Raw genomic sequence first — 72089 nt, forward strand, 5'->3', positions numbered from 1 at the left:
TATAATGTTAATAACCCTAGTATCACCCCAAAAGTACATGGTAAAATATTCCAACTTGTCGACTTTCGACGAAACTTATTTTCTTCAATTCGTTTAGCTTCTAAGCCTTCAAACCCTCTTGCTACTTGGTACTAATGATCTTAAATATTTGTAACCTCCACATTAACATGATGAACTAACTTTGTAAACTTTTAAAAGATGATTCCCTTTCTGAGCTCACATTAATTGACTTATGACGTACTCTTACATACGAAAACACGGGGTGTAACATCATTCCCCCCTTTGGAACATTCGTCCTCGAATGTTGATTAATGCGCTTATCAGTCTCATAACCTGTAGCTCTTAAGAATTCCTTAATATTGTCCTTGACATCTAGGAAACTGTTCTGTAAATAAATCCAAAGGCCAGGGTATTCCCACCTTTAGGCTTCTTTCTCATACCACGACCTGTGGTCGGAATTTTTCCAACATCGTAACATTTGCTACCTTATGGCATGCAGTATGTACGACTGTGTCATTGTATGAGTGCCTAGCGACTCGTCTTCCCTTTTTCCTCCATCTTTTAGCCAATCTCTAAGCCTCACTTTATGAACATATACAGAATTATGACAAGCTGTCCCTCTAGGCATCTATAGGTGTACTGATGTCTTTCGCTTGGTACTTTATCGAACTTAAGACTATTGCTATCTCTTGTTTCATAGCCTTGTATATCTATCCTTATGGATTTACTACATCTAGGTAGGTTATACTATACCATAAAACTTACTTCGGTTTATTATTACCGAGGTTTGCTACCCAACTCCAGGTTACTCTTTCGCTGCTTATCCTATATGTATAAATCTAAGTCCTTTAGTGCTTCCTCATTATTATTCATCTTAAGAATAACAAACAAATCTCATCTTGTACTTTGGAACTTGTACCCATCTATTGTTTATTCACCTTAATGTTGAAATATAATCTATCACTGATAACTTGTAACCTCTTACGTAATACACTATCACTAGGGCTCACATCTTATCGAGGAACATCTGAAGTGATTTTCCTGATCCACCTAGGGATAATACTATACTTCAATAACCATATTTCATTGCATCCCAATGCGATTCATCTTATGGGGGTATTCTAATCCCGTGCAATTAATAAAATCCCTTTCTCGTTAAATCATTACTCAATCAAAGGCCTAAGCGTCATCCTCTTATCAATCACAATTACACCCTTATTCTACTGCCAGGGCAGCATTCCATCTGCACCTAGTCTTAGACTCCTTTGTGTTCATTCAGGCTGTACCGAGCTCTTTATTACATATGGAAATCATCAGCTCCCTTGTTTTGATGGGTTTAATCCCAAGGACATACATATTCTCGTCACCTTCTCACTCACCTTTTCACATCCTTACTCCTATCTACCTAAAACCTTGTTTCTCTACAATACTTTACTTTAGGACCTACACCGATCTATTTATACTACTCGCAACCTTCCTTAAACTTGCTACCACCATAAATTTCCTTTCGTGCCTTCTCAGTTGTCCTTAAATGTAAGCAATTACTTTTGCTGGTCGTCCTATCACTTGTTGCATGAATACTTGGCCTGTCTTTTTGCCCAAGAATACTGTAATTTCCTGTACCTCATATGATCTCAAACATCCCCTTTTATTTTTTTTCCATTCATTAGCCACGATAGGTGCCACTTTCTTATGGAGTGTACACAATATTGTAGTGAGACTGTAGTTACAAGATCATTTACTTTTTAGCTCACTATGCTTAGGTGGAAACCTTCTTCCTTATTTCCTCAGCTAGTCTTTCGTTGTAGTACTTAGGGAGACCTTCTGGCTCTTGTAAGGTTCTGAGCTTGTTATATCGTACACCCGAAGGAAATTTTTGTTGTTCTTACTCGCCTATAATAATCCTTAGTTACATAACTTCGTGCCTTTGTGCTCGTAGGGTTATTTCTAAGCTCAATTTTTTTATTGTCTCCTTAGTGGCACTCTCTCTTATTTTCATAAACCTTAAACGGTACCTTTAACTACCTCAATCCTATCTGAAATTTTTTTTCAAATGATTGCGACTCGTATCTACGAGACTGAATTCACTATGCTGCGGTTCACTAGATTTATCTTGCATGATCTGTTGATTTATCTGTGACCTCTTGTCTAGCCATAACCGGGCTCTTCCTGAATCAACTACTAATTACTCGTTGTTCCATTCTCATATATATATTTTGCATAATCTCTCTTGGGATATATCCTCTGTCTTAACCTACCTTTCGACACTAGCTCCTGATGTATCAAGTGTCCATTCACACTTATTTATCAATAACATCCTGGCCGGAAACTTTTACTGCCTCTCCCCGGTGTCGTGCTTGCATAATGTTCTGGAGTCGCAACATATCTGTAGGAACTGAATAAATGCAACATCATTCTTTTATCCTTTTTACCACATTCTTCCTTTATCATTCCATAGTTACCTGAACCGCTTAACTCCAACTTAATACCATATCACACCATATTCCCCCCTTTAGGAAAGTACTAAAATTTAGTACTACGACGATCTACCTATAGATGTTTCACCTCTTCATCTTTGGCGTCTTTTCACATTATCAATTAACGCCTTATGGTAACCTTTTGTACCAGGGATAACTAAATTTCTTACGCACGAAGGTGTCACCTACTGAAACTGGCACACTTAGTCCCTTAAGATTAACTCTGCTCAGAGTGCTTGCTTTAGGCAAACGACTTCCTAAATGAACTTTAAAGGTTATTCGTTTGTTGTCTATTCTATTATTGTTGGAGCACGATCTCTGAAATTCTCACGATGTCGACCATTATCAAATCCTCCAGTCCCTAATTCATGTTCGATTTTATCTTGTTTACAAGACCATAATAATTTCTATTACTACAGGGGGTCTAACTTAGCCTTCTGGTAATCGCGTTGGACTCACCAACTTATTTCTCGAAATGAGGATATGACATTTGGCCTATACTTTATTATTGTCTTAAGGCCTGTCACCTTTTTTCTTTTCCTTAACTTGACTATAGACTCTATCATTCTGTCATATTTTGATTTACCGTTATCACCGATTTATCACATCTTACTCATAATATTTCATTTACTCTCTTCTTATCCTCCGACTAATATTTCTATCTATCACTTTATTCTGAAAACTTCAACAAAACGTCCTTTCACTTTTAGCTCCCCTTGCTTCATCTCACTGGCTCTTCGGGATGCCTAAAATTCTATCTCTCTCTCTCTAGGGGCGGGAGTCATACTAAGGTAAATATTTATCCCTTTTTGGATTCCAGTGCCACTCCCCTAAATTTTTCCAGACATTCTAGTATTCATATCTGAATGTACTATTCTAAATTGCACCATCGGGGTGTCTCACAAGGAGACCTATTACCGCATGTGCAATATCCTTTGGAAATGTTAGCTAATGATAATAATCCATCTACAATTTTGGGTTACTCTAGCCCCAATTGGATCTTGCTATCCCCTTCTTCTCTTAGACTATATCTGTCAACTCCCATAGGGTATATTGAGAATGGCGTGGCCAATTGTATATACCTCTGTTACTGTTGAAAGTAACTAAGAATACATATATTTCTCTGCCTGAATTGTAAAAACTCAAAACCTTCACTAACTGGTACCTCGTAACCTTCGCCACCTTGCTTCTTTTATTTGTTGAAACTTGTATCTACCTTCTGATTCTCTTGTTGCTTTTTACCATATGGGTGGATAGATATCCATGCCTTGGGGCTCCTTCTCAAGAAGCTCACACATCTTAGTAGACACATGATCTGCTGAAGAACTTACATTTACTCATCATCAGTGTGATGCAAAATCGAGTTCCTCTAACTCAGCTCTTCCAGAGCCACAATTAATCTCTAACCAACTATCTTTCTCGATGTAGGTATCATTGTATTACGGATAAAATAGAATTTAGAAGTTTGAATTCTTACAACTGAGCTCTACCACACGATCTAGAGTAAAAAGAAAGAGTGACAGTCCTAAATGCCCTGTAGCCTCCTGCTTATAAGTGTGGTGCACGACACACCCATAAACAAGACTCTACTAGACACGGCTTGTAGACTCCCTAGGACAGAACTGCTCTGATACCAAGTTTGTCACGACCCAAACCGAAGGGCCGCGACGGGCACCCGGTGCCTTACTCAACCGAGTACTAACGTAACATATCTTTCTTATCATACTATCATGGGTAAATGAGCTAGAAAACCTTTCATGAGATAACAAGAATAAAACATAAGGGAATACTTAACGTATGATGACCCAGCATGATATACAAACTTATACATGTGACATACGGGCCTATAAGGCCGACATGACCATTTGTAAACTCGAAACATAGGCCGACAAGGCCATACAAGTATCCATACACCTGACATCTGTCTACAAGCCTCTAAGAGTACATAAAATCATAAAGGTCGGGACAGGGCCCCGCCATACCAATCAATACATATCCAAAGCATACTGACCAAATAGGCAACTCCGGAGCAAGTGGAGTACACCAATACCTTCGCTGAGCTGATAGCCTACTAGGAGGAATGTCAACCTGTCTATCGGGACCTGCGGGCATGAAACGCAGCGTCCCCAGGCAAAAGGGACGTCAGTACGAATAAAGTACCGAGTATGTAAGGCAGGAAAGCATAAATAAGAACAGTAATGTAAAGAGAGATAGAGGAGATACAACCTGTAACATCTGAGTGCCTCTGGGGGCTACTGACATGAAATGCATAATACATATATATACATAAACTTTTAAAAACATACGCCTCTGTGGGCATCATCATCATCATATCATACCCGGCCTTAAAGAGGACTCGGTAAAAACGTACCCGGCCACGTGGAGCTCGGTAAACCCAACTGATCAGTGGTTGCACAATAGGTGCCATACCCGGCCGACTATAGCGCGGCTCGGTAGAGTAAAATAGATACATATATAATGCATGCTGGACTCATGGAGTCACGTTCTAAACCTTTTGGAGTGACATAAGGTCATTGCACCATCGATTAACATTATGGACATCATACCATCAATATGAACTTCACTAGGACTCAAGGATCATACATACTTTCTTGGAATAACTTTGTAAGGAAAGAACAACATGGACAACCTTAGTTGCTAGGAGTAGATTCATTATGAAATAGCGTATCGTTTACGTTCGTTTCACTATAGATCATGCCAAAAGAATGAAGGAAGAGCCTTAACATACCTTGTATATTCTTCCCAACCTCAAGCTATGCAATTTCACGGCTCCTTAGTCTACAATAAGAGAAATGACACTCTCGTTATCGTTTAAGCGTCGTAACTATTATGTATCGACCACAATCTATTTTACAATGAAATGGACAGCACCTCCCCTATATATATAACTTCACACTAGTCAAAACAATCACAAACAGCCCAACATACCCCTATCGCTTCATACACAACACAACAACCATAATAGTGTCAAACAATCCGAAAATGTTACGATGAACGACCAACAAACAACCTTGCCATTATGTGGTGTTTCTCCACACCCTTCCTCCTTTCAACTCCATCAAAACAGTAGTAAAAGAGACAACCCAATACCAGCACGAAACAGCCCAAAAACAGTCCCACAAGTTCATCAACTCAAACATAATTTTTCGGTTTACTTAAACACGTTTCGACTTGTCTTTTCTTTCAAATTGAGAAATACAACCAAAAGTACATCATTACACCTCTTATACAATAAACCAGCCATGAATTTAACTTAAAAATAATTTCACAACCAGCCAACCATTGCACAAGATCAAACAACATACCATTCTTCCGAAACTAGCTAGGTCTATTCTTTACGATCGAGTTACAACTCGCAAATGCATAGATAATGGAAGGAGAAGCATAAACATACCTTGTACTGAGTATCACCCATGAAACCTGGTCCTTTTTCATCAAAAATAAGTTCCTCAACACGGATACAAGAAGAGAAAGAGAAACTAGCATGCTGTCCGGACTTTTCAGCACTAGAATCGCGTCGTAACACCCGGAATACCCTAGGGTTTGTGTGGGATTTTGGGGGAGGAGTTGCAGGGGTTCAATTAGGTTTTCTTGGTCTGAAATACAGGTGAAATAACTCAGTTTTTATTCCCTTAAAAGACCCCTCTTGGCCGACTTTGAGGCTTTTAATTAAGTCCTCTCATTTTGGCAAGTAGGTGATGCACCTACTTGTCACCTACCAGTCTGCGCTGTCTCGCGAAAATGCAAATATCTCTCTACTCCAATATCGTATCGACTGACGGTTTAATGAGTTGGAAACTAGACTCGTAGATCTTCAGTTTGATATGTAGATCATCCATTGATTCCAAGTATATTGGGAGAAAAGTGCATCTACATTTGACCTAAATTTCAGCATATTATAAATGGAACTTGTGATGACCTTTTCCAACTTTTGTTCCACAACTCGCTTGACTTCAAAACATAACACCAACTATCGTACGACTAAAATAACTCATAATATAATCTTCTTATAATGTTAATAACCCTAGTATCACCCCAAAAGTACATGGTAAAATATTCCAACTTGTCGACTTTCGACGAAACTTATTTTCTTCAATTCCTTTAGCTTCTATGCCTTCAAAACCCTCTTGCTACTTGGTACTAATGATCTTAAATATTTGTAACCTCCACGTTAACATGATGAACTAACTTTGTAAGCTTTTAAAAGATGTTCCCTTTCTGAGCTGACATTAATTGACTTATGATGTACTCTTACGTACGAAAACACGGGGTGTAACAGATGCCAAGAATTTTGGCGGTTGATTGCGCAAGGTTATGTCGATAAGAGATAAAGAATCCTGGTGAATTCCAGAGTTGTGTAATAGTGGCTTCAAGTTAAGTGGGAGAGTCCCACCGCCTATGATTGGGTTGCATGGTTAATTACTTTTGAGGTTTCTGGTTATTAGCATATCGATGGATTAATTCAGCTACGGGAAAAGAACATAAGTGGTAATTTGAGCAAAGGAATTGTCGAAGGTGTGCTATGGTTGGCCATAGTGGCTCATGTACAGACTGGGGAAAGGATTCAGGATTTATGCCTTGTATAGACGCGGGTTTCAAGGAAAGTGATTTTGCAGGGTGCTTCGTCGATAGGGTATTCATGTGCTAGAAGATTCATGGAGTTGATTCTATTCGGAGCCAAGTCAGAGCGGGTGGCTCTCAACAACGGTCCTAGTGGATTCAAAACGGGTAAAGTGTAGTGCCTAATGATTTCGAGCCTATAGGTACGGTTAAGAATCAAGCTTTTGTAGCGGCCTATGAGGAGAGGCCCAGAACTTGCCGTGTAGCATTTGGGAGGAAAATGAGGAAAGAATTCAGATTCGTAAGGGGGGGTTATAAGAGTGGGCATACCAGTTGAGGATGCGAATGCGCGCACAAGGGAGGTATGAAATGGCTCGTGGGATTTGAGACAGTATTGTCTCGTGATTCAAGGTCACTCGGGATGAGTGCGGATGGAGTGTGTTAGGTTTTTAATAGAATTATTATTATTATTCCTAAGGCAATCAAGGATAAATTGAAGGAAGATAGATTGGCTAACCATAGTTGAATTGGCATATTGGTGGTAATGGTCAGTTCCTTCAGTGTGATCAAGTTATGAAAGTGATTTGTGACGGTACTTGTGAGGCTTGTCGGGCGCCGTAATTGATGTTATTCAGAAGTATTCTACTGTTATGGCCTGTTATGTGTAGGCGGATCTCGGAAGGGCTATGGTGGCTTAAACCACTACTTAGAGATTTGCATATTTTACAGTTATGATAATTTACCCGTGTGTTGCTATGGTTCTCCTGAAGTGAGTTAAGTGAAAAGTTTTTATATGATGAAATGCTAATCTATTAGTGGTTCCGGAGTTGTGATGAAAATCGTGTTCTATCGTATATTGGCATGTAGTCACATGATTGATTGAAGAGTTAAACCAAGTATGAAGATTGTGGTGATGTCGTTAAATTGAGAATTGATGCCTGGAGGGCACTCAGTTTATTGGGTTGTAGAATGTGGAGGATTACTCCGGTTATGATGGTTGTTCTGGTGTGTTATGAGAAAAAGGGGAGTTATTATGGACCTTTGAAAAGTTATTAGCCTAGTTCAGTGCGATCAAGATCAGCTTGGGGTCTGTGGATGGATTTAAATGTGAATATGGGCTCTATATCAGGCAAGATATGTTCATTTCAGCAATGCGCTCCTTATGGAAGAGTAGTCGGGGTGTTATTTCGTTGTCAGCTATTTCATGTAATGATATAATGCACCGTGTGAGTTGTGATACGGCTTGGTTAATTTCTTATGCGTTGAGGTTCCGCGTAGAGAGGATGTTATATGAGCAGAATGGCTCTTGAGATTCAGGTCGTACATCGCACCTCAGTTGTGCTTGAGTTTGTGGCTTATGGCGTTATATGTCTCCCCAGGGATGGTATTATGCACTTAGCGTGCTTGGGACCGATATTCGGTATTTTGTTGTAACGAGAAATTTAGCTCGGTGTGTATCTCCTTATGTGAATTTTATGTGTGGATCGGGTGGCACGCCGCCATGGGTATGTTGTTTGGATCGGGTTGCACACCGCAACAGTATGATGTTGAGAACAGTTTTCTGTATTCCAATTTTTGTGTGTTTTGTTTTCCATTTTCTGAGGAAAGTCCATATTAGCAGCGTGAGTTGAGTAGTCCCTTTCAGGGTTCGGTTTCCTTATGTATCATGTTCGAATTGGTACCCTATTGGCACATTGTGGCAGCATATGAGATTTTTTTTGATCATGACTGGGGTGGCTTGTTGCCTGAGCAGTTTGTACTAGGTAAGACAAGGTTATTGGATCTAGGATCAGCGCGATCGGATTATATGAAGTATATTAAAGAGCAAATACCATTATCTGGTTCAGAATGAAGTAATGTTCTTGTTAGGAGTATAGCCTCGGTGATTTGTTGACTTGACAGTTGGTTATGAATTTCTACACATCTCTTCTGTCGTGGCGGTATTGCGAGAGTTGGAACAAGACTTATATATATCTTGAGGTGCGTTGTGAGCATCAGATTCGGGGAATGTTGGTTATTATGATCAGAGAATGTTATTATGGTCTTGTGAAATATGCGATGCATGGTGAGAATTCAGCAAAGGCATGCAGTCATGTTCTGGTATCTCGTGTAGTGATTGATTCGGTGTTCATGTAGTGGAAGCAGGCCTGGCAAAGAGTTCCAGATGTTGGAATTTGGGTTCTAAGCTTAATTGTTTAAATAAAAGAAAATGTCTTCAGATTTGGTCGAATTATTGTGCTCAACTGAACTGTGGTAGCACGAGGAGGTGCTCAAGGTGTTAAACAGTGATTTCGGACCACTCAGGTGCAGTTCTCAGCACGTTCGAGGACGAAAGTATGTTTAAGTGGGAGAGAATGTAACGACCCGATCGGTCGTTTGAGCTCCAACGCACCGTTCAGCAGTTTGAGGCCATGAGCAGCTTCATTTCAGGTATTATGACTTGTACGCATGGCCGGGATTGAATTCCGGGAAGATCAGAGTTGATTTGGAGAGAGAATTCTCATTTCGAACGCTTTAAGTTGAAAGAATTGACTAAGATTGGATTTCAGAGTAAACGACCTCGGAATCGGGATTTGAAGGTTCCAGTAGGTTCGTATGATGGTTTAGGAGGGCGTATGCCCGGATCGGGTTTTGGGTGATCCGGGAGCGTTTTTTCGCCTATTGTGGAAGTTAGCATTTTGGAAGAAATTTCATAAATTGGGTTGAAGTGCATTTCAGTATTATCAATGTCCGTTTGGGATTCCGAGTCTTGGAATAGCTCCGTATGGTGATTTTGGTATTGGGAGCGCGATCGGAAGTGAATTCGGAGGTCTGTAGGTCGTTTTGGAGTCATTTGGCTAAAGATATTAATTTGAAGGTTTTTGAGAAGTTTGACTGGGAGTGGACTTTTTGATATCGGGGTCGGATTCCGATTCCGGAAGTTGGAGTAGGTCCATTATGTCAAATATGACTTGTGCAAAATTTGAGGTCAATCGGACGTGATTTGACAGGTTTCGGCATCGAATGAAGAAGTTTGAAATTCTAAAGTTCATTAAGCTTGAATTGGAGGTCAATTCATGATTTTAGCATCGTTTGATATGATTTGAGGCCTCGAGCAAGTCGGTAATGTGTTTTGGGACTGGTTGGTATAATTGGTTGGGGTCCGGGGGCCTCGGGTGGATTCCGGGTGGTTAACGGATCGATTGGGACTTGAAGGATGAGCTGAAGGGGGTCTGGTTGCTGGTGTAACCGCTTCTGCGGAGGGTTCACCGCAGAAGCGGCCCCGCAGAAGCGAGGAAGGGAACCGCAGAAGCGGTTTGAAGTGAAGGAGTCAGAGGCCGCAGGTGCGAAGGAATTTTCGCACCTGCGGGATCGCAGATGCGGTCGGTGCGGCGCAGAAGCGGGTTGGGGCAGCTGGAGGAGGACCGCAGAAGCGGTATTGGAACCACACCTGCGAAACCGCAGAAGCGATCAAGTGACCGCAGGTGCGGAAATGCTGGAGGCAGTGAGTTCTTTTAAATCGGGGGTTGGGTTCATTCCAACCCCATTTCTTCCATTGGAGCCGATTTTGGAACAACTTTGAGGTGCCATTTTCACCACCAAGCATGAGGTAAGTGGATTCTACTAGTCTTGAGTTAATACTTGGATTATATACGGATTTGAGCATGAACGTCCGTGCGTAGCTACTATTATGTTTAAGTCCGGGTAGTCTAGGATCCAAAAGCATGCTATACTTGGAATATTTGTAATCTTATTGACAGTTTTTATTGCTTAAATCACATCGAATTAGTAAATGAATTTCTAAAAAGATTAAACTTCATTTTCTCGAATTGTTAAAAGAGAATTGATTTTTCCTTGGATAATTGTTCTCTGACGCATTCTTGATTGACTGATTGTTGTGTTTATTTATATTTGACCGTGTCGCATGTATGATTCGTGAGCGAGGTAATAGATGCATCTATGGTTCGCGTCATTCGACCCTCTGGCAGTGCACAGTTTAAATATTATTGGATCGGGCCGTACGTCCTCGGCATGATTTGCGCATGCTTGTACTGCTTGCCTTGAAATTTGTTGAAGAGATATTGGTCTTCACAGATTGAGAATAAATGTATAAATAATAAATAAGGAGAAGGATTTGGGAATTTTCCCACGAAAGAAAGAATTGTTTACTTGCTTCACTTTATTGAATTACAGTCATGCCTATATAAATCCTCAGTTGGTTGTATTATTGATTTACCATTATTGGACCATTAGTAAGTGTCGAAGTCGCCATCTCGTCTCTACTTCTTCGAGATTAGGCGGGATACTTACTGAGTACACGTTGTTTTTGTACTCATACTACACTTGCTGTGCATTTTTGTTGCACATGCACATGCATCTCTAGTGGCCTAGTGGGCGTAGCAGCATGGTTGATACAGAGACTTAGGTGAGCTGCACTTCCCGAGGCGACCCGTATCCAGCAGAGTCTCTTTCGGATTACTTTATTTAATTTCTGTCCACCTTGTATTCTGGACAGTTACTGTATTTTATTTCATTCCTAGTAGATGCTCATGCACTTGTGACACCGGGTTCTGGGATGATTATTGGGTATCTTATACTTATTTCTAAACATTTTTTTATTTACCTTGGAATGACAATCTACTACTAGCAGAAATTAAGGGAAGATCATAGCTTTCAAAATTATTAAAACGAGAATTCAGTTAAGTATTTTGGTTGGCTTACCTGATAGCAGTGTCCGGCGCCATCACGACCCTTAGTGGATTTTGGATCGTGACATAATCCATTGTAATTTTGAGAGACCATAAAGCCGGTATTTATCTTTTTTCTGTTACAAGTTAGTACTTTGTCGGATGAGTTTTGAAATGTAAAGACCCGCACTTAATTATAGAATTTGAAATGGTTTCTCATTATTAAAACTCACCACCACTTTATTCAGAGACTCACTATATATATATATATTTATTTATCATTTGTATATTTCATGTTCATGGTACTGCTTCGTTAGCCTATCTCTTTAACAACTTCTGAAGAATAACAAGCATTTGTAATGACGAGATACCCAAGATACCTGCCAATCTCAACTCCTAATCTTGCCATTGATGAATGGTGTTGTTAGAAAGGAAATGAGAATCATCCTAAAAGTGTTGAGTAAGTTTATTTCTAATTTGTTTAAATTGTACCACATTTATTGCTTTATCGTAATATTACACCCATTTTTCTTTTTGCCGATTCTAAGATTGTAGGGCAGTGTTCACAATGCCCTATATTGTGATTTTACGTCAAGAATCGATGAGGTTATTTGAAATACATACTGTTAACTCAATGATTCAATAACGAAATCCCCTCCTCTTTAAGTGATGGAAAGTTCTTGAAGGGGAATAAAAAAAATAGATAAGAAAATTTTGGAAGTTAATAATTTCATTTCAAACTTTAAGGAAAAGCTGCATTTCTTGACCTTAATGCCCCAAACAGTACTGACTATAACTCCTCTATGTTCCTATGATAACTTCAAATTATTTTATTTGCCTTTTGTGAGTGCATCTTTTTTGGAATTTTTGACATTTTAAAAATCTTATGAATGAACATGTCGATGAAGAATTGCCTAGAGGAGTGAATGTGACTATGTAATGTGGAAGTAGCTAGGGTCCTTCAACCAGTCTATGCAATCTTTCTTCACAGGTTTAGTTTGCATTTTATTTTCACATAATAAAAGTGAAATTTAAGAGAGAAGGGGGGGACTATATATTCATAAGTTAAAAAATATCAATTATAGGCCATTAACTTATTCCAATTATTATGCTATTTCTTACTTATTTGATTTGAAAAATGGATGCTTGCAGATTAATCTCATTTGTGCGTTCCAAGTAACATGAACATATATGGGTTGATTAGTTAAACTAAGAAATACTTTCTCTCTTTCTATACATAAGAGGGCATAAACAAGGTGAATTGACACCTTTTATTGGCCAAGATCTTATTTATCTGTTTTATCAATTTTTTGGTTTTTCCCCTTCATTCTTTTTATATAATCTTTTTAATAATTGAAATTGATTATTTTCTATTCTATTTGTTACGTCTTATTATGTTTATTTTACTTACAGAAAGCTTCTGTTGCCCCATTTTCAGTTTCTAAAACATTTAATCTCCAATATCTTTTAATTTTCTGTTATTAAATGAAAGAAATATGGTGATCTTGCAAACTATATTATGACACAAAGAAGAAATTGGGTATGATAATACGAAGACATCATTAGCTCTGAAAGGAGCAAGAGTCCAGCTAAGGAGGAAAAGAAACCAGCCATATGTTATTATCTCCTCTTCCTTTTTGCTTTTCCTCTTTAAACTTGCAGGTTTCAAAATTCCTTCTCCCTGTATTTTCTTGCATTCTCACTTCTTTGTCGTTCGATCTTGTCACGACCCAAATTCCCCAATCCGGTCGTGATGGCGCCTCTTGTGAAGACAAGGCCAACCAGAACAACGCTAACACCTCTTTTAAGCAATTAATTAACACTAACAATTTTAACACATGCTTAATATAGTCAATAATACGGAACAACGATAATAACAAAGGAAACCATCCCGACACAGCCCAAACCGGGGTGTCACAAGTCATGAGCTACTACAGAGTTGCTATAAGTCTAAGAATAGAATATCTGATACAATAGTCTGAAGGAACTGAAATAACATAAAATAGGGGAGTCAAGGGGCTGCGGACGTCAAACAACTACCTCGAAGCTCCAACTCGCTGCCTGGTCTGGGGAGAATATCAGTGCTCAGGTGCGGACTCTGCTATGCCTGAATCTGCACGCATGGTGCAGAGAGTAATGTGAGTACTCCGACCCAGTGAGTAATAATAATAAATAATAACCGAAGGCATGAAAACACATAAGTGCACAAGGCAATTCTATATCAGGCAGTAAATCAATTAAAGCAGTAAAACAGTAAAAGTCAAATGAAATCTCCTTTTTAAAAACAGGTAAATCAGATAAAACAACAAGTAAATAGTGAGTAGAAATCTGCCTCTCGGGCTCACTCTCAGATCATATGGGTACCCGCGCTCACTGTGGGTGTGCAGACTCCGGAGGGGCCCCTTACGGCCCAAGCGCTATATCAATATAAGGCCTGAAAGCCTTCTCACATCACACATAAGGCCTGAAAGCCTCCTCACATCACACTCGAGGCCTGAAAGCCTCCTCACATCACACTCGAGGCCTGAAAGCCTCCTCACATCACACTCGAGGCCTGAAAGCCTCTTCACATATGGCCCTCGACCTCACTCAGTCCAGAAAAACATCATAAGCCCCTCAGGCATCAATAAAATAGTAGTGCTCAGCCCAAACAACAGTGGAAATATCATTTAAGCCTCGAAGTTCAATTAAAGTAGCTGAGTTTGTAAAACAGTATATTCAACAGGACTGAGTTCAAGTGGTATATCAAAATAGTGAGGAAACAGTAATAAAAATCCACGAAGGATTCAAGTAGTCGGCATTAAGCCCAAAATATGGCAATAAGCCCAAATCATGATGATAAACAGGACAGCTCAGTCAAATACGCGGTAAAATATCAAACGGGATGGACCAAGTCACGATCCCCAATAGTAAACAACCCCGCGCTTGCCATTAAGCGCGTGTTTCAACTCGATACAGCACTACGTTGTGCAAATCCGGGGTTTCAAACCCTCAGGATATCATTTACTATCATTACTCACCTCGAGCCGGCCAAAATCCTAGCTCGCTATGCCCTTGCCTCTCAAATCGGCCTCCTCACGCGTCGAATCTGGTCAAAATCACAACGAATACATCACAATAGGTTAAGGGAACATTACCCAAACGAAAAGACTCGAAAAATATCATAATTCACGAAATTTGAAAAACCCGAGCCCCGGGCCCACTTCTCGAAAATCAAAAAATTTAACATCATCGGATTCCTTATCTCGCCACGAGTTTATACATATCAAGAACTCCCAAATCCGAGCCCAAATGACCCATCAAACCCCACTTTAAAATACCAAAAACCAAGTCCTAGCTTTTCTCCCTTTTTGATGAATTTCCATAAATTTTCTAGGTTAATTCTTCCATTAAATCATGTATTTAGGCCATAGGACTCACCTCTAATCACACCCAGTCGAAATCTCCTTCAATTTCCGTCCAAAAGCTCTCAAGGTTGCTCAAAAATGGTGGAAAAATACCTTAGCTCGCGGATGAAATATTGAATTTTTAAACCCTTCTGCCCAGACCTTATTTTCGCTTCTGCTATCCAATTACCACATTTGCGGTTTCCACTTCTGCGGTTTTCCCTCCGCTTTTGCGGATCTCCAATATGCCCAGGACCGCTTCTGCGGTCAATCTCCGCTTCTGCGGACACCGCTTCTGCGGTCAAGCCTCCGCTTCTGCGGAACCTCCCTTGCATGCACGGACCGCTTCTGCGGTCATTAACTGCATCTGCGGAGACTGCACCTGCGAAAATCATCCGCTTCTGCGGAATTCTTCCAAATGGCCAACACCCGCAACTGCGATCCCTTATTCGCATCTGCGGAACCGCATCTGTAGCCCCTTTTCCGCAGATGCGGAAATACCAGATACCAGAAATCTTCAGCAATGCATCAAGTCCAAAATTCATCCCGATGGCCATCCGAAATCACCCCGAGGCCCCCGGGACCTCAACCAAAAGTGCCAATCCATCCTAAAACATCATTCAAACTTGCTCCAATCATCAAAACACATCAAACAACACAAAAATCATCAATTCTCACCGAATTCAAGCCTAAGTTCTTCAAAAACTTCTGAAATACGCATTCGATCAAAAACCCCACCAAATTACCTCTGAATGACCTGAAATTTTGCACACGCATCCCAGATCACATAACGAAGCTACAGCAACTCTCGGAATTCCATTCCGACCCTCGGATCAAAATCTCACGTATCAACCGGAATTCGCCAAAATACTAACTTCGCCAATTCAAGCCTAATTCTACACCGGACCTCCAAAATCACTTCCGATCACGCTCCTAAGTCACAAATCATCCTCAGAAGCTAATCGAATCACCGGAAATCACATCCGAGCCCTCTAACTCATAAGTCAACATCCGGTTGACTTTTCCAAAATAAACCGTCCTTAAAGAGACTAAGTGTCTCATTTCCTTCTAAAACCAATCCAAATCAACTCGTTCACACAAGACTCTTATAATGAAGCATGAAGAAGCAGAAAATGGGAGAAACGGGGCGGTAACTCACATGACGGCGGGTCGGGTCATCACATCCTCCCCAACTAAAACAAACGCTCGTCCTCGAGCGGGTCAAGAAATATACCTGAAGCCTCAAACATGTGAGGATATCCGCTCTGCATCCCCCGCTCGGTCTCCCAAGTAGCCTCCTCCACATGCCGACCTCTCCATTGCACTTTCACTGAAGCAACATCCTTTGACCTCAACTTCCGAACCTGACGATCCAAAATGGCTGCTGGCTCTACATCATAAGTCAAATCATCATCCAACTGAACCGTGCTGAAGTCCAATACATTGGACGGGTCCCCAACATACTTCCGGAGCATAGACACATGAAATACCGGGTGCACGCCCGACAAGCTGGGTGGCAAGGCAAGCTCATAAGCCACCTCCCCAATCCTCCTAAGTACCTCAAAAGGACCAATAAACCGCGGACTCAACTTCCCTTTCTTTCCAAACCGCATAACACCCTTCATGGGCGAAACCTTCAGCAAGACCTTCTCACCAACCATATAAGACACATCTCGAACCTTCCGGTCCGCATAACTCTTCTGACGCGACTGAGCTGTACGAAGCCTCTCCTGAATCAGCTTCACCTTCTCCAAGGCATCCTGAACCATCTCTGTCCCCAATAGCCTAGCCTCGCCGGGCTCGAATGAACCAACAGGAGATCTACACCGCCTCCCATACAACGCCTCATACGGAGCCATCTGAATGCTCGATTGATAACTGTTGTTGTAGGCGAACTCTGTAAGTGGCAAAAACCCATCCCAAGAACCTCCAAAATCAATAACACAGGCACGCAACATGTCTTCCAATATCTGAATAGTACGCTCGGACTGTCCGTCCGTCTGAGGATGAAATGTTGTGCTCAACTCCACCTGTGTACCCAACTCTCGCTGAAAAGTCTTCCAAAACTGAGAAGTAAACTGAGTACCCCTGTCTGAGATAATAGACACTGGAACACCATGCAAGCGAATAATCTCCCGGATAAAGATCCCTGCCAGCCGCTCCGATGAATAGGTAGTACATACTGGAATGAAGTGCGCGGACTTGGTCAGCCGATCCACAATCACCCAAATCGAATCAAACTTCTTCAAAGTCCGAGGGAGACCACTCACGAAATCCATAGTAATCCTCTCCACTTCTACTCGGGAATAATCATCCGCTGAAGTACGCCATCCGGTCTCTGATGCTCATATTTCACCTGCTGACAGTTGAGACACCGAGCCACAAATCCTACAATGTCTTTCTTCATTCTTCTCCACCAATAGTGCTGCCTCAAATCCTGATACATCTTCGCGGCATCCGGATGAATGGAATACCGCGAGCTGTGGGCCTCCTCCAATATCAACTCCCTAAGCCCATCCACATTGGGCACATAGATCCGGCCCTGCATCCTCAACACACCATCCTCACCAATAGACACGTCTCTGGCATCATCATGCTGAACCCTGTCCTTAAGGACAAGCAAATGCGGATCATCATACTGGCGCTCTCTGATGCGATCATATAAGGAAGACCGAGAAACCACACAAGCCAACACCCGACTGGGCTCCGAAATATCTAGTCTCACCAACCGATTGGCCAAGGCCTGAAAGAACGACCCCATCCCTGCTGGAACTGGCACCTTGAAGGAGCGCCGCTGTAACTACCAGAACCTCGAGGCCTCTTGGCCTCCCTCTCCTCTCGATCCTTACGGTGAACCGCCTCAATCTCTCGAGCTATATCAACCACCTCCTCGAATGAATAACCCAATACTCTCTCTCTAGTCATAAGAACACGAAGATGGTAGTTAAGGCCATCAACAAATCTCCTAATTCGCTCCAGATCCGACGGAACCATCCAGACGGCATGACGAGCCAACTCTGAAAACCTCATCTCATACTGAGACACAGTCATATCTCTCTGCCGTAGCCACTCAAACTGCCTGCGCAGCTCCTCTCTGCGCGATTGCGGTACATACTTCTCCAAGAAGAGAGTGGAGAACTCCTGCCAAGTCAAAGGTGCTGCACCCGTCGGCCTACGCCTCTCATATGCCTCCCACCAAGTGAAGGCAGCCCTAGTAAACTGAAAAGTAGTAAATGCCACACCACTGGACTCAAGAATCCCTGCTGTACGGAGCATCCGCTGACATCTGTCGAGAAAACCCTGGGCATCCTCGCCCTCAGCACCACTGAATGTCGGAGGCTGGAGTCTACCAAACCTCTCAAGACGACGCTGCTCATCCTCGGGCATAGCTGGAACCCTGAACTCCTGCGCGGGTGAAACTGCTTGAGCTGGAGGTGCCTCTGGAGTCTGTAATCCCTGCACTACCTGCTCAGGTGTGCGAGCAGCGGGGGTCTGATTGCCTCCCCCAGCCTGCGAAGTAGCTGCTGCTGTGGTGGCTGAAACGACCTGAGCCAGGCCAGAGCAAACTGTCAAAATCTGAGCTAAAGTCTCCTGCAGGCCAGGAATTGTGAGCACCTGATTTTTGCCCTATATGAATTACTCCCATAATTTCAAACAAAATAATTTCTTTTCATTATTTTTAATTCTATGGATTTTCGTGACATTTTTTGTTAATTGTTCGCATTTTTTGTCTGTGCATTTTAATTAATAAAAAAATACAAAATTACATGCATTTGCATCTCGGGTCTAATATTGCATTTTTAAGAATTAATTAGTAATTAGGTTATTTTTTTAAAAAAAAGAAGAAGAAGAGAAAATCACAAAAATAGAATAATTTGAATTCTAATTTCGATTTTGAGTAGTTTTTCCTTTTAATTTGTTGGTTAATTAATTTTGATAAATTTTATTCAGGTTTAGTTAGTATTTTTCAGGTTAATTTAGTTTTCAGGATTTAACTTTGATTTTATTTTAATTTCAAAAAAAAAAACAGAAAAGAAAGAAAAGGAATTGATTTAGAAATAAGAGGAAAATGAAGAGAAGAAGAAAGAATTAGGCCAGTCTTGTTTGAATTATTCAAAGCCCAAATCGTCCCACCCTTCCGAAAACCATTCCAACTCCCCGACCCAGCCCGTCTCCTTAGAGATCAAACGACGCCGTATCATTGGCGTTAAATCTGGGCCGTCGATGTTATAGGATCCAATGGTTGGCAAGTGGGGTCGTCCTAATATTTAAATGTCCGAACGACGTCCTCCCCTACCCCCATCTCTCATCCCTCACACCTCAGAAGCCCTCCACCGTCTCCGCCGCATGCCGCTGCAGAAAATTGGCCCACAGCGGCGGCGATCGTCCAAAGACCACCAAATTTACACCACACATTCATCCACCTCCCCATCCTAGATCCCCACCCCGTTTCCCTCAAATCCCACTCAAACCCCTCGAATCTTCGAAACCCTAGCACCGCCCTCGTTCCCTCGGTGGTGCCACTGCCCTTGTACACCCCCAAACCTTTGCCACACAACCACCACCCACGCCTGATTCCCAACCCACCACCACATCTCCTCAATCCTCAAAAATCGGACCAGTTTTAGAAGTTAAGAAGAGTAGANGGGAAGAAAGCTTAGAAAACTATATTTAGGCATTGGGTTTGATTTGTTTAGCTTATATTAATGTTGTAAAGTCGTTATTTCATAGATTTGATTGAGTTGGAGCCGAATTCGAGAGGGAAGACGGTCGTTGTGGATTGATTTAGCCGTGGAAGTTGAGGTAAGTGTTTGGTTTAACCCTAGCTTGAGGGAATAGGAGTTGAGTCTTGTTTGCTATTTGCTAATTGATCGAGTACGATGTATAGGCATGGTGACGAGTATCTATACATTGGTGTCTAGCATGACCGTGAGTCCTTATTTGCGTATGGTTGGTTGTTGTTATGCCTTCCATGTTTAATTGATGATTTCTATATGTGGTAAAGGCTTTGTGATAGAAATTGTGATCTTGGTACTTCGCGGAGCATTGGCTCGGTTGAGAAATGTAGATTGTGACGGTATATGAGATAAGTAACTCCTTGGAGCTTGGCTCAATTGTTAAAAGTGAATCATAAGGTAAGAAATGAAAGAAAGAGAAAGAGTTATTGGTTATTCCCTTGCCGGGATGTTTTGTTGATTTTGTTGGTTTTTCTCCCTTGCCGGGATATTGAGTTTATTGATGTTGTGCCCTTGCCGGATTTTAATTGTTTGTTGTGTGCTCCCTTGCCGGGATTTTCATTTTGTTTATTTACTCCCTTGCCCTTATTTGTGACTGTTGTTTGGGCGAGGTAGAGTGATATATATATATATGGATCGGGTTGCCGCAACAATGCTAAACGATATGGGTTGGTCTACATGCCGCAACAATGCTAAACGATATGGGTCGGGTTGCACGCCGCAACAGTGATATTTGAGGATCGGGTTGCACGCCGCAACAGTGATATTTGAGGGTCGGGTTGCACGCCGCAACAATGCTAAACGATATGGGTCGGGTTGCACGCTGCAACAGTGATATTTGAGGATCGGGTTGCACGCCGCAACAGTGATATTTGAGGGTCGGGTTGCATGCCGCAACAATGCTAAATGATACGGACTGGGTTGCATGCCGCAACAATGACATTGTGGATCGGGTTGCACGCCGCAACAGTAATGATATATATTGGGATCGGGTTGCGCGCCGCAACAATTGCCGATTCAAGTGTGTTTATTTAGGATATTTGTTTCGTTGTTAGCTGTAGATTCTCTTGGCTGCTTCTATCTTTACATTGAGATTTCCGTTGTAACTGTTGTCTCCCCACCGCATGTTTCCCCCTTCCTTTAATGACTGTTTACTTCCTGTATTTCTTTCTGCGGCATGTATATATTTGAATTGCACAGGTTTATGTGGTAGTCTGGTCTAGCCTCGTCACTACTTCACCGGGGTTAGGCTAGACACTTGCCAGCACATGGGGTCGGTTGTGCTGATGCTACACTCTGTGCTATTTGCACAAGTTCAGGTTTCGAGCAGCAGCAGCAGCATTAGCACGGGAGCAGGCTTTCATCGAGACACCGAGGTAGCCTTGCAGGCGTCCGCAGGCCCGGCATCTCCTCTATCCTTACATTAGACTGTCATCTCATTGTATTCGAGATAAACAGATTTACGTTTCTTTCAGACTTTGTATTTAGTACTCCTTAGATGTTCGTGAGTATGTGACTCCAGTTCTTGGGTATAGATACATGTTGGGATTTCGTGTTTTACTCAGCTATCTAATTAGAGACTTCCGCTTATGATTTTTAATTCTATTGCTTTTATTCTAATGCTATTATGATTTTTAATTATGTTTGGCTTGCCTAGCTCCTATTAGTAGGCGCCATCACGACTCCCGAGGGTGGGAAATCCGGGTCGTGACACACTACATGTCTGTGAAGTGTGACATTGAAATCTGAAGCTACCTATCACTCAAAACCTAAAGAAGTGTTAACTCCTTTTCATTTCCTATTCACTCATGCCTCTGTTTACTTGTCTAACTCGGTCAAAAAAATGAGCATGTCCTTGTGGCATAATTGAATTGATTATATTGAATTAAGAAGATATCCTTAGAATCCTACAGCAGTAGATCACCAACAAAAATGCAGATATAGCAAGTTAAAGATTACTATTTACAGAGAATTTACATATTAGCAAAATGCGATGCACCGATTTGAAGGTCAACCAAGATATGTATTTGTCAGCTTCATTTGTTGTGGTCTTCGGCAAACATAATGAGACCTGTTACATGACATATTCAGGGTAGGAACTTATTGTCCATAAGAATGTATGAAGCAAAAGAAATAAAGAATGTCATGTGATGAGAAGTATCAAGAAGCAGTGTAGCTAAGTTATGTATTTCAACTGGGGAAAAAAAGGCATCCCGGTGCAGTAAGCTCCCGCTATGCGCGGGGTCCGGGGAAGGATTCAACAGAAAATAATTATTCAATACCAACTCTCAAGTAGCATCCTTTTCCATTTTTTCATGCTAATTGTATAAATCAGGTCCAAAATAGTTGAAAGGTATAAATAGAATGCAAAATTTCAGCAGCACTTCATACTCTCTACCTGCATCTAGATGTCATAAGCTTAGCTTTTCAATTAGTTGCATTGATGATTCAGAAAACGTAGCCAATTGAAATTCAGTGCAGAATCTAGCGCTTTCTTGTTTTCAATACTTTGTTGTTTGTTTGGTTACCATAAAAATATTGCTAATTTGCAAATGCTAAATTAGAATTCAAAGAAAAGGTTACCCAATCCAACATCTAGGGACATGTCATTATTAAAATCGATATGATACGGACCGAACTGTCACGGCCTGAATCCCAAATCCCGGCCGTGATGGCGCCTCTCGTGAAGACAAGGCCACTTCTTTTAACAATTACTTAACATTAATAAATCCAAAACGCGTATAAAACAGTTATAAGGCGAAAACAACGACAATAGCAAAGGGAACCATCCCGACACAGCCCAAACCGGGGTGTCACAAGTCATGAGCTACTACAGAGTTGCTATAAGTCTAAGAAATAGAATATCTGATACAATAGTCTGAAGGAACTGAAATAACATCAAATAGGGGAGTCAAGGGGCTGCGGACGTCAACAGCTACCTCGAAGCTCCAACTCGCTGCCTGGTCTAGGAAGAATATCAGTGCTCAGGTGCGGACTCTGCTATGCCTGAATCTGCACGCATGGTGCAGAGAGTAATGTGAGTACTCCGACCCAGTGAGAAATAATAATAAATAATAATCGAAGATAAGAAAACACATAGCAGCACAAGGCAATTCTATATCAGGCAGTAACTCACTTTAAACAGTAAAATCCGTAAAGAGTCAAATGAAATCTCAGCTTTTAAAGACAGGTAAAACAACAAATAAATAGTGAATAGTAAAACTGCCCCTCGGGCCCAACATCAATCGCTCAGTACAGTATCAGCCCTTCGGGCTCAGTATCAGTCACTCAACATAATATCCGCCCCTCGGGCTCACTCTCAAATCATATGGGTACCCGCGCTCACTGTGGGTGTGCAGACTCCGGAGGGGCCCCTTACGGCCCAAGCGCTATATCAACATAAGGCCTGACAGCCTTCTCACATCACACTCAAGGCCTGAAAACCTTCTCACATCACACTCATGGCCTGAAATCCTTCTCACATCACACTCAAGGCCTGAAAGCCTTCTCACATCACACTCAACATATCCTCACACATGGCCCCCGGCCTCACTCAGTCCAGAAATCAACATAAGCCCCTCGGGCATCAATAAAATAGTAGTGCTCAGCCCAAACAACAGTGGAAATATCATTTAAGTCTCAAAGTTCAATTAAAGCTGCTGAGTTTGTAAAACAGTATAATCAACAGGACTGAGTTCAAGTAGTATATAAAAATAGTGAGGAAACAGTGATAAAAATCCACGAAGGATTCAAGTAGTCAGCATGAAGCCCAAAATGTGGCAATAGGCCCAAATCATGATGATAATAAACATGTCTTAGTCAAATACGCGGTAAAATATCAACGGGACGGACCAAGTCACAATCCCCAGTAGTAAACAACCCCGCGCTCGTCATGAAGCGCGTGTCTCGATTTAATATAGCACTACGTTGTGCAAATCCGGGGTTTCGAACCCTCCGGATATCATTTACTATCATTACTCACCTCAAGCCAGCCAAAATCCTAGCTCGCTATGCCCTTGCCTCGCGAATCGACCTCCTCGCGCATCGAATCTGATCAAAACCACAATGAATACGTTACAATAGGCTAAGGGAACATAACCCAATCGAAAAGAATCGAAAAACATCAAAAATCACGAAATTTGCAAAACCCGAGCCCCGGGCCCACTTCTCAAAAATCAGAAAATTTAACATCATCGGATTCCCTATATCGCCACGAGTCTATACATACCAAGAACTCCCAAATCCGAGTTCAAATGACCCATCAAAGCCCACTTTAAAATACCAAAAACCAAGCCCTAGCTTTTCTCCCTTTTTGATGAATTTCCATAAATTTCTAGGTTAATTCTTCCATTAAATCATGTATTTAGGCCATAGAACTCACCTCCGATCACACCCAGTCGAAATTCCCTTCAATTTCCGTCCAAAAGCTCTCAAGGTTGCTCAAAAATGGTGGAAAAATACCTTAGCTCGCGGATGAAATATTAATTTTTAAACCCTTCTGCCCAGACCTTATTTTCGCTTCTGCGATCCGATTACCGCATTTGCGGTTTCCGCTTCTGCGGTTTTCCCTCCGCTTCTGCGGATCTTCACTATGCCCAGGACCGCTTCTGCGGTCAATCTCCGCTTCTGCGGAACCTCCCTTGCATGCACGGACCGCTTCTGCGGTCATTAACCGCATCTGCGGAGACCGCACCTGCGGAAACCTCCGCTTCTACGGAATTTCTCCAAATGGCCAACACCCGCACTTGCGATCCCTTATTCGCATCTGCGGAACCACATCTGCGTCCCCCTTTCCGCAGATGCGGAAATACCAGATACCAGCAAACCTCATAAATGCATCAAGTCCAAAATTCATCCCGATGGCCATCCGAAATCACCCCGAGGCCCCCGGGACCTCAACCATGCCAATCCATCCTAAAACACCATTCAAACTTGCTCCAATCATCAAAACACCACAAACAACACCAAAACCATCAAATTACATCGGAAGCCTAAGTTCTTCTAAAACTTCCGAAATACGCATTCGATCAAAAACCCGACCAAAATACCTCTGAATGACCTGAAATTTTGCGCACACATCCCAAATCACCTAACGAAGCTACAGCAACTCTCGGAATTCCATTCCGACCCTCAGATCAAAATCTCACCTATCAACCGGAATTCGCAAAAATACTAACTTCGCCAATTCACGCCTAATTCTACATCGGACCTCCAAAATCACTTCCGATCACGCTCCTAAGTCACAAATCATCCCCCGAAGCTAACCGAATCACCGGAAATCACATACGAGCCCTCTAACTCATAAGTCAACATCCGGTTGACTTTTCCAAAACAAACCTTCCTTAAAGAGACTAAGTGTCTCATTTCCTTCTAAAATTAATCCAATTCGACTCATTCACCCAAGACTCTTATAATGAAACATAAGGAAGCAGAAAATGGAGAAAACGGGGCGGTAACTCACGTGACGACGGGCCGGATCGTCACATCCTCCCCAACTAAAACAAACGCTCATCCTCGAGCGGGTCAAGAAACATACCTGAAACCTCAAACAGGTGAGGATATCTGCTCTGCATCTCCCGCTCGGTCTCCCAAGTAGCCTCCTCCACGGGCCGACCTCTCCATTGCACTTTCACCGAAGCAACATCCTTTGATCTCAACTTCCGAACCTGACGATCCAAAATGGCTGCTGGCTCTACATCATAAGTCAAATCATCATCCAACTGAACCATGCTGAAGTCCAATACATGGGACGGGTCCCCAACATACTTCCGGAGTATAGATACATGAAATACCGGGTGCACGCCCGACAAGCTGGGTGGCAAGGCAAGCTCATAAGCCACCTCCCCAATCCTCCTAAGTACCTCAAAAGGACCAACAAACCGCGGACTCAACTTCCCTTTCTTTCCAAACCGCATAACACCCTTCATGGGCGAAACCTTCAGCAAGACCTTCTCACTAACCATATAAGACACATCTCGAACCTTCCGGTTCGCATAACTCTTCTGACGCGACTGAGCTGTACGAAGCCTCTCCTGAATCAGCTTCACCTTCTCCAAGGCATCCTGAACCATCTCTGTCCCTAATAGCCTAGCCTCACCGGGCTCGAACCAACCAACAGGAGATCTACACCGCCTCCTATACAACGCCTCATACGGAGCCATCTGAATGCTCGATTGATAACTGTTGTTGTAGGCAAACTCTGCAAGCGGCAAAACCCCATCCCAAGAACCTCCAAAATCAATAACACAGGCACGCAACATGTCCTCCAATATCTGAATAGTACGCTCGGACTGTCCGTCCGTCTGAGGATGAAATGTTGTGCTCAACTCCACCTGTATACCCAACTCTCGCTGAAAAGTCTTCCAGAACTAAGAAGTAAACTGAGTACCCCTGTCTGAGATAATAGACACTAGAACACCATGCAATCGAACAATCTCCCGGATAAAGATCCCTGCCAGCCGCTCCGATGAATAGGTAGTACATACTGGAATGAAGTGCGCGGACTTGGTCAACCGATCCACAATCACCCAAATCGAATCAAACTTCTTCAAAGTCCAAGGGAGACCACTCACGAAATCCATAGTAATCCTCTCCCACTTCCACTCGGGAATAATCATCTGCTGAAGTACGCCACCCGGTCTCTGATGCTCATATTTCACCTGCTGACAGTTGAGACACCGAGCCACAAATCCTACAATGTCTTTCTTCATTCCTCTCCACCAATAGTGCTGCCTCAAATCCTGATACATCTTCGCGGCACCCGGATGAATGGAATACCGCGAGCTGTGGGCCTCCTCCAATATCAACTCCCTAAGCCCATCTACATTGGGCACACAAGTCCGGCCCTGCATCTCAACACACCATCCTCACGAATGGTCACGTCTCTAGCATCATCATGCTGAACCATGTCCTTAAGGACAAGCAAATGCGGATCATCATACTGGCGCTCTCTGATGCGATCATATAAGGAAGACCGAGAAACCACACAAGCCAACACCCGACTGGGCTCCGAAATATCTAGTCTCACCAACCGATTGGCCAAGTCCTGAACATCAACTGCGAAGGGCCTCTCCCCAACTAGAATATACACCAAACTCTCCATACTAACTGCCTTTCGGCTCAAAGCATCGGCCACTACATTGGACTTCCCCGGGTGATACAGAATGGTAATATCATAATCCTTAAGTAACTCTAGCCACCTCCGCTGCCTCAAAGTGAGATCCTTTTGCTCTAACAAATGCTGAAGACTGCGATGATTGGTGAATACCTCACAAGATACGCCATACAAGTAGTGCCTCCAAATCTTCAAAGCATGAACTATAGCAGCCAACTCCAAATCATGTACAGGGTAGTTCTTCTCGTGGGGCTTCAACTGACGAGAAGCATAAGCAATAACTCTACCCTCCTGCATCAATACACATCCAATCCCAACTCTCGAAGCATCACAATATAACGTGTAAGAACCTGAAGCTGATGGCAAAACCAATACTGGAGCTGAGGTCAAAGATGTCTCGAGCTTCTGAAAGCTCTCCTCGCACTCGTCTGACCATACAAATGGAGCCCCCTTCTGAGTCAACTTGGTAAAGGGCAATGCAATAGAGGAAAATCCCTGAACAAACCGGCGATAATACCCTGCCAAACCAAGGAAACTATGAATTTCAGTGGCTGAGGTCGGTCTGGGCCAACTCTGAACCGCCTCTATCTTCTTCGGGTCGACCTGAATACCCTCGCTGGACACCACGTGCCCCAAGAAAGCCACTGAACTCAGCCAGAACTCACACTTGGAGAACTTTGCATAAAGCTTCTCCTCCCTCAATCTCTGCAATACAACTCGCAAATGCTGCGCGTGCTCCTCCTGACTACGCGAGTACACCAGAATATCATCAATGAAAACAATAACGAATGAATCCAGATATGGCCGAAATACACTGTTCATCAAATGCATGAACACTGCTGGGGCATTGGTCAGCCCGAAAGACATAACAAGAAACTCATAGTGCCCATATCTAGTCCTAAAAGCAGTCTTAATAATATCTGAATCCCTGATCTTCAACTGGTGATAGCCCGAACGGAGATCAATCTTGGAGAACACCCTCGCTCCCTGAAGCTGGTCAAATAAATCATCAATGCGAGGCAGGGGATACTTGTTCTTTACTGTTACTTTGTTCATTTGCCTGTAGTCAATGCACATTCTCATGGTGCCATCCTTCTTCTTCACAAACAGAACCGGTGCACCCCACGGTGACATACTAGGCCGCATGAACCCCTTATCTAGGAGTTCCTGAAGCTGATCCTTCAATTCTTTCAACTCCGCTGGTGCCATACGATATGGTGGAATGGAAATGGGCTGAGTGCCCGGCACCAAGTCAATACCAAAATCAATATCCCTGTCCGGGGGCATGCCCGGCATGTCTGCAGGGAAAACATCGGGAAACTTCGTCACAACTGGAACAGAATCAATGCTAGGAGTCTCGGCTCCAACATCCCTCACGAAAGCCAAATATGAAAGACAACCCTTCCCAACCATACGTTGGGCCTTTAGGAATGAAATCACCCTACTAGAAACATGATCAGTCACACCACGCCACTCGATCCTCGGTACACCCGGTATAGCCAAAGTGACTGTCTTAGCATGACAATCTAGAATAGCATGACACGGAGATAACCAGTCCATGCCTAAAATAACATCAAAATCCACCATGCTCAATAGCAACAGATCAACTCGGGTCTCCAGACCCCCAATAGTAACCAAACATAACAGGTATACATGGTCTACAACAACATTATCGCCCACCGGGGTAGATACATGAACAGGTAAAGCAAGACACCCTCGGGACGTACCCAAATGATGAGCAAAATATGAGGACACATAAGAATAGGTGGAACCGGGATCAAATAAGACTGAGGTATCTCTGTGGCAGACTAAAATAATACCTGTAATGACGGCATCTAAAGCAATGGCATCTGTCCTACCCTGAAGAGCATAAAAGCGAGCCTGACCACCGCCGGATCGACCTCCACCTCTGGGGCGACCCCTGGCTACCTGACCCTCACCCCTAGCTGGCGGGGCGGGTGCTGAAGAAACCGGACCAGAAGACGAGGGCTGACCCCTTTGCTGAGATGAGCTAGCAGCACGACGAGGGAACTGCCTCCACATATGCCCAAACTCTCCACACTCATAGCAGCTCCCAGGTGCTGGAGACTGGGACTGAAGGGAACCCCTCGCGCCGGAGTGACTAGCTGATGCACTCGGCCTGGAAGAACCCTGAGCAGACGGGGCACGAGATGAACTCTGTGCTGGAAGAACGCTGAGAGATGGCTGACTCTGCTGAGAACCATGATAACCACGACTTGAAGATGCCCCGCGATACTCGGGACGAGCCGACTGAGTGGGCCTGAAAGAACAACCCCGACCCTGCTGGAACTGGCCCCTCGAAGGAGCGCCACTGTAACTGCCAGAACCTCGAGGCCTCTTGGCCTCCCTCTCCTCTCGATCCTGACGGCGAACCGCCTCAATCTCTCGAGCTATATCAACCACCTCCTCGAATGAAGCACCCAATACTCTCTCTCTAGTCATAATAGCACAAAGATGGTAGTTAAGGCCATCAACAAATCTCCTGATCCGCTCACGATCCGACGGAACCATCCAGACGGCATGACGAGCCAACTCTGAAAACCTCATCTCATACTGAGACACAGTCATATCTCCCTGTCGTAGCCACTCAAACTGCCTGCGCAGCTCCTCTCTGCGGGACTGCGGTACATACTTCTCCAAGAAGAGAGTGGAGAACTCCTGCCAAGTCAAAGGTGCTGCACCAGCCGGCCTACGCCTCTCATACGCCTCCCACCAAGTGAAGGCAGCCCCAGTAAACTGAAAGGTAGTAAAAGCCACACCACTGGACTCAAGAATCCCTGCTGTACGGAGCATCCACTGACATCTGTCGAGAAAACCCTGGGCATCCTCGCCCTCAGCACCACTGAATGTCGGAGGCTGGAGTCTACCAAACCTCTCAAGACGACGCTGCTCATCCTCGGGCATAGCTGGAACCCTGAACTCCTGCACTGGTGCAACTGGCTGAGCTGGAGGTGCCTCTGGAGTCTGTAATCCCTACACTACCTGCTCAGGTGTGCGAGCAGCGGGGGTCTGATTGCCTCCCCCAGCCTGCGAAGTAGCTGCTGCTGTGGTGGCTGAAACGACCTGAGCCAGGCCAGTGCAAACTGTCAAAATCTGAGCCAAAGTCTCCTGAAGGCCAGGAATCACGATGGGCACAGCTGGTGCCTGAACTGGTGCTGCTGGAGCCTGATCCTGAGCTGGGGCAACTGGTGGATCAACAGGCGCTGCCCCTGCTGCTCTGCCTCTGCCACGACCACGACCGCGTCCACGGCCTCTGGTGGTCTCAGTGGGTGGTACTGGTGGTCGTCCGCCACGTCCGGTAGCTCGTGTCCTCACCATCTGTGAGAGAATAGAATAAAGAGAAGTTTAGTACTCGGATCAACAAGTTCGCACGACAAGAATTTCAAGAATGTGGAAATTTTCCTAAAGGTTCTGCAGCCTCCTGAGGATAAGTACAGACGTCTCCGTACCGATCCGCGAGACTCTACTAAACCAGCTCATGACTCGTGAGACCTAGTAACCTAGGCTCTGATACCAACTTGTCACGGCCCAAATCCCAAACCCCGGTCGTGATGGCGCCTCTCGTGAAGACAAGGCCATCTAGAACAACGGAAACACTTCTTTTAACAATTACATAACATTAATAAATCCAAAACGCGTATAAAACAGTTATAAGGCGAAAACAGCGACAATAGCAAAGGGAACCATCCCGACGCAGCCCAAACCGGGGTGTCAAGAGTCATGAGCTACTACAGAGTTGCTATAAGTCTAAGAAATAGAATATCTGATACAATAGTCTGAAGGAAACTGAAATAACATAAAATAGGGGAGTCAAGAAGCTGCGGACGTCAACAGCTACCTCGAAGCTCCAACTCGTTGCCTGGTCTGGGAAGAATATCAGTGCTCAGGTGCGGACTCTGCTATGCCTGAATCTGCACGCATGGTGCAGGGAGTAATGTGAGTACTCTTACCCAATGAGTAATAGTAATAAATAATAATCGAAGATAAGAAAACACATAACAGCACAAGGCAATTCTATATCAGGCAGTAACTCACTTTAAACAGTAAAATCCGTAAAGAGCCAAATGAAATCTCAACTTTTAAAGACAGGTAAATCAGGTAAAACAGCAAATAAATAGTGAATAGTAAAACTGCCCCTCGGGCCCAACATCAATCGCTCATTATAGTATCAGCCCCTCGGGCTCAGTATCAGTCACTCAGCATAATATCAGCCCCTCGGGCTCACTCTCAGATCATATGGGTACCCGCGCTCACTGTAGGTGTGCAGACTCCGGAGGGGACCCTTACGGCCCAAGCGCTATTTCAACATAAGGCCTGAAAGCCTTCTCAAATCACACTCAAGGCCTGAAAGCCTTCTCACATCACACTCAAGGCATGAAAGCCTTCTCACATCACACTCAACATATCCTCACATATAGCCCTCGGCCTCACTCAGTCCAGAAATCAACATAAGCCCCTCGGGCATCAATAAAATAGTAGTGCTCAGCCCAAACAACAGTGGAAATATCATTTAAGTCTCAAAGTTCAATTAGAGCGGCTGAGTTTGTAAAACAGTATAATCAACAGGACTGAGTTCAAGTAGTATATCAAAATAGTGAGGAAATAGTGATAAAAATCCACGAAGGATTCAAGTAGTCGGCATGAAGCCCAAAATATGGCAATAGGCACAAATCATGATGATAATAAACATGTCTTAGTCAAATACGCGGTAAAATATCAATGGGACGGACCAACTCACAATCCCCAGTAGTAAACAACCCCGCGCTCGTCATGAAGCGCGTGTCTCGCCTCAATATAGCACTACGTTGTGCAAATCCGGGGTTTCAAACCCTTAGGATATCATTTACTATCATTACTCGCCTCAAGCCGGCCAAAATCCTAGCTCGCTATGCCCTTGCCTCGCGAATCGACCTCCTCGCGCGTCAAATCTGATCAAAACCACAACGAATACATTACAATAGGCTAAGGAAACATAACCCAATCGAAAAGAATCGAAAAATATCGAAAATCACGAAATTTGCAAAACCCGAGCCCCGGGCCCACTTCTCGAAAATCAGAAAATTTAACATCATCGGATTTCCTATCTCGCCTCGAGTCTATACATAAAAGAACTCCCAAATCCGAGTTCAAATGACCCATCAAAACCCACTTTAAAATACCAAAAACCAAGCCCTAGCTTTTCTCCCTTTTTGATGAATTTCCATAAATTTCTAGGTTAATTCTTCCATTAAATCATGTATTTAGGCCATATAACTCACCTCCAATCACACCCAGGCGAACTCACCACCAATTTTTCTTTTTATGATAAATTATTGAGTACTTCAATGAAATAGGCCGGATGGAGCGGAACAGATATGTAAAATATTCATATGGCCAATGAAAACTATTTTTGGATTAAGGCGTCTTCTGTTGATATTTCGTCTGTGACATTGCATAATACAGCTTTTGGAAGCCAATGTGGTTGCTTTGTATTGAATCAATCAGTCGTTTTTATATTTTAAATTCATATCATGTTATTAGTGTTTCAGAAAACAAATTGTGGTTTCAGCCAGAGTGCATAGGCAGTGGTTCTGATGGCCAAGTGGGTCCCAGCCCACGAGCATTCCACGTTGCTGTATCAATTGACTGTCATATGTTCATCTTTGGTGGGAGATCTGGCAGTAGAAGGTATGCAGATGCTACATAACTCATATTTTGTGTATTATAATTGTTGCTTCTGCCAATGCCTTTAATTGGGTATCCTCATTTTCAGATTAGGCGATTTTTGGGTTGTGGATACTGGTAAGGATTTCTTTCTACCTTGGCTATGTTAGCTGCTATGCAAAGAAAAATGCATCATTAGTTTCTATTTCATCTTTTCACTATCATTGGACATTTGTGAAAAGTTCACAATAATCTCATTGATATTACACCAAGTTGCTTCACTAAACAGTGCAGGTTTACATCAAACCTCCTTCCAATTGTACAATATTGGATAGCTCTTTTGCCTAAAATATAGTAATGATCAACAAGGAGTTGTTAATAATCCACAATGGATTTTCAACTCCTTCAGAAGAATTCCTTTCTCTCTCAAATCAACAAAAAGATGCATAAAGGATCACCCTTCAGCTCCTTCCCAGTGTCCATCTTCCTTTACCTCCAGCGCTCCGAAGTTTCCTCCATAGCTCTCAGTAGAGGGTATGAAAAACAGAGTATGCTATCCGAGTAAAGCTGCCTCTAAGCCATATAAAATTCACATTCTCACTGATCAGTGTTTGCTTGGCAGAAACAACACAAATTAACTAGTGCCCGACTCCCCTGCTAGTTATCCGCTGTTAGTATGGCATTCTAAGCTGCAAACCATGTTAAGAAAGTATATCTCACTGTCATCAAACTTGGGTCTTGATTTTTTTATCTCTGCGGTGCTAGATATATGGCAATGGTCATAGTTGACAAGTTTTGCTGACTTACCTTCTACAAGGGATTTCGCAGCTGCTTCAGCCGTTGGAAATAATAAAATTGTTATGTAAGTTTGTCTTACATTCTGCTGGTGCTTATGTCTTATCCTTCTTTCATTATTTTTTGGCATTGATTTGCATGCAGGTATGGTGGCTGGGATGGTAAAAAGTGGTTATCAGATGTCTATATCTTGGACACAAGCACTGTCTTTGATAGCAACTCTAGGTTTTCTCTATCCTTTCCCTGCGTTAGGTAACAATTTATCCATAACAATTGGTATGATTTTTGAATAGTGTCTCTTGAGTGGAGGGAGTTATCTGTTTTTGGAACTTTACCGCCACCTAGATGTGGCCATACCTCTACTATGATCGAGAAAAGATTGCTTGTCTATGGTGGTAGAGGTAAATGTGGATGATGATTTTGATTCACATTTGCCTTGGAAATGTCATGTTTGTCTCTGTAATTTGCTATTCAGCTTCTTGAATTGGCATGGCATGTCATACATTTTCAGCTAATATTTCGTGGCTGTGCTTATCCAGTCTTTCAGAAATAGGAACAAAATTTTCCTAGAAAATATGAGTTGGCTGCCCTTGAAGAAATACTCTAGTTCGTATAGCTGGAATTTCTATTTTTCATTTACTGCTTTCCAGTAATTAGTCAACATTCTTTTGGATCACTCACATGTTATTTGTACCCTATCATCTGCTGTAGTTAGTTTGAATTGGTTTTATCTTTCCACTTCCTTTTTTTCTGGACTTCTCTCTTGAAGCTTTTATAACTATTTTTCTTGTTTAAGCACTTAGCCATATAAAAACTTCTGATTTTTCCGGAAGGAAGAGTACGAAAGCCCTGGATGGACCAACTGAAGCTTCCAGGTCAAGCTCCTACAGCGCGTTGTGGACATACCGTTACATCTGGAGGACTCCATGTAAGTCCTTTTCATGGTGAAAGTCATGGCATGCAAAACTATGCAAGTTAATAGTTGGAATATAAGGAGATAAGAATGAGTTAAAACTGTTCTTGGGGTGTTGCTGTTTATCAGCTGCTAGATGTGTTACATCTGTCTTGGCAATATCTTTGAAAATCTATTTGCAGTGAAAACATAATTAGCACGTCTGATGCGTGCAATTTTTACTAGCAATTTTGAGTTTGTTGAGGAGGTATAATTTCTTTTAGCACATATAACCNCTCCAGCTCTCCGAAGTTTCCTCCACAACTCTCAGTAGAGGGGTATGAAAAACAGAGTATGCTATCCGAGTAAAGCTTTCTCTAAGCCGTATAAAATCCACATTCTCACTGATCGGTGTTTGCTTGGCAGAAACAACACAAATTAACTAGTGCCCGACTCCTCCCCTGCTAGTTATCCGCTGTTAGTATGGCGTTCTAAGATGCAAACCATGTTAAGAAAGTATATTTCACTGTCATCAGACTTGGGTCTTGATTTTTTTATCTCTGCGGTGCTAGATATATGGCAATGGTCAGAGTTGACAAGTTTTGGTGACTTACCTTCTGCAAAGGATTTCGCAGCTGCTTCAGCCATTGGAAACAGTAAAATTGTTATGTAAGTTTGTCTTACATTCTGCTGGTGCTTATGTCTTATCCTTCTTTCATTATTTTTTGGCATTGATTTGCATGCAGGTATGGTGGCTGGGATGGTAAAAAGTGGTTGTCATATGTCTATATCTTGGACACAAGTACTGTCTTTGATAGCAACTCTAGGTTTTCTCTATCCTTTCCCTGTGTTAGGTAACAATTTATCCATAACAATTGGTATGATTTTTGAATAGTGTCTCTTGAGTGGAGGGAGTTATCTGTTTTGGGAACTTTACCGCCACCTAGATGTGGCCATACCTCTACTATGGTCGAGAAAAGATTGCTTGTCTATGGTGGTAGAGGTAAATGTGGATGATGATTTTGATTTACATTTGCCTTGGAAATATCATGTTTGTCTCTGTAATTTGCTATTCAGCTATTTTCATATACTGTAAAGGTTTTATGCTGCTTAGAAAATCTTGAGGTCTTCTACGTATTAGGTTGAGCGCCCCCCCCCCCTTACAGTCTGAATTAAAGCAGTTTATCAGCAAATTTAGTCTGACTTAAGCATACAGGAAAATTTCATAGACACTTTATATGGCGAATGAAGTTAAGGATTTAAACTTGGACGTCTTTGCTACATCCTAAACTAATATGTTGAAGGAAATGAAGCTCTTAAATGCCCCAAAGTAAATGGTTCAGTGCATGGGCGTCCAGAGAAATGGTCTTGAAAGATTTCAATATAGCAAGGAATTTAACAGAGTATGAGATCCATTAAGGAGAAGTCTGAATCTTTGTACGTTTCCTTGCCGTAAGAAAACCCTTCTCAACTTGTCTATTTCTTTTTCCACTTTTGAGGGCATTTACCATACATAGGCATAGAATCAAGTTATAATAATGCATTTACCATTTTCTAAAATACATTTAACCGTTCAGTTGCAATTTTATCTGAAGGTATGTTTGTTGCAACTTACATACGCTGGTGATGCTTTTACTTTTTCATCTTTTTGTAGGGCAAGTTGACATTAACATCTTTAATTGGTTTTAGTTTTACTATATATGTGTTCAGATACTTGAATCTCTTTCTTATATATGGACTAATGTGGTTAAATTTACTTTTGGGTAGGAGATGGAGGGCCAATCCTGTCTGACTTGTGGGCTTTGAAGGGCCTAATTGAAGAAGGTACACTTTGCCTTGAAGCTTCAAGTTATGATCAGTGAACTTCCTTTTTTACTAGTGATGTTTCCTTTTTCTGGTAAATTATCGTCGGGTTTGTAAAGAAGAGAAAATGTGATTTAACTTCATCATGTTGCTTCTTGAATTGGCATGGCATGTCATACATTTTCAGCTAATATTTTGTGGCTGTGCTTATCCAGTCTTTCAGAAATAGGAACAAAATTTTCCTAGAAAATATGAGTTTGGGTGCCCTTGAAGAAATACTCTAGTTCGTATAGCTGGAATTTCTATTTTTCTTTTACTGCTTTCCAGTAATTAGTCAACATTCTTTTGGATCACTCACACGTTATTTGTACCCTATCATCTGCTGTAGTTAGTTTGAATTTGGTTTTATCTTTCCACTTCCTTTTTTTCTGGACTTCTCTCTTGAAGCTTTTATAACTATTTTTCTTGTTTAAGCACTTAGCTATATAAAAACTTCTCCGGAAGGAAGAGAACGAAAGCCCTGGATGGACCAACTGAAGCTTCCAGGTCAAGCTACTACAGCGCGTTGTGGACATACCGTTACATCTGGAGGACTCCATGTAAGTCCTTTTCATGGTGAAAGTCATGGCATGCAAAACTATGCAAGTTAATAGTTGGAATATAAGGAGATAAGAATGAGTTAAAACTGTTCTTGGGGTGTTGCTGTTTATCAGCTGCTAGATGTGTTACATCTGTCTTGGCAATATCTTTGAAAATCTATTTGCAGTGAAAACATAATTAGCACGTCTGATGCGTGCAATTTTTACTGGCAATTTTGAGTTTGTTGAGGAGGTATAATTTCTTTTAGCACATATAACCCCTTAAGAAAAGAATATTAAAATTTTTATTTAACTCACTTTTTTTACTCTGGTAGTAAAACTAGAGGAGCCGAAACCCTTTGCAAGTAGATGTGTTGTTGCCACTTTGAAGAGTTCTAAAAGAATAGTGGTGGAGATAATATCCAAACTTCTGTAATTCCTTTCCTTATGCTCTCTTGTTACTTCTTAAGTCATATATATATATATGTGCATAGAAACTTCATAGTGTCTATACATACCTCTTCACCTAGGAGGAGTTAGTGCATGTAAGTTCAAGTATTCGATTGTTCCTGAAGCCCAAATTGGCAAAGCCAGGTTGTGTCGATATCAGCAGTAAAGATTGTTGTGAATTATGTTGAAATTCTTGATGAACTTCCCCAGGTTGTACTTGAAATATCCACACAGTTACTGTTGCATTAGAGTGGCAAGTATAGTTATTTAATGATTGTACACTGTCATTACTTTTTACTTTACTTTATCCTAAATAAAAAAAGAAGAAAAACTGTCACTTACAGTTATGGGTAATGTAATTATGTCTACTTTTCACTTGATACTGTTCACTCAAACCTTTCCCTGCTTCCAGCAACCATAAAAGAAAAGAAAAGAAGAAGCATTCTGACCTATAATTTCTCTGCAGCTGTTGTTATTTGGAGGGCACGGAACTGGTGGTTGGTTGAGTCGGTATGATGTTTACTACAATGATTGTGTTGTTTTAGACAGGGGTAAGCATGTATCATCAATACTTTTTAGAATTACTATAGCGCTCCATGTACTGGTATAGGCTTTGTAACTTAGTACTGCATTACAATTTTTGGTTTTGTTCTATGGTGGAGCTTCTTTTGCATTTTCATGCCAGAATAATTTTGATCCACATTAATAGAATTCTGTAGATTGTACCAATCAAAAATATATTTCTATAGCTTGTACATACAAAAGTAATTTGGAGCTCAAGCCACGTGTATAATATTGTAAGAATTGGTGCGGAAGGACTAATATACCCTCGAGCTTTTAAAAAATGACATGAAACACGCATGTCGAATTGACCGGAGATCATCACATTGCATCATTTCAGTGACATTTCTCAATATGTAATTCTCATTTTTTTTCCTCTTTAAAAAGAAGAAAAAAGAAATTTATGAAGAGAAATGTCACTGAAACGAAGCAGAACAGTAAAATGGAAGTCAAACACTACCTTATTAGACTTATAACCAACAACATTGTAGCATTCGGCTGAAAAATTGTCCCTCTTCATTTGTGACCTGAAAATCAATTTCTTTTAGAAGTAAAAAAATTCAAATTGAAAACGACATAGCTTCTGAGAATGTAAAGTTTTAATGAAGCGCCTAATTTAGTGCTGACATGTGTCTAAACGGAATGTAGGATCAATAAAGCCTCAAGATCCATCTGGGCAAATTGCACAGACACCCTATTTTAGTGACACTTTTTAACTTATACCCAGTTCCTAAAAATTATTTAATGTTTACCCAGTTTGTAGTAAGTAACAATTGTATAGACAAAAATACCCCTAAACTACTGTGAAGCTGTTTAATTTGCTTCGCTACCATCCGTATGTCGTCGGATCCTTTCAAGTTCAATCGCATAAAACGAACAAAACAGTAGAATTGTTGTAGCATTAAGAAAAAAAAAATATTTTCTGACCAAAAAAGAAGAAAAAAAATTCAATCCATTTATTGGAATTTGGAGTTATCAAAAACTTCGGAATGGCCAGAAAGAAGAGAACTTTTGCACCTGCATAAAAATTTCACATACAGTGCTTCCCTTTTACAGTAATTATTTTTTGTACGCAATCTCTGTGTGCAAAACTGAAAATGGTAGCCCATGTGAAAATTCTGTGATAGATAAAAAGAATTTTACAAAATCCCACAAAAGAAGGAAAAGAAAACTAGTACTACCAGTTACTTTGACAGTTCCAGAGCATGGATAAGGAGTTCCAAACCTTTTACAACTTTCACTTCTTCATGACAGATTCGACAAAGACATCGCAACAAACTTCTGACCCGTTAATCTGCAGTTCAGCTGTATCAGTTCATGCTTCAAACCCATGAACTGAAGTTTACGCTGCTACAGGTGAACTTAGAATTGCAACTTCAGGCCCGAGGTCTGAAGTTCACTTGCAGCATTAAAAACTTCAGACGTAGCAGTACAACTTCACTTGCAACAAGTACAAACTTCAGATACTCGCGGCTGAAGTTCACTCGCAGCGAGTACAAACTTCAGACACTCGCGGCTGAAGTTCACTTGCAGCGAGTACAAACTTCAGACACTCGCGGCTGAAGTTCACTTGCAGCGAGTACAAACTTCAGAAACTCGCGGCTGAAATTCACTTGCAGCGAGTACAAACTTCAAACACTCGCGGCTGAAGTTCACTTGCAGCAAGTACAAACTTCAAACACTCGTGACTGAAGTTCACTTGCAACAAATACAAACTTCAGACACTCGCGACTGAAGTTCACTTACAGCTGTGCAAATTTCAGACGCTCGAATCTGAGTGTTCGGCAACCCAACAAGTCAATTTCAAATCGAGCAAGATAATTACACATTTTTATAAAGTTAACATCTTATGTCCACATCTTTTCGTTCTTTTTTTCCCTTTTGACTCTTCGATAGAGAGAACTATGCATTTATTTAAGGAAGTAGTATAGTTTGACAATACTTACAAAAGCATCCTACTAGCTACAGTTGAAAGATAAATTTCATAAAACTGATTGTAATATTATTAAACATTGGCCAACTAAAGGAGAGAACCCCAAAAAAAAAGATCCGTGAGAGAGAGAGCTTACCAATATACTTTAACAGACCGATTAAAATAATAATCATGTTAAAATTATGGAGAATTTTTTGTTATATTATTCTCTCCAAAGTCAACACAACAAAATTGTATCGAAAAGAACAAAAACTAGTACAATTAATTAGATTTGAAAAACTATTCATTATGAACTGCTCTTTACCTGTAAAAATTAGAATGATCAGAGAGATGGCTTTTTGGAGCAGAACGTGATGCTGCACAGGTTGGTTACGCATGACGAGAAGCAAGATGAGGTAGGATGGGTTTGAAGGACAAAAAGGTCTATTAAATTATGTTTAAAACAAAAACGGGTGTAGCTGCAAAACATTTTGAAAAGTGGATACAGGTTAAACACCACTACACAAAGTGGTTGTCCCGTATAATTTTTACGATCCATCTGATCACCGAAACACTAAAGTAAATTATCAAACCAAAACAGTGACATCATACACTCCCTCGCTAAATTATGAAAGTGCGAGTTTATGTTTCGCTAGCTAGATCTTCAATTGTAATCTACAACCGTTAGAAATGGGAATATTCATAAATACATAAAGAAGAGGAGAACATTTTGGAAGATCACCAGAAAAAAATTCTTTAATTGATAAGTAATTTTCTATGGCTTTTCTTAATACTTTAGAAGGTTAACACACCTCACTAATGCACCACAATTTAAAAAATAAATTAAAAGGAACGAAGGTGCAGTGAAAGGCTTGCGAGTTGGAAGATCTCTCTCAATTCTGTTTTTTGACTATGAACATGACAAAAGAAAAAAATAAAAGATGGATGACTTTAACGAATGGAAGTGGACACGCCATTCTTTATAAGTGGACACATGGATGAGCTGCCAGGTAAAATCACATATGGGACACGCGAATTATATTAAAGCAATTTGAAAAGACCAAAATAACCCCAGATTAGATTTTAAAGACAGAAAACAGCCATGTTCACCTTATTACACATTTAAGACGCAAATCAAAAGAAATAGTCTGATCTTGACTGAAGATTTTGTCCATTTTAACAAAGTCGCATAAAATTAATAGAGACAAAACTAAGAACAAAAGGAATTAGAAGTAAGATGCATAGATTTGCTTGGACACGCATATGCTAACGCAAGAATATGATGTAAGATTATATGACACTATCCTAATGACTACGACCATAAAAAAAGAATCAATTTTGGAGTCGTTGGCTAATTTTGAGAGGACTTTGAAAATAGAAAGGTTTTTGCTCAGAGGCGGATATAACATGTCTAGAATATTGTAGTTTAAAAAAAATTATATAATATTCTTTGAATTGAGGACGAAACTTCCTTCGGAAAACATACACAATTACTTCAAGAAAATATTTTTGGAGTATTTTTTTCACAATTACTTCTTGAAAAGGAATTTAAACTAATGCGTGTATGTGAAGAATTATTAGGATTTTTAAAGGGAAAATGCATAAATACCCCCCTGACCTATACCCGGATTCCCAACTACACACTTTTTCTTTGCAAGAATCCTATTACCCCCCTAAACTTATTTTAAATGGAATTATTTGCAGCCTTAACGCTGACGTGGAAGAGTGTGTGTATTTCACTCTTCCAAAGGAGAGTGAGAAGCAAGAAAAAATGAATTTCAGATTATCTTTTATTCTTTTTTAACAATTTTTCTTACTTTTTTTCCTTTTCCTTTTCCTTTTTCTTTGTCTTTTTTTTTTTACTTTTTTTTTTCGTTTCTTCTCTAATTCCGGCGGATATTCATTCACCGGCGACTTTGTCTCACCGTTTTTCTTCCATTTTTTCTTTTCACACACAAACTAAACTCTCAAACAGATCTATTCATAAGTAAAACAAAATACACTCAGATTGGGGGAAAAAAATTCATCATCGGAAAATCTTCCACGCCGAAAAAAAATAATGTAGTGACATTTTAACTGGAAAAAGTTTTTTCTCAGCTTATATTCGTTTTTATTTCTTTTGCTCTTCTCCCACACATAAATTACACTTTCAAGAACCCAATATTTATAATATAGTATATATATATATATATTATATATATATATATATATATAATAATATATATATATAATATATATAATATATAAACAAAACATACACTTAGATCGGGATAAAAATCATGCCCGGAACGAAAAAAATTGCTCGGAAAAAATGGTGTTTGTGAAATTCCGACGATCACCATTTTATGCTCGTCGGTGACCAAAACAAAAAGAAAGAGAAATGAAATAACAATAAATGAGAATAATAAAAAAATAAGAAAAAAGGATAAGAAAAAGAAGAAAGAATTAAAAACAAGTACTAAAAATACATGTGGGGGCGCGTGTAGCTAACCACTTGTCAAGAGTTTGGTTGTCTAGTTTTAGGGTGGTATTTATTCCATTTAAAATAAGTTTAGGGGGGTAATAGATTCCCGCAAAGAAAAAGTGATGTAGTTGGGAATCCGGGTATAGGTCAGGGGGGTACTTATGCATTTTTCCCATTTTTAAATGTTGCATAAGGCTAATGTCACCTTAAGCATTTGCATAATCTAAAGAGTTAATACCCTAAAATCCTTTAAACTATAACATTTTTGTTAGTTTCCTACTCAAACTATTCGGTGTCCCAAACCATTCCCCCCCCCCTCGAACTTTATTGTCCTTCATATTTAAAGCCCTCATCGCTGACCTGGCATAACGTGTGTGGACACCGTTGGGAGCGGCGTGGTACTGAAAAAAGCCATCAAAATGGCTCATATAACAGATAAATAATGCCTATTAGTAACCCTCTTTCACATTTATTTTTTAAGTAAATATTCTCTTTATTTTAGTTATATTCATCTTTCTTCCTCATTTTTTCACCATTCTTCCTTCTTTTTTTCTTTTTTCTTTTTACATTCTTTGTTTTTTTTCACCTTCTTCGTCATTTTTTAACCTTTTTTCTTCAGTTCTCCATATGAGTTTCCTATGAAAAAATTTCCGCCTCTCTTGTTTCCTCTGAAATGATTTATTTTCTTTTTTGTTTTAGTCTTCTTTCATGTCTACACATATCGTCGAAAGAATACCAATTTAAATCTTCTTATTAAACTCAACACCATGTAGAGAATAAAGTTTAATATCTTGAACCTTCTTTATGTAATATCAAATTAGAGAATGTAATTGTATTTGTTGGCTAATTAATTTTTTATTTGCGAAATTTTATTTTGTGTAATATTTTTATGTAATATAAGATGAATTTTAAATAAAACACTATATGCCTTTATTTATATTTTTAACTTCGATATAAAGTGAATATAAATGAACTTATTTAATTGGAGTTTGGCACAATTAAACCTAAAATTAACACAGTACATTAAATATTATTTTTGGCCAAAACTCCAAATTTAATCAATCATCCTAGAGTAATACATCAAGAGTAAACTATATAAATATTTTTTTTAAAATCACAAGTTAATAGTTAGACAAACACACCTTTAAAAGTCCATATAGGGTTTTTAATATATAAGAAAATATAGCTCGTGGGGGGATTTCAGGACAATGAATAGTTTAAGTAGGTAACTGAAAAAAATATGATAGTTTAGGCAGGTTTTAGGCTGAGTGAATAGCCACGTGTAGTGCTGAAGGTCAAAGATGAAAGCAGTAACGGCTAGGATCCTCTATTCTCTGGGGTTAGGTCTAAGGTTGTTGTTGAAAAAGAAGCTCATGGAAGAGCTAGAAGGGCGTTCATGGAGTCTTAGGGTTCCAGGTGCGTGCGGAAGAAGAAGAAAGGTCATTGGTATTAAGCAAGAACCGATGGGAGATCTCTTCTTCGCTGGTTCAAGAAGGAGCCTTTTTTTTTTGTTTATTGCGGCTAATTTCTTTAGACTAGGGTTCTCTCGTTTTTTTGGTTCTCAGCAGAAGATGATGGTAAAAGCTGGGGGTTCTTTCACTAGGGTCTTGCGGCTGATCTCCAAGACTAGGTTAGGGGTCTTTTTGTAGGGTTATTTTAATTAGGTATAAGAGGAGAAAGGTAAACGGGCCTGAATTTGGAAATTTGGTTGGACCATGTCTTTTGGGTTTGAATTTATGCTAAGAAGACCAATATACAATGTATCTATAAAGTGTAAAAATCACTCTTAATTAAAATAAAACTAATATAATTAAATACTAAAAGTGAAACTAATTTTTGTATTTTCAAGTTTTATGTAAGGTAGATAAATTAAAAGTAACTAGATAAAATATTAATTAGCTAAATAAAAGAAAATATTTTTCAAATTTTTATTTTGTGATAAAAATAGAGTAAAAGAGTCGATGATATGTATATATATATATTATATATATACTAATATTATATTATGTAATATATATCGTTGTGCGGAGATGGATGAGAAACTTCTTGACACGAGTGTATATCTAGACGATTCTTAGAGAAAGCACTCCATGTTGTTCGACTTAGCTTGGAGATTGATGATGAGGTTGAGGAGATTGATGCATCTTGTGCTTACATGCAGGGAATACACCTTTTGAGCACCTAAATAGGACAAGTGGGCCTCCTCCAAAGCCGTCCATTGAAGAAGCTCCAAAATTGGAGCTTAAACCCTTGCCTCTCACCTTTAATATGCTTATTTGGGTGGTTCTGACACTTTACCTGTTATTGTTTCTTCTGACTGTCTAAATGCAGGAAGAAAAGATGTTGAGAGTGCTACGTGAGCACAAGCTAGCAATTGGGTGGATGATGTCTGACATTAAAGGCATTAGTCCAGCTTTATGCATGCATAAAATCCTCATGGAGGACGTACACAAGCCAAGTGTAGAGCAACAACGCAGACTAAATCCAATCATGAAAGAGGTGGTAAAAATAAAGTGATTAAGTAGCTTGATGCGGTATTGTATTACCAATCTCTGATAGCAAATGGGTAAGCCCCATCCAATGTGTGCCTAAGAAAGTGTGGATGACGGTAGTGGTCAATGAAAATAATGACTTGATTCCACGAGAACTGTCACTGGGTGGGAGGAATTTGCTAGATGTTATAGAAAATTAAACAATGCCACCCGAAAGGACCACTTCCCCTCCCCTTTATTGACCAAATGCTTGATATTTTAACTGGCCAGGAATACTGTTCCCTAGATGGTTGTTTGGGGTATACTCATATTTCTATAGACCCAAAGGACCAAGAGAAAACCACATTTACGTGTCGCTACGGCACGTATAAGTTCAAGAGAAGCCCTTTGGTCTCTGTAATACACCTGCGAACTTTTCAAAGGTGTATGATGGCTATTTGTACTGACATGGTTGAAAGATTTGTAGAAGTGTTCATGGATGATTTTTTTGTGTTTAGGTGTTCTTTGATAATTGTTTAATGAACGATAAAATGCATGCTAGGTTTGAAGAGACGAACCTGGTGCTAAACTGGGAAAAGTGCCATTTCATGGTACGTGCATGTATAGTCTTAGGGCACAAGGTGTCCAAAAATAGTTTTTGCACCAAAGCAGAGGTGAAGGCGATTGAAAAATACCCCCACCGACATCCGCCAAAGGCATTCACAGCTTTTTGGGCCATGCATGTTTTTTATGGTCGTTTCATTAAAATTTTTCAAATATTTCTTCTCATTTGTGCAAGCTTCTTGAGAAAGATATCCCCCTTCAAGTTTGATGATGCGTGTCTGAAAGCATTTGAGGAGCTGAAGGGAAGATTGGTGAGACCACCAATTATCATTGCCCTGGATTGGGCGCAACCATTTGAGTTGATGTGCGATGCGAGTGACATAGCAATCGGAGCTATTTTGGGGAAATGGAGGGAATAAATTTTTTTACTCGATTTTACTACGCGAGCAAAACTCTAAATCCGGCCCAGATCAATTTTACATTGTTACGGCAAAGAGTTGCTTGCAGTAGTGTAGGCGTTTGACAAGTTCAGATCCTATCTAGTGGGAACCGAAGTCATTGTTTACACACATCATTCGGCTATCAGATACTTGTTTGAAAATAAAGATGCCAATCCGAGGTTGATTCGTTGGGTCCTCCTCTTCCAAGAATTTGACTTGGAGATCCGAGATCGAAAAGGAACAGAGAATCAAGTGGTCGATCACTTGTCCAGATTAGAAAATCGGAACCATGTAGCTAAGGAGGGTTTGATCAAAGAAACAATTCCTGATGAGTAGTTATTAGCAATCACCTCGAGTGAAGCTCCGTGGTATGCAGATTACGTGAATTTTATTGCAAGTGGGGTGACACCACCAGAATTGACACCCGATAATAGAAGAAGGTTTCTACATGATGTGAGGCTCTACATGTGGGATGAGCCATTCCTATATAAGCAGTGCACAGATCAGTTGGTACGAAGGTGTGTCCCTGAGGAGGAGATGAATGAAATATTGCATGACTGTCATGTCATGCCTCCCCATACGGAGGTCATCACCGTGGGGATAGAACCGCCCAAAAGGTGCTACAATCTGGTTTCTATTGGCCAAAATTGTTTAAGGATGCACACGCCTTTGTTAAAAAGTGTGACAGGTTCCAAAGAACTGGAACAATCACGAAAAAGCACGAGATGCCTTTGCAAAATATTCTGGCAGTATAGCTTTTTGATGTTTGGGGGATTGATTTTATAGGACCGTTTCCATACTCTAATGGGCACAAGTACATCTTGGTGGCGGTCGACTATGTGTCTAAGTGGGTGGAGGCTATAGCTCTTCCTACTAATGACGCAAAGGTAGTGGTAAACTTTGTAAAGAAGCACATCTTCACAATCTTTGGGACTCCAAGGGTGCTGATACGTGACGGAGGAACTCACTTTTGTAACAAGTTGTTGAATAATGTTCTAGCAAAGTATATGAGTTAAGCACAAGGTTTCTACCGTCTATCACTCCCAAACGAGTGGACAAGTGGAAGTGTCAAACAGAGAGGTGAAGAATATTCTGGAGAAAACGGTAAGTGGAAATAGGAAAGACTAGGCCGGAAAGCTGGACGACGCATTGTGGGCATATCGCACTGTATACAAGACCCCTATAGGTACTTCTCCTTACAGGTTGGTTTATGGGAAGGCGTTCCACTTGCCCGTTGAGCTTGAACACAAAGCCTATTGGGCGGTTAAAAAGCTAAATATGGAGATGGACTTAGCCGGTGAGAAGAGGTTGCTACAACTCAACGAGCTTGATGAGTTTCGATTGCATGCATATGAAAATGCCAAATTGTATAAAGAAAAGACCAAGAGGTGGCATGATAAGCACATCCAACATTGCAAGTTTGAGCCAGGTCAAGAAGTTCTCTTGTTTAATTCGAGGCTAAAGCTTTTTCCCGGAAAGCTTAAATCTCGATGGGCGGGTCCTTTTGAAGTGGTTAGTATGAAACCTCATGGAGCGGTGGAATTGTGTGACACAAGTTCCAGCGCGACATTCTTGGTAAATGGGTAGAGAGTAAAAACATTATTGGGTGGTAACATTGCACGTCGCAAGACCTCGATGGACTTGTCTAATGCGTGAAGAACGTGTTGCGTCGTGCCACGATGTTAAATCAGGCAATTCTTGGGAGGCAACCCAAGCCCTGTCTTTTATTTTCATAGTACGCTCGTTTTTCTAGTTCATTTTTCTTTTAATTTTAATTTTTGTTTGGAGTTCCTTAAATTTTTTTAACTTTTGTAGGAATTAATTCTTGTATGTATTTATTAGACAAAACAAAAATAACAAAAAAAAAAACTCCTGGTATGGGAAAATAGGGTGGATGCGTCGCATCCCCCTCAGCATGAAAAATTGACGAATCAACTGTACAAGGCACATGGTCACCACCACTTTTATCTAAAACAATTCACTTACATTGAGAAAACGATATTATTCCTAGCATTTTCATTGTTCTGTCTCTAGTGGAAATTATTGGCGAGATGGCATTGCCTTTTGATCGGACCCTTTGTCCGAATAAGAAGGTTATTCTCAGAACAAATGGGAGCTCTGGCAAATTCCTTAAAAATAGTCATTGACTATTTGCCATTTTCTTTACACAACCTGGTCCTCTTATCCACTACTCGTTGGTGGTTAACCAATTTCAAGAGTGTGTTTTCCAATATGTGATGTAGTTGTTATCCAGCTTCATGGGTGCGCTTTTTATTCCTGAAATACTGTGCAGGCTAGGGTAGTTCTTTTGTTCTGAATGTGTTGTAGCCACACCTCTTTTATCCACAGATGTTCGCGTTCAAGTATGTAAGCAATTTTACAGAAAAGTATGCAATCAGCTTATCCTGTAAAGCAGAGTAGTCACACGTATAACTGGGAGTACCTGCAAAGAGAAAAAGGAGCAAACATTTTACAAACATAGGCACATGTTAGCTGACAAATAACACTTGCTATATTAACTTTTTATCCAACTGTGCATACACCAAAATACAAAGGTAAAAAAGGAAAATTCTGCGAATTACTACTTATTTATTTGACAAAATTAATAATTTAAGCCATCTGATAAAAAATTAAAGGCAAAAAAATATACTTTGCAACAAAGTGTGCATCTCGAGGATTTTCATCAATTATACGACAAAGAAAACAAACTGAAGAAGATTCATAATAAGCAAATATGGTCAAGCACTAACCATTCAAGAAGCCATAGAAGGACAAGAAGAAGTGAGAACTCAGTAGAAGCACTTATAACCCAAACCCGCAGAAACCAAAGTAAACTGAGAAACACATAAGTTTAGTTGAGGCTTTGATCAGAGGGAAAAGGATTAAAGCAGAAGAGAAATTTTCTCAAACACCTAGTAAGAGAGTGAAACGCTTCAATTTCTGCAGTAACCCTTTTCATCAATTTTCCATTCTTGGTCTTCTCTTTGCATACGATTTTGTTGCTAACACTCCTTGGAATATTAGTGAAAATTTTTGATTAATTTTTCTGTTTAAATACGTATATGGACGCCCCAGATGGAAAAGAGGTTAAGCGAAGCCGAAGACCGGATACGCATTGCTCTCGATCTCAAAGCCGGTCTTCATCCCTCAAGGTTTCTTTTTCATTATTCTCTCTCTCAAGTATTCATCAAGTGTGTGTGGAATCTAAAATTTATTTTCTCCTGGACAGCTTTGTGAATTTTTTGCAAGTATTTGTTGATTTGTTCTGCACATGACTAGGCATTTTATTTTATTTTTCATAATATACGGTGTTGCTTTTTTGTAATTCAATAAACTCTGTACTTTGTGGCTACTTTCTTGAATTTTGGGAGTTGGCTAGGTCAAGCTTATGTAAAAGTGACTGTTAATGAAAGAAAAATTCTTCAATGAATCATATTTTCTATTTGATTTCTTTGGATTTAATTTCTTGCATATGATAATTTTGATTTTTGGGTAAACAATTCACAGAACAGTGATAGATTTTAGGGTCCTTGCGTGTGGTCTCTGTAATTTGTTCTGCTTCTTCAAGTTTTTTGCTGTGTTGATTTGGCTATTTGGCTTTAATAGGTTTCAGCAGAGTTCGGTCCGTATCATATCGATTTTATCCTTTTTGGTTCTCCGGTGTGTTTGATTTTGTTATTAAGAATTGGTTTATATGATTTGCGTGTAAACAATTTTGAGTGATTTTCTTATTAAGAATTGGTTAAGTTTTTTTTTTTTTGGTTCCGTGGGTTTAACGTCGGAGTAAAGAAATTAAGCTGAGGAGTACAAATAGTGCTTTTTTGCTTCGTCTGGCACTGGAAAACTGGGATTTCAGCACTATTGATTTCTGATAAATATGTTTCACGTTAAAAGTAGGAGATTCGTCCCAACTATAACTATCATTTGAACGTTGTAGTGCTGATTAAAGTAGGTGGCTGATCAAAGCTTTTCACATTCAAAAGCTTTGTCGTTTTTAATTTGAAAAATTTTATTATAAAAAAACTGATTTTCAGTTCAGACATGAAGAGGGGCAGAAAAATTGTTTTCGGCTGTATGGTACAGTATAGTTGGCTCTAAAGTCTAATAACGTAGAGTGAAACTTCCATTTTATTGTTCTGCTTCATTCCAGTAGCATTTCTCTTGATAAATTTTCCTTTTTGGACCTTCTTATGCAAAATTCTTTTTGAACCATCTATAAAAATGCAGTGTGATGACTTCATACTCTATAGTCAGTTATCTAAGAAGAAATAGTGCTGAAATCAAACAATAGAGTCTCTATGACTTCTCTGATGATAATGAGGAAGTTCTACGACTTCTTCCCTTTCACGTTCTTCAAAATGAGGAAGAACATAGATATGGTATATTATTTTTCTTATGAGTTACACGAAGAGAATATTGAGAAAAAATCAGCTTTTGGCTGGAAATATGAAAGAGTGCGGATGCTCTTATCATCTCAAAAAGATAATTTGTCGTCAATTAACATCCTCGGTAGATGCAAAAATGAAGTGTAAAAAGATCATATAGTATTCTTGTATTTTAGTTTATAGGCACATATAAGATAAGTAAGATATCATACTCAATCTGCAAATAAAGTAAATAAGCATCCTTGTACTAATAATATATAGTGTATAAACATGAGTACAACAATATAACCTTTTTTACAAAGCGAAGGATCGTTACCTGTTTCACGAATGATAGGGGGATCCAATATACCCTTTTCTTTTNACAACATATATACCTTTTTCACAAGTGAAGGATCATTACCTGTTTCACGAATAATAGGGGGATCCAATATACCCTTTTCTTTTTCTAAATTATCCCACTATGTACTCACGCAAGCTTGATGGCTGGTAGCTGGTAACACAACATCGAAGGCATTTAAAAGTGTACAACGAAGCTTCAGTAGGTGCAAAATAGAGTACAATAGAGCACGTGCTATTTGACTATTTTATCTTATAGGCACATAACATAAATAAGGTATTATACTAAGTTTCCAAACAGAATACATAAGCACCATTGTATCAATAACATATGGTTTCTAAAATGAGTACAACACTCTTAACCTTTTTCCGCAAGGGAAGGAGGTTCTCGTATGGTAAGAGTGGCTTGTTTTAGAAATCCTGCTTTGTCCCAAGATGATGTTGCCTGCTCTGGGACAGCAACAATCAGACTTTCAAGAAGGCTGTGCTTTGCAAAATTTTGTCTTCTCATACGTCGCGAAAGCAACATTGCTTCCCTTCTATGAGCAGATATTTGGCTCTGCGTGTCACGCCGTTTAAGCTGCATTGCAGCCTTCTTTTTTTCAGCGTATGAATACTTGTTTGGTTCTTTAGAATCCATCAATCGCGGCAGTTCAACTTCTCTTTTCACCTATAAATATTTCCAACCGAAGTTCTCATGAGATGTTTCAAAAAGACATAAATTATATTTTTAATATCATGGAACACTATATCTATTAAAGATTAATGTATTACCCACAGAAATACAATGAGAAAATTTGTTGAACTTCACTATTTACTTCTTCATCCGATAGAGGAATACTTTAATGTAAGACTAATTTATCACGAGAACTTTTGGGTGGTTTGAAATATTTTAATTTAACACTTACTTATCATAACAACATTCCTGGGGTTTGTCATGAGTTTCTACGACTGGTTGCCATTTTATATATGTATGCGACTTTGGTTATTAGTGCTGCAACTATCATTTAATTCTTCCCGTGGCACAAACGGGTCTACTAAGTCCCTATATTATTACTCCCTCCGTTTCATATATTTGAGGTAGTTTGACTCGGCACAGAGTTTAACAAAAAAGAAGAAGACTTTTGAAAGTTGTGGTCTTAAAAGCTTAAGGGGTAAAAGGTTTGTGGGGCCATGTCATTTGTGTAGCTATAAAAGCTTCTCATTAAGGGCAAAAAGGGCAAAATGAAGAGTTTAAAGTTGAATTATTTCCAAAGTTAGAAATGTGTCATTTGTTTTGGAACAGACTAAAAAGGAAAGTACCTCATTTAAGATGAAACGGAGGGAGTAATAAAATTCTACTTTGGAACTTTGGCAAATAATTTCCCTGAACACTAAACTTTCCTCTTTAGTTACCCTTTTTTATAGGCTACTTTCCTCTCTGATTACTGTGGTGTTTTAGCATTAGATTAGTATGATGTTGCAACAGCATAATTGAGCTTCCAACATACTTGAGAGATGATGTGTTACTTTCTGTTGAACTCAAGACACTCTATCGATCATGGGGTTTATATGATGTCTTACGTCCTTGCTGCAGTAATAAGTAGTTTTGGCTTATTTGTTTTTTATTCAACTCTAAGTGTATGAACTCATGTTGGTTATTATATATTCTTTAAAATTTTGTAGCTATTTGGAGCAAATAGAACAATCTGTATGTCATTGAATATATTTTTTGTCTAATCAGTTATGCATAATAGTTGTGCAATCATTGTTCAGTGTGGTCATCGTACATATTGTATGATGCAAGTTACAATCTCACTGAAGAAAAAGTGTGATAAATTAAATTTTGTTGTTTACAAGCACTCCGGACATGCACACAGGATAGTGGCTGTTATAGCATTTACATTAACAGAACATTGTGAATTCTCCAACAGCGAGGAAATAAATCTTAAGAAAGTTTACTTATTTTTTCAAATTGGCATTCAGTAAGCTGACTACCAAATGCTAATCCCAACAGCTTGATTTCATTTACTATTTCAGTTTATCTTCTTAATTGATTTAAAGGATTGTGCATATATGTGGAAAGAATCTCAGTACATAAAATAAGTGTACGCATGTACAATAATGTTTGATGAAAATTAATTTTTCCTTTTTATGTCCTATATCAAATTGAAGATACTACCAGACCCAAATAGCTATTTAGTAGCTTATACTGATTAAACAACATGGAATAGCAAGACTTTGAGAACATCTGGGCTTTTACAGATTTAACAGCTTATCAATGTGAACAAAAAATAAATTGTACATCCACATGTTAAAAGCTTCAAACTCTGATTCACGAAGACCAAGTGTGAAAAACAAACAATTAAAGATCTCATTGCAAACTTAATATTGAAATTTCTCTTCTTATTGAGAAAAGACACAAGGCATGGATGGTTTAGTTCAATCCGTACTGTCTAATTGAAAGCAAAAGTGGTTGTTAATATTTAGTCGCAGGTTTCCCCAACTATTTCACAATCGAGAAAATAAACCCAAAACAATAGTAGAAATCAAAAAAAAAAAATGCCTAATTCATTCAGGAATTGCCTCAAACACCTAACACTACAAGAAAACGTGGTTATTACGGCGGTTATTTTAGCATATAATGGCGGTTTCAAAGCGCCGTAATACACATTAACGGCAACTTTTGAAAGCGCCACAATTTCGTCCGCCAAAATTATATTATGGCGTTTCTGGGCAAACCGTCGTAACTACATTTAAAACCGCCGTATTTTAACAGTTTTAATATGGCTTTTATTTTTGCATATTAAGGCAGTTTTAAACCGCCGTAATGTTTTTTTTCCTTCTTCAGCCTATTCACAATCCTATTTTTTTACATTTAGAGTCCTATTTATTGAATGCTATGCTTTGGAATTTCTGTAGCACTTCATAATCAATTAAACCCAATATAGAAGATTAAGTAAGAAAAATATTCATTATATAAAACACAAGTATACCAAAATTACATCATCCAAATATTAATGCTTCAAAGTGTATTTCAACAGTGATATCCAAAAGATTCATAGTTGATCCAACAAAATAATCACAAATTCACACTTACACAAGTATACCAAAATTACATCCAAATATTAATGCTTAAAAGTGTATTTCCACAGTAATATCCAAAAGATCCATAGTTGATCCTATAAAATAATCACTAATTCACACTTGGACAATCATCATTGTTACTTTCATCTAAAGATCTTCTTGGTTCAACTGGTGCATCACTTCCTAAATCTGGTGCCTGAAAAAAAGGAAGAAAAAATACAGTCAATAAGCAAATAACTAAAATTTTAACAGGTAAGCTGAAGTAGTAGGACTGGATATACATAAATCACATTGAAATCAATGAGTTTAATCACCAAAAAGGCAACTACACGAATTAGGAAACCACATTATGTTAAAAAAAACCATAAGAAAAGCAAGTAACTAAAATTTTACTGTAGCAAAAGAACGTATACCTGTGGAGGAGTGGAAAATAAGTGAGCAAACTCCTCGGGGATATTCCCTATGTTCCTTTCATATAAGCTAATTAGTGCATTTAGTTTTGATTTCACATGTGTCATCTCTTGCTGCCACGCCGGAGTTGGAGCGGTAGTGCTAGATGAACCCACATAACCACGACGGTATCTCACAGATGTCTGTTTGAATGCTACAGTTGGAACTACACCCAAGCCTAAACCTCGAACACGGCCGGGGTGCTCGGGACCGAATACTATGCCAAGGGCATCATTTGGTGAAGGTTCATCAAGACTTTCTGCTCTTTCACTTCGAATTTCTTCTATTCTTTCCTACAAAAATTGAAGAAGCATAAACTGAACAATATGAAGGTGTTTGGTACTTGGAAATGACAAGAATTTTACATTAAACTGCTACCTAAAACATGAATCAAACCATGAACAGATCCATAACACCACATCCCAAAATGAAATGCAAATTACACCATATGGTCTAGCCAAAATTTCCGTAGAAGCAGCAGATCTTATTTAACGCTAATCTGCTAACATAACAACACTAATCACCTCATATATATCATTTCCGTAGAAGCAGCAGATTTCTTTTCCATAGAACACAAAAAAACCGCACTAAATGACTTCATATATATCAACATCGAAACTCACAGCAAAAAATATTAAAACTTTTAACAACTTGGCATAACTCGTAAGTCCTCATTATTGTTATTCCTCATATAAGTTATAAACCACTCTGCAAATCACCAAAACAAAATAAAATATAATTTCACAGCAGAAGGCACCAAAAATGTTACTTACCCCAATCACCCTAGCCTCATCAGTTACATAACTCCCATCTTTCCTTTTATGAGTCTCAGTCCATATTTTGCCTCGATCAAAAGCTTTTCCCATCGCCTTCTGAAATTTTTAAAATGAATAATGTTAGTAATTAATTGAGAACATATATCTTATCTAAGTTAAGTGCTTAAACAATCATTGCAGCCCTTCTTCTAGCCAAACTCATAGCACCGCAAGTATGAGGAAGTTGATTTTTTCGAATCTCAGCATTCTTCTTGCAACGCTCCTACAAATTAAATAGGTGAAATTCTATTATATAAGACCAAAATAAGCAAAAGCAGAAGCAATAGAAGTAGTAGAGAAGAAGCAGAAATAGAAGAAGCAACAGAAGTAGATACAGTAGCAGAAGCAGCAGCAGAAGTAGTAGAGAAGAAGAAGCAGAAACAGAAGAAGCAACAGAAGTAGATACAGTAGCAGAAGCAGCAGTAGAAACAAAAGAAGAAGCAGATAGCAGTAGCAGAAGCAACTATAACAGAAGAAACAACAGAAGCAAAAGAAGAAGCAGAAGTAGCAGTAGCAGAAGCAAAACAGTGCATAGAACTAACATTGGCTTGGTGCATTGTTTATGCGCATTTAGACAGCATCCTTTATGTGCATTGCTTCCTTTCCATTACTCCATTGAGGAAGAAATCCTAAGAATTGGGAAAGGCCAGAAGAGTTCCGTTCCAGAAATATTTCATCGAAAATAACATAGACATGAAAGGGCAAAACTTCACACTGTTGTCATCGAAAATAAAGTAAGCCATGAGGAGATTTATGGACTGACTACACGCCCATATAAGTCGATATCTATGATTATGGAACCAGGACTCCCCCGCCATCTTTATTAGTACTTGGTTTAATTCTTATCATTCTTGGTCAATTTAAGTGGTATGCTAGCATTAAAAACTCTGTAATTTGACGAAGGAGCATGTCACGGCCCAAAATCCACTAAGGGTCGTGGTGGCGCCTGACACCGTTGTCCGGCAAGCCAACTAAATTATCAATTAAATTCTCATTTAATACCTTTAAAAATCTAGGATTCTTTCTTCTATTTTTCATAAATAAAAAGGTCACTACTTCAATTCGAGTTAAATAACAAATAATTAGTACAAATCTTTCGAAAACCATCCCAGAACCCGGTGTCACAAGTGCATGAGCATTTACTGATAAGGACATAAAATACAATACAACCTCCGTCCTGAATACAATGGACAGAAAGAAAATACAAATTACTAGAGGGGACTTCACTAGCTGCGGGCCGCCTCGCATACTGCAACTCACCTAGTCCCCGAATCATCTGTGCTGCTATGCCCATTAGGCCGCTAAAGTAACATATACCTGTGCAACAAAAATGCACAGAAGTGTAGTATGAGTACGTAATCAACGTGTACTCAGTGAGTTTCCCGCCTAACCTCGAAGAGGTAGAGACGAGATGGTCAACCTAGACACTCTCTAGCGGTCCAATAATAATATACTAAATGTGTGAGGAAATCATGGATTCATATAGCATGCTCTAATTCACAAAGCTGTAAAACAGGTAAACACCTTTTAACAAGTAACAAAGGATTTTCAAGATTTACTCTTTATTATCTTATCAATTTATATCAAGCCACAAAGGGCAATTTCACATATAAAATTCTCAAGCGACAAATAACATGCGCAAATCACACCGAGGCGACGGCCCGATCCAACAGAAATGTAAAATTGTGCACTGCCGAGGGTCGAATGGCACGAACCATAGATGCATCTATTACGCCGCTCGCGAATCATCCATGCGACGCGGTCAACATAAAGTAAACAATCACCCTGCTCGCGAATCATCCATGCGACGCAGGTACACATAATATACATGCTCAGGTAGCCAATTAGAATTTTATCGGGGAATAATTATCCAAATAAAACCAATTCTCCTTTAACATTATTAAGAAATGAGGTTTAATTCTTTTTGACATTCATTTACTAATTTAATGTAATTTAAGAAAATCCAAGCTATCGATGGATTCACAAATAATTCAAGTATAACATGCTTTTGGGTCCTAACTACCCGGGCAATAGCATAATAGTAGCTACGCACGGACTCTCGTCACCTCGTGCGTACGTAGCCCCCACAATTAGGAGCACATAACCATTTAATTCACCTATGGGGACATTTCCCCCTCACAAGGTTGGAAAGGAGATTCACCTCGCTCCGAAGATCCATGACCGGCAATCCACACCCTTTCGGGGACTCTAATTGATGCGCCATGCTCCAAAACTAGCCAACGGTTACGCAAATCCATTAATATATGCTCCAACATTCATTACAAACTAATTCATAGCAATTCCTAACTCCGATCGAAAAGTTGACCAAAACGCCCTCGGGCCCACGTGCCCGAAAATTCGAAATTTTTCGAAGATAAAGATTACCCATGGCTTCACTAGCTCAAATATATAATTTACTCCTAATTCCATGCTCAATTCGTGATCATAATTCAAGAACACTAATTTTCTAGGTCTTCCCTCAAACCCCAAGTTTTTCTACAATTTCATGCTCAAATCCATACATAATTGATGTATTTAACTCAAAATAGGTGGGGGTAACTTACCTTGCCATTGGTGATGGAAATCCTCTCTAAAAATCCTCCAAGAATCGCCCCAAGCCAAGAAAAATATGATGAGAAATGGCCAAAATCGGATTTTAAAACAACATTCTGCCCCAGCTCTTTCCGCATCTGCGGCTCCCAGACCGCTTCTGCGGTCCCGCAGATGCGGCCCCAATACCGCATCTGCAGTCCTCACCAGGCCTCCCCCTTTCCGCTTCTGCGCTCCATCCCCCACAGGTGCGGTCCCGCATAATGACCGCATCTGCGGAATATTGACCGCATCTGCGGTCCCAGCTCCCATCGTCTCCAGCCGCTTCTGTGGTCCATCCCTCGTTTCTGCGGGGCCGCTTCTGCGGAAATGAAGCGGCCCCATTTCCGCAGAAGCGGAAATACCAGCAACCAGCAGACCTCAGCCTTCCCAAAAATCCATTATTGATCCGTTAACCATCCGGAATTCACCCGAGGCCCCCGGGACCTCAAACAAACCTACCAACCAATCCCAACACACGTTACGGACTTGATCGAGGCCTCAAATCACATCAAACAACGCTAAAATCATGATTCAACCCCCAATTCAAGCTTTATGAACTTTAGAACTTCCAACTTTTACTTTTGATGCTTAAACCTATCAAATCACGTCTGATTGACTTCAAATTTTGCACACAAGTCATATTTGGCATTACGGACCTACTGCAATCGGATTGCGACCCCGATATCAAAATGTCCACTCCCGGTCAAACTTCTCAAAAACCTTCAAATTTCTATCTTTAGCCAAATGGGTCCAAAATGACCTACGGACCTCCAAATTCACTTCCGATCGCGCCCCCAACTCCAGAATCACCATACGGAGCTATTCACAGTCTCGGAATCCCAGACGGGCATCGATAACACTGAAATGCACTTCAAGCCAAACTCATGAAAATTTCTTCTAAATGCTAACTTCCACAATAGGCGCCAAAACACTCCCGGGTTATCCAAAACCCGAACCGGGCATATGCCCAAGTTCGAAATCATCATACGAACCTGCTGGAACCTTCAGATCCTGATTCCGAGGTCGTTTACTCAAAATTCCAAATCCTAGTTCATTCTTTCAACTTTAAGCTTCCGAAATGAGAATTCTCTTTTCAAATCGACTCTGAACTTCCCGGAACTTAATTTCGACCATGCGTACAAGTCATAATACCTGAAATAAAGTTGTTCATGGCCTCCGACTGCTGAACGGAGCGCTAGGACTCAAAACGACCGGTCGGGTCGTTACATTCTCTCCCACTTAAACAAACGTTCGTCCTCGAACGTGCTGAGAACTATACTGGAGTAGTTTGAAATCACTGTTTAACACCTCATGCACCTTCCCGTGCTACCATAACTCAGTTGAGCACATCAGCTCGATCAATTCTGAAGATATTCCCTTTTTAAGCAAATAAGCCTTAGAGCCCTATTCAAACATCTGGAATTGTATGCCTGACCTGTTTCCAACATACAAACACCGTATCAATCCCCACACGCTGTACCCAAACATGACTGCATAACTTTGCTGAATTCACACCTTGAATCATTTTACTCACCGGACCACAATAACATTTTCTGTTCAACTTAGTTGAACTTCTTCAATTATAGCCGGCTCAGCGGCCTTTGGGACCTCGACGCTTTTTTTTCGAGCCACTAGTTTGAAGGCGCCATCCTCACCCTCCCCCTCTTCTTTATTTTGTAGCTTTTGGGCTACGTCAGCACATAGAGCGGCGGAATCATCCTTCGATTCATGAGCCTTCTGACAAGAAACATTACCTCATTCTGAACCAAATAATGGTCTTAGCTCCTTAATGTACCTCATATAGTCAGATTGCACTGATCCCAAATCCAATGATCTCGTCTCACCCAGTACGAGCTGCTCAGGCATTAAGCCACCCCGACATAATCAAAAGTCTCATATGATGCTACAATGTGCCAATAGGCTACCCTAACAAACACGATTTAAAGGAAAGCAAACTTTGAGTAGGGAATTCAACTACACCGCTCGCGAATCATACATGCGACGCGGTCAACTTAATTAAACAAACACCCCGCTCGCGAATCATACATGCGACGCGAGCACATGGCTAATATAAGCTTTCCTTATAAAATAGGAAACAAAACACATAAAAACAGGTACGGGGAACTGTACTCAGCTTCACACTATTGCGGCGCGCAACTTGATCCGAACAACATAACCATGGCGGCGTGCCACCCGATCCACCCATAAAACTCGCATAAGGAGGTACGCACCGAGTTAGACTGCTCATTTCAATAATATACCGAATATTGGTCACAAGCACACTAAGTGCATAATAACATCCCTGAGGGAACATATAGCGTCATAAGATACAAAACTCAAGCACAACTGAGGTGCGATATACAAACTGAATCTCAAGGGCCATCTTGCTCATAAGGCATCACTTCTACGCGGATCCTCAACCCATAAGCAATTTCTCAAGCCGTCTCACAATTCGCACGGCGCAACGCATCACTTCATGAAATATCTGCCAATGAAATAACACCCTGACTACTCCTACATAAGGAGTGCATCACCGAAATAAACACAATTGGCCTGACATAGAGCCAAATTTACATTTAAATCCATCCACCGACCTCAAGTCGACCCTGATCATATCAAACTAAGCCAGTAACCTTTCAAAGGTCCATACTAATTTCCCTCTTCTCATAACACACAAGGACAACCATCATAACCGGAGTACAGTCCACAACCCAGAATCCGGGTGCCCTCCAGGCATCCATTCTCAATTTAACGATATCATCACAATTCTTCATACTTGGTCTAGATCTTTAATCAATCCAGTGGCTACGTGCCACATTTATGCAATCTTCCTGTGGGACACACTCCCACAATCTACCATAACAATTAACTGGGTCTTACCTCCAACCTACCGACCGCACTAACGCTGAAAAGCGATCAAGAATCATTAACCATGATACAAGCCCTCTTTACAAAACACCAATCTCAGGTGACGCTGAAGACAATACCAGCTTACCTTAAATATCGAAACTCCTTTCCTGCTCACCCGAGCTTGTGACATCCTTGTCAACACCGAACTGCTACATTGATCTTCACTTCAAATTCCCTACCACTCACTGCACGTGGCATGCCAATATACAATAGAACTCGTTCTTTCATCATAGCTTCGAAACCCCTAATAGGTTAGCACTTCATCATATAAAAACTTTTCACTTAACTCACTCCAGGAGATCCATATCGTCACACAGGTGAATTCTCAAGACCGTAGAATATGCAAATCTCTAAGTAGTGGTCTAAGCCACCATAGCCCTTCCGGAATCTGCTTCCACATAACAAGCCATAACAGTAGAATGCTTCTGAATAACATCAATTGCGGCGGCTGACAAGCCTGATACGTACCATCACAAATCACTTACATAACTCGATCACGCTGAAGAAACTGACTGCCAACACCAATATGCCAAATTCAACTATGGCCAATCAACTACCTTCTTCCAATTTATCCTTGATTGCCTTAAAGATAATACTGATTTCATCCAACACATAACATGCTCCATCTGCACTCATCTTGAGTGAGCTCGAATCACGAGACCATGCTGTCTCAAATCCCATGAACTGCCTCATATCTCCTAAATGCTATACCGCAAGCCAAAACATCACAGAACTTTCTGAGCCTCCATTCGTAAGCTGCTGCATAAGCTTGATTCTCAAATGCACCTATAGGCTCGAAATCATTAGGCATCATACTTCATCTTTTGAATTTTCACTAGGACCGCTGCTGAGAGCCACCCGCTCTGACTTGGCCTCGAATATAATCAACTCCACGAGTCTTCCATCACATGAATACCCCCTTGGCGAAGAACCCGCCGAATCACTTCCCTTGGAGCCCGTATCTGTATAAAGCAAAACCCTGAATCTTTCCCCAAGTCTGGGCATGATCCAATAAGGCCAATGATAGCCCACCTTTAATAATTCCTTTGCCCAGATTACCACTTATGGTCTTTCCCCGTAGCCGAGATAGCCCAACAATATGCTAATAACCTGAAACCTCGCAAGTAGTTAACTCTGCAACCCCATCATAAGCGGTGGGACTCTCCCACTTAGCTTGAAACCATAATTTCACCAATCTGGAACTCACCCGTCCTCTTTAACTCTTATTGACATGACCTTGCGCAATCAACCGCCAAAATTCTCGAAATCTTTCTCGTAAAACCCCCTTTCTTATATTCTGACTCATCAAACACATATGCACAACCGATCTCTTCGCTATATACCCTATAGAATTCTTCGCAGAAGCCTCGCCAACCACGCGACCGCTAACCTGCTCACTTGGGTAACCCACCTATAAAAGCTCTCCCCGACACCTTCCAACGCTGCTGCACGAGGTGCAACCATTACGACATCAATGACCCTTCCTGAGTCTGAGCTCACTCTTCAGCTGCACAGGCCCATTTACCCCTCATGAACACCATTAAATGTGCGACAACATCCTTCCAATTCAAAGTTATGATGCATCCTTCTTCACTTACGCGGCTCCTTTCCGTTATATTAAATATCCTGCCGCATGATAGCTCTTACTTCTAATTAATTCCGTAGGCCCCAATAGCCAAGCACCAATATTGCCAAATCGCTCCAACTCTCCTTAAGGCGCATAGTCATCCTACCACCAAGCCCATATGCAACCTCCGTCACTCTCCCACTTTGGGCAAACTCGCTTCTTTAATCAGCTACCTGACCCTTGCTTCATACACCTGGCCTTTTAGAAGTTTAAAACTCCGCCTGACACTTCCCGCACGCATTTCTCATCTTTTGCTGCTTGGTTGTTGCCTTAATAAAATTTATCTTTATGAAACTTGAATCCTCAATTTGCTACTAACTCCAAACCTTTCCGAAGGTCATCTTTCTCGAACCGTTAACAATAGAAATACTGATTCAATCCTGAACCACCGCATCCTGCGATATCTGATCGTTGCTTCTTCAATACTGACCTGCAATGTCCTGCTCCAAAAGCAAATTGCAGAAGATCATAACACCGGCGAACTTAGTGCGCTCGAATAGGACAACTACACCCCATCATAGATGAAATCTCCACCACGCTCGCAAATACCAAGTCTCATTACTTCACCAGCCCACATCTGACCATTCTTAGCCCGATTGCCTTTCCCCTGCCAGGAATAAAATACTGAATCTCTAGATTATGTACTGAGTAAACTTCCCCTCAAGTTATTCGCTGCCCCGACACGTGAGCAAACATCTTACCATCATATCACTACTGCAGAACAATCGTTCACAAGCATCATGGCAACTTGTCCCTAGCCTCAGAGCCCTCCAAAGTACCGCTACTGGGCTGAAACAATAAAATATTCCCCCATAAGGCGACGACAATAATCTGATCAGCTATGCCGGGAGAATCATCCCGTATCACATTTGTAGTACCATCATGACTCTTCAATTCTCAATTTATTACAAGCGCTTTGCGTCGCGTAAGATTGAGTAGGAATGAATTAAAGGCATACGCCTCCAGGGATCAAATCGGACGATAAGGAATCAAGAAGGGAAGTACTCCTAACAGTCCTGCAGCCTCCCGAGGATAAGTACAGACGTCTCCGTACCGATCCGCGAGACTCTACTAGACTTGCTCATGACTCGTGAGACCCTAGGAACCTAGTGCTCTGATACCATGTTGTCACGGCCCAAAATCCACTAAGGGTCGTGGTGGCGCCGGACACCGTTGTCCGACAAGCCAACTAAATTATCAATTAAATTCTCATTTAATACCTTTAAAAATCTAGGATTCTTTCTTCTATTTTTCATAAATAAAAAGGTCACTACTTCAATTCGAGTTAAATAACAAATAATTAGTACAAATCTTTCGAAAACCATCCCAGAACCCGGTGTCACAAGTGCATGAGCATTTACTGATAAGGACATAAAATACAATACAACCTCCGTCCTGAATACAATGGACAGAAAGAAAATACAAATTACTAGAGGGGACTTCACTAGCTGCGGGCCGCCTCGCATACTGCAACTCACCTAGTCCCCGAATCATCTGTGCTGCTATGCCCATTAGGCCGCTAAAGTAACATATACCTGTGCAACAAAAATGCACAGAAGTGTAGTATGAGTACGTAATCAACGTGTACTCAGTGAGTTTCCCGCCTAACCTCGAAGAGGTAGAGACGAGATGGTCAACCTGGACACTCTCTAGCGGTCCAATAATAATATACTAAATGTGTGAGGAAATCATGGATTCATATAGCATGCTCTAATTCACAAAGCTGTAAAACAGGTAAACACCTTTTAACAATTAACAAAGGATTTTCAAGATTTACTCTTTATTATCTTATCAATTTATATCAAGCCACGAAGGGCAATTTCACGTTTAAAATTCTCAAGCGACAAATAACATGCGCAAATCACACCGAGGCGACGGCCCGATCCAACAGAAATGTAAACTGTGCACTGCCGAGGGTCGAACGGCACGAACCATAGATGCATTTATTACCCCGCTCGCGAATCATCCATGCGACGCGGTCAACATAAAATAAACAATCACCCTGCTCGCGAATCATCCATGCGACGCAGGTACACATATTATACATGCTCAGGTAGCCAACTAGAATTTTATCGGGGAATAATTATCCAAATAAAACCAATTCTCCTTTAACATTTTTTAAGAAATGAGGTTTAATTCTTTTTGAAATTCATTTACTAATTTAATGTGATTTAAGCAATTCAAGCTATCGATGGATTCACAAATAATTCAAGTATAACATGCTTTTGGGTCCTAACTACCCGGACAATAGCATAATAGTAGCTACGCACGGACTCTCGTCACTTCGTGCGTATGTAGCCCCCACAATTAGGAGCACATAACCATTTAATTCACCTATGGAGATATTTCCCCCTCACAAGGTTAGAAAGGAGACTCACCTCGCTCCGAAGATCCATGACCGGCAATCCACACCCTTCCGGGGACTCTAATTGATGCGCCATGCTCCAAAACTAGCCAACGGTTACGCAAATCCATTAATATATGCTCAAACATTCATTACAAACTAATTCATAGCGATTCCTAACTCCGATCGAAAAGTTGACCAAAACGCCCTCGGGCCCACGTGCCCGGAAATCCAAAATTTTAAGAAGATAAAGTTTACCCATGGCTTCTCTAGCTCATATATATAATTTGCTCCTAATTCCATGCTCAAATTCGTGGTGAACTCCAATTTATAAAAATTTCTAGGTCTTCTTCCAAAACACCAATTTCCCCACAATTGTCATGCCTAATTCCATGATATAATCTTGTATTTAACTTGGAAATGAGTAGGAGTAACTTACCTTAACATAGATGACGAAAATCCCCTCTTGAAGCTCCCCAAAAATCGCCCAAGCCTTGAAGATATATGAGAGAAATGAGCTTAAACCCCGGTTTAAAACATGCCTTCTGCCTCCAGGCATTTCCGCACCTGCGGACCCTGGGCCGCTTCTGTGGTTAAACAGGTGCGGTCACCAGGCCGCTTCTGCGGTCCACCCTGTCCTCCCCAGCTTCCGCTTCTGCGCTTCCTTTTTTCGCAGGTGCGGTCCCGCATCTGCGGCTCCCTGACCGCATCTGCGGTTCCAGCACCCCTCACCAAAATCCGCATCTGCGGTCTTCCTGGACGCTTCTGCGGCACCGCACCTGCGGCCCCTTTTCCGCCGGTGCGGTTATGACAGCAACCAGAACCTTCAGCCATCTTAAAATTCCATTTTTGATCCGTTAACCACCCGGAATCCACCCGAGGCCCCCCGGGATCATACCAACCAATCCCAAAACACATTACGGACTTTCTCGAGGCCTCAAATCATATCAAACAACGCTAAGACCATGAATTACACCCCGATTCAAGCTTTATGAACTTTGAACTTTCCAACTTCTACTCTCGATGCTTAAACCTATCAAATCACGTCCGATTGACCACAAATTTTGCACGCAAGTCATATTCGACATTACGGACCTACTGCAACTTCCGGAATCAGATTTCGACCCCGATATCAAAAAGTCCACTCCCGGTCAAACTTCTCAAAAACCTTCAAAATTCTATCTTTAGCCAAATGACTCCAAAATGACCTACGGACCTCCGAATTCACTTCCGATCGCGCCTCCAACTCCAGAATCACCATACGGAGCTATTCACAGTCTCGGAATCCCAAACGGATATCGATAACACTGAAATGCACTTCAAGCCAAACTTATAAAATTTCTTCTAAAATGCTAACTTCCACAATAGGCGCCAAAACAATCCCGGGTTATCCAAAACCCGAACCGGGCATACGCCCAAGTCCGAAATCATCATACAAACCTGCTGGAACCTTCAGATCCTGATTCCGAGGTCGTTTACTCAAAATTCCAATCCTAGTTCATTCTTTCAACTTTAAGCTTCCGAAATGAGAATTCTCTTTCCAAATTGACTCTGAACTTCCCGGAACTTAATTCCGACCACGCGTACAAGTCATAATACCTGAAATGAAGCTGTTAGTGGCCTCCGACTGCTAGAAGGAGCGCTAGGACTCAATACGACCGGTCGGGTTGTTACAATATTTATACATTATTAATTAGTTTAGTGCTTTTAATTTGTTTTAAAATCATTTTAACTATTTCATAAAAAAATAAAAGGGGAAAATTGGCTATTTAACACATAGCCCTTTATTGTTTCAGTTTTAGCCCAATTTAACCCCACCCCTATCAGATTTTATTAAATCCAATGGACCCAAGACTCAATTAATTTCGCCCCAGCCCAATCTCTAATCCAACCCGGCCCAGCTCCGAATTAATCTGAGCCGTTGATCAAATAAGATCAACGGTCCAGATCTTTTTTCCGTAATTAATCACTAATCTACCCCCTTGACCCCTCATTTTTTTCGAGACTAGTCTCTCTCTCTTCGTCTCTTCCTCTCCTCCTTCTCTGTAGAACCTTCTGGTTCTTCTTCTCCGATGGCCTTCACCATCTCTCCGGCCACCTCCAGCCTCGCCTCTTTCGACCACCAGCCGCCTTGAAGCCTTATCTCACCGGTTCCCTCCGTCCCTGAGACCCCATGAGTCTCCACCGTGCAAGACGATCACTGAAGCTTTGCACGAGTTTGTTTCCGGCCTTTCTCCGATGGGTTTTGGTTCGATGGTGTTATAAACACCATTATCCTTGAGTTTCACAGCCAGGTTTCTACCTCTCACTGGTTTCTTATGAAACCCTAATCTCGACCCAAACCTCTTGAATCTCTGTATTTTTTAACGATTTTTTTAACCCACGCCTTTATGTTTTGCACTACTCTCTACTCGATCTTTACGATTGCTCAAGTTTTAAACATTTTGTTCCCTTTTTGAAACTAGGGTTTCTGAACCCCTTTTTGAAAATCACTTTATTTTCTGATTTTGAGTACTAATTCGTGATTTTCAGTACTATTTCTAAACATTTTTTGCATAAGTCTGATGAAACCCTAGCTTTATATGTTTGTGTTTGTATTATTTGTTCGATTGTGTGTTCTTCTGAGTTCTTCTCTAAGTTCCATGCTCTTTGCTTTAATTTTGTTGCTAGCGTTCCATTCCCCTGCCATTCTGTGTTCTTCGCTTAGGATTCTCTGATTATTTACATGGTGGTTTTATACTGATTCTTGCAAGTCCTCTTTGAGACTGTGATACTTGCCTTATATTGTGATTCTACATATTTTCCTTATGGTTTGGTACTGATTTCAAAATTGCTTCCTTAATTTGTGGGATACTTTCCTCGATTAATACTGATTTCCTTGGTTTTCAATCTCGTTCATTATTTTGAAAACTATTTTCCAGAATTAAAGTGGTATTTTTGCCCTATATGTGTGCACAAATATGTTGATTGATTTGCCTGACCTATTTCCCTAATTAGAGTATCATGTACCTAGTCTTTATTGCATACTTTATGCTATTCTGTTTTCTTATGTGATCATACCATGCTTTGTGATTTATTTCCTTTTAAATAACTGCTTATTACCGTTTGACTTTGATTCCTTAATCAAAGGGGAGTCCATATACTGATTTGATTATGATTGATGCCAGTTCCTTAATTAGGGACTGCTACCTAGTTTGTTTACTCGTATTCAGTACTATAAGTACCCCCCATTCTCTTTTTGAAAACACGAACACCTTGCATATCACAAATACACACGAACACCTTGCATATCACAAATACACACGAACACCTTGCATATCACATATACATACGAACACCTTGCATATCACAAATACACACGAACACCTTGCATATCACAAATACACACAGCAATCACATTGCTCTCTCTCTTGTGTTACTTATCTCTTTTGCTCTGTTCCCTGCTCCTGACTATCATTAGCCAGCTGAAAAGCTAAGGCTAATATTGTGCTTGTACTTGGCTCTTGCATTCTGCTGTATTCTCTTATTACTGGTATGTTCTGATTCAATTCCATGTTCCAAACCAATATGGTTATTACTTCTTCAGTGTGTTATATTCCTAATTGTTTTATACTTATGCTTCTGCTGTGCAACATGTGATTGATTCCTGTTTTGCCTGTTGATACTCGTATGCTCATGACCACTGCTTGTTCCTAATCCTACCTGTTATGACTATATGCTGTTACTATTTATTTTTGTGTCTAAATTCGACTATTTCAAGGTCTCTTTAAACTCTTTGGATTTTGTGTACTCATGCTTAGTAAGTCTGCATAAGTTTCTGTATCCTTTGGTGATATTTATGTGATCTATTTGTCCCCTTTGCCCATTGTTCTTGTGTGCAACTCTCCAACTTTTTGTAAACTCTTTAAGCTACCAATTTTCCTCTCTTTCCTGCACTTCACACTACTCTTAGAAGATAGGTCCTACCCCCTTCGTGTGAGCATTGCCTTGGGTACCTCTGAGTGCCCACTGAACTTTGACACACAAGGCTGGTAATCCCACACTGCACCTGTCCTACATTTTGTTAAGTGTTTGGGTGCTGGTATTGGCCAGGGATCCAATGGGACCCTAGGGAGCTTTGCCGCACCCAGACCATGGCAAAGGCTGTGAAACTCGAAAGGAGTGAGGTTGGAAGAATGGGCCTGATTGAAGGCTCCCTATAGAATAACTTCTTATTTTTTGTTCTTTATTATTGTAATTTAGATACTATGGGTTTGTAATAATTTGTAAACAAACGATTGGGGGGCTGAATAGTGAATAGGGGGGGTCATGCATGCTTAGCTTAAATAATGGGTAGAAAACATGCTTATAGGATTTTATTTACTTATCTGCGCAATAGATAACCTGTATAGGACATGCATCTCATTCACTAGAGATCCTGCTTTAGGTTCTTTACTTTCAGCCTGTTATCATGTTCATCTTGCAACCATGATCAGTTAATAACGAGCAATAATTGTAATAGGCAAATAACTGTTGCTGCATTCTCATTAACATTTAGAAATCATGTTTTAGGAACTCCTATGTGCATTAGACATCCTGTTACTTAAGGTGTCATACCTGCCTGAGTTGCAATTGTCAAACGTCTGATTAGCATGCTTAACCTAATAATACAAGTACGGCTAACTGTTTGTGTACCTCTTTTGAAACTAAAAAAGGATCAAATATGCATGTTCACCCTTTAAGATAATTTGGCAATACGTACGACGCCTAGGCAAACTTTAGGCCTAATAAGAATTGATTAACCATGTTTTTACCGGTTTAGGACTAATCAGCCTCTTTTAATTTTCAACTCTGCCGCTCCCATTCTTGCTTTGACTCCCTGAAGTTCACTCTATTTTTATTAAAACTCCTGCTCTATCTGGAAACAAATCTCGAATTGTGCATCTATTTACTCTCACTGATTTTCTGACTCTTGTTCTATTATGTTTTCAAACTACTGGGTTACCATTCTCTGCCCAAAATCGTGTTGTTTTGAATACTTCTCCTGCATCTCGTTAAGATACTGCCACTACTTTATTTTCAAAAACCATGCTTTAACGGTTCTTTTACTAACTCAACTGCTGTTACCTATTTCTTTTTTTTTTAAACTCCCATCTTTGAGACCTTAAATGTGTTTGAGACGTGCTAATTACGTGTTCACTTGTGGAGGGATCTGTGAGCCTTTATTTGTCTTTGTATGCTCCCTTATGTGCGGTCCTATTTGTTATGTATGTCGCTTAGCATTTTGTCCTTTAAACCTAAATGTTCAGCCTAGTCCTTACCTTGTAGGAATAGTGGTCCTAAATACCCTCTAGGACTTATAGGACGGGATGGGTAATAGCACGCAATAAGCATTCATGACCAACCCACGCATTTTAAATACCTTAACGGAGTGGGAAGGGTATATATGGAGATGATGACCGATGCGCTAATATCTCATGTAGCCCCTCTTCTGAGGAATGATTACTGGATATTGCATTGACGTGATCCATATTAATCATAAACCTAGGACCCCCTTCCCTTTTTTTTTATCTGCTTTCTTTAGAAATTATTTAAATCTTTCATAAATTTTCGCCCTCTTTACTTTCCCTCACAGTTTCAACTTATTTGCAATGTTATATGCAAACTTCTTCTATTTGAGCCCTTAATTGCTTACTTGATTATGTGAAGTCACAATTATAACATGGCCGGGAACCACACTAGTGGATCTTGAGGGGTGACTAATACCTTCCCCTCGAGATAATTTCTAGCCCTTACCCAAACTCTGGTTCTTCAAACTCAAACCCTTTTAGTGTCCTAATACACTTTAATCATTAGGTGGCGACTCTTCAATTCCAAAACCCAATACTCAAAAGGGAACGAGTTGTCCTCCCAAATGTCGTAGACCCGATTTTCGCCTTAGAAAAAAAGGGGCGTCGACAGCATGGCGACTCTGCTGGGAATACTCTTTAGGCTTTTACCATTTCATGTTATTTGTGACTTTACTATTTCTTTATTGCCTTTATTTAATGTCTTTATCTCTTTTCTACTACGAAACTGACTTGGCTCTTTGTTTTCTTTTCTTTAAATGCTTTTACTGCTTTCCTTCAATACCGCTGTAATTATGAGCAATTATTGTAATCGTTACTTTATGAACGTGCAAATAGGTGACAACTTGTTTCATTCTTGTAATTGTATCTTCAACATCATATTCCACTCGTACCAAACAATACCATAGCAACGCTTATAATGAGTGGTTGCGCCCTTCCGATATTATCACCCCCTAAATTTGGCAAAGGCGTATTTGCGGTAAAACCAATCGATCAGCGGTGCAGTCGACGGTTCCGCGCCTTCCCCTCTTGAGTTGTCCGCTCAAGGGTAGCGGTCTAACACCCCATAGAAACCTTACTATGTTCAATTGTGCATGCATCACTGTCAAACCTAGCTGAGTCAGTTATGTTGTCCGCATAATGACTCTTTAAGATAGCCTTGTCCAAAGTCCACTAGGTTTCCTTGGAACCCAAACGGACATTACCACGTCTGTGCATTTATTTGGAGAGCTAAATGCTGCTTATGCCAATTATTGATATTTAAATAGTCGAGTCCAGCGGGGGTAAGGGTCTAACACTTTGTTTTGCAGAAAATGAGGCACGAAGTCCCCAGATTCGGTATGGTAACCAACATTCACCCAAGGTTGCTAAGCTGGTGGGAAGACCTTCACTCCAGTGATCAGACTCTTGTCTGCAAATATTTGGGAAATTTGCCTTCTCTTTTGGAAATCCAACCCGACAACAAAATCATAGAGGCTGCAACTTTATTCTGGGATAGCAACAGATTTGTGTTTCGCTTCGGGGACCTTGAAATGACACCTTTGCTCGAGGAAATAGGAGGGTTAGCTGGTATCCTTGGGAGACTCCGGGTTTGCTTATGCCAGAAAATCGCAAGGGTATGGGCTTCCTCAAAATGATGGGACTAAAGAAAAAGCCAGACTTGACCTGTTTGAAGGACTCTTACATTCCTTTCAACTATCTGTACGAGAGTACGGCCATAGCAAGTCCTGCCGCACTTACCCGGATGAATTCTCCCTCATATCATTGGGGCATATCCACAGAAGAGTCTTCGTCTTTATGTTCTGCTTTTTGGGGATGATAGTATTTCCTATGAAGAAGGCTAGGATCCACACCAGACTAGCCATGGTCACCAAGACTCTAATGGAAGGGATTGGCGGGCAACCTTTCAGCATAGTACCAATGATTGTCGCAGAGATATACCGAGCCTTGGAAGACTATCAACGAGTGGCCAATCACTTTGAGGGTTGTAACTTATTACTTCAACTCTGGCTCATGGAACACCTCCAGAGGGGTGAATATCGGCAAGAGATTCTACGCAGAGACTGGGATGATCATATCTCCTTCCATCAGCCATGGCGAATGAACTATATGCCTAACATGTTTGCCCAACCAGAAGACGCTAAAGGGTGGGTAGAATTGTTTGAAAATCTGAAAGAGGACCAGGTGCAATGAATGTTCGAATGGTTCCCTACTGAGGAGTTCATCGTCCGATCTCGGGATGCACCGTTTCTTATACTCATCGGTCTGAGAGGTACTATCCTATGTTCCCCTCGAGTCATGAGGTCAGGCAGGAAAGAAAGCAGGTTATACTATAACCCAAGTTCGGCAAATGAGTCACTTCAGGGCCGACTTTAAAGATGACGATAGTCCATTACAAGTGCCAAGCTCAGCATATATGGCACTGCAAGATCATCCTGGGAAAAGATTCCATAGAACCAGATAGGTACCATGCTGGTTATACTCCATACTATCCAAGTTGGTTGGAGGACGATCATAGTGGGTTAGGACAACCCGGGTCTGTTCGAGGTCACAGGGCATCGAAGAAAAGGCTGAGGTTGCAAGGTTAAAGTACAACCAATTGCGCAAGAGGATTCGAGAGTGCCAGAGTGAGCACTGGGAAATTCAAGAAGCCCATCAAAAGCTGATTGAAGAATGGAAAGA

At 40.6% G+C, this 72089-nt stretch overlaps 3 protein-coding genes and 1 pseudogene across 3 annotated transcripts; 2 read left to right on the plus strand and 2 right to left on the minus strand.

Moving 5' to 3' along the window:
* Window positions 27625–28038, minus strand: LOC109226408 (RNA-directed DNA polymerase homolog; the record flags this gene model as incomplete). Its single annotated transcript, XM_019391180.1, has 1 exon — window positions 27625–28038. A coding segment is annotated over exon 1 (414 nt), but the record flags the coding sequence as incomplete, so codon positions are not given.
* On the plus strand, window positions 32352–37753 carry LOC109225999 (annotated as a pseudogene).
* On the plus strand, window positions 46021–47142 carry LOC109226000. Its single transcript, XM_019390802.1, has 2 exons — window positions 46021–46172; window positions 46758–47142. Exons 1-2 carry the CDS (start codon window positions 46021–46023, stop codon window positions 47140–47142), a joined length of 537 nt encoding a protein of 178 aa, XP_019246347.1.
* Window positions 53271–55888, minus strand: LOC109225370. The gene is made up of 5 exons (XM_019390006.1): window positions 55868–55888; window positions 55150–55236; window positions 54566–54830; window positions 53756–54085; window positions 53271–53538 (listed from the first exon to the last, which is right to left on the minus strand). The coding sequence occupies exons 3-5, from the start codon at window positions 54656–54658 to the stop codon at window positions 53452–53454; spliced, it is 510 nt and encodes a 169-aa protein (XP_019245551.1). The 5' UTR covers window positions 54659–54830; window positions 55150–55236; window positions 55868–55888; the 3' UTR covers window positions 53271–53451.

Source organism: Nicotiana attenuata, chromosome 5 (assembly GCF_001879085.1).
Source record: "Nicotiana attenuata strain UT chromosome 5, NIATTr2, whole genome shotgun sequence".
Classification (NCBI taxonomy): Eukaryota; Viridiplantae; Streptophyta; class Magnoliopsida; order Solanales; family Solanaceae; genus Nicotiana; species Nicotiana attenuata.

Coding starts and splice junctions, on each gene's coding strand:
- LOC109225370 (XM_019390006.1), bottom strand. CDS start 54,658: ATGGGAAAAGCTTTTGATCGAGGCAAAATATGGACTGAGACTCATAAA. Junction 54,086..54,565: donor ATGAGGCTAGGGTGATTGGG/GTAAGTAACATT, acceptor CAATTTTTGTAG/GAAAGAATAGAAGAAATTCG. Junction 53,539..53,755: donor TATTTTCCACTCCTCCACAG/GTATACGTTCTT, acceptor CCTTTTTTTCAG/GCACCAGATTTAGGAAGTGA.
- LOC109226000 (XM_019390802.1), top strand. CDS start 46,021: ATGTGGGATGAGCCATTCCTATATAAGCAGTGCACAGATCAGTTGGTA. Junction 46,173..46,757: donor GGGATAGAACCGCCCAAAAG/GTGCTACAATCT, acceptor TTCTCCTTACAG/GTTGGTTTATGGGAAGGCGT.